Genomic DNA, 66,051 nt, shown 5'->3' with positions numbered 1-66,051 from the left:
GATCATCTCAAGTAAACCGTGTTCCATGTTTAGGCCCCTGTGATCTTGATCTTTGAGCGAGTGAGTCCAAAATCAACAGGGGTCATCTAATTTGCATGTCCAATCACCCTATGAGGTTTCAACATTCAGGGTCAAGTGTTTCTCAAGTAATTTATCCAGAAAGAGTTTTTAGCTCACCTGTCACGAAGTGACAAGGTGAGCTATTGTGACCGCTTGATGTCCGTCGTGCGTCGTGCGTAGTGCGTCGTGCGTCAACAATTTCTAAAAATATCTTCGTCTTGAAAACACAGAAATGATCCTTGGGTGGCCCCCTTTCAAAATTTTTCAAAGAATTGAATTCCATGCAGAACTCTGGTTGCCATGGCAACCGAAAGGAAAAACTTTAAAAATCTTCTTGTCCAAAACCACAGGGCCTAGGGCTTTGATATCTGGTGTGTAGCATCATCTAATGGTCCTCTACCAAAATTGTTCAAATTAACCCCCTATGGTTAAATATGGCTTCGCCCCGGGGTGTCACATGATTTATATAGACATATAGGGAAAACTTTGAAAATCTTCTTGTACAAAATCACATGGCCTAGGGCTTTTATATTTGGTAAGTAGCATTATCTAGTGGTCCTCTACCAAGATTGTTCAAATTGTCCCCCTAGGATCAAATATGGCCCTGCCCCGGGGATCACAAGTTTTACATAGACTTATATAGGAAAAAAGTTTAAAAATCTTCTTGTCTGAAACCACAACACTTAGACCTTTGATATTTGGTTTGTAGCATTGTCTTATGGTCCTCAACCAAAATTGTTCAAATTGTATCCCTTGGGTGAAAAGAGGCCCTGCCCAGGGTGTCCCACGTTTTATATAGACTTACATAGGAAAATGCTTTAAAAATATTCTTGTCTGAAACCATACGACCTAGGCTTTTGATATTTGGTATGATGCATTGTCCAGTAGTGCCCGCCCTGAGGTCACTTTATTATGTGAGTTATATAGGTAAAATACTTAAAAATCATCTGATCCTATTTCCAAGATTAATTATAATTACCTGATGACCCCAAGTAATATGATGTCACTTGACTTTGACTTTGACCTTGACCTACTGACCTACTTTCTTGTTTTTTAAGATACAGCCTTTTGATGACATACACAGTTTTGCACACAAATCGTAAAACTGAATTTCATTGACCATGAATATGACCTACTGACTTTCTTAATATTTTATCATCAGTTTGAAACATGTAGCTCATATTACTCAGGTGAGCGATCAAGGGTCATCATGGCCCTCTTGTTCCATCTCCATGCCTCTGTGACCTTTCCCTTAAGTCAAGTGACCCCAGAACATTAAGGGTCATTAAGGGTCATCGACTTTGTAATTCCTATCATCCTGATTGAAATTTCTGGGTCAAATGATTCTAAAGTCATTGCTTGGAAACTGTTTTCAAAGTTCTGGTTCCTGTGACCTAAACATTTGATCAAGTGATTCAAAAATCAATAGGGGTCATCTACTCTACATGTCCAATCATCCTATGAAGTTTCAACATTCTGGGTCAAGTGGTCCTAAAGTTATTGATCAGAAACGGGTTTCCATGTTCAGGCCCCTGTAACATTAAAGTTTATTTATTTATTTTCCAAATGAGATCTCATATTGGTAAAAGCAGGCTATGAAATTACATAGATAAAAGACACTTCAGAATAGTTCTTAAACAAAAAGCAACCATAAAAGAATATTTACAATGAAATTAAATGTTTCATTAAATTTCAAAACAACCAAACAACTACTACTATCTCCAATATCAGCTCACATCATGATCTTTGGGTTGCATTCAGTCATTTTTCAGCTGTAGATTAATATAATATGCCTCATAATCATGACAATATGCATGTTTTAGTGTTGTTATATTTTCTGGTCCTTTGGGATCATGGAGTCCATTCAATATATGTGTAATAGAGTTCCGCGTAAGCCGATGCTATGGGGCGTGAGAGGTGTTGCACATTTCATTACCTCTCATGAACAGACACAATCAAACCAAGCCTGCTACTATTTTTCCTGGCTGCATTCTATGCTTCCAAAGGATCTTTTTACGAATTCTATTGTTCAAATTCAAATATTGAAAATTTTCTTACTTAGTTTAAATGATCTCAAATGATTTCATTGCAGTCTTCCGAATTCCGCTATTGTATAATTATCCGAGAAAAAATCGTACGCCAGAACGTGGATATTTGGGGACGAAAACACCGCAAATCTACGGGCGATTAAAAGGCGACTTTGTTAAAAATAATGTTTCTTTCGAATTGATTATACCCTTCAATGATATGTCAATCACAAACACCAGCTGGAATGTAATATTAAATCAAATTGAAGTGCTAACGTTCGTATTTTCGGGAAACAGGTACGAATGTTTCGCCCCCTCCGTTACGGCTGCAATTATTTTCCTAAGTCGTGTAAATAAAAATTATTTACGTAAATATTATGAAACGTATCTTTCTCTATGAAAAATAGATAGGATAACACCTCTGTTGATTTCATGCAATATATCTGTCCATAAACCCATTTCTATGCTATAAAGTTCAACGGATACACGGGTGCAATTTCATCCGAAAATAGGACGCACGCCGTGCTAGTTAGGTGTTTTCTGATCATGTGACCAAAACAAGCTCTTTGTTGTTGTTATAATAATAAAATTTCGACTAACTTTTCTAGCAGGAACTGAGGTTTAATTTAAAACGTTTACAAAAGATGCAACTTGGTTTTAATACCGAGTATAGATCTACGCGGATGGTGCTGAAGTACTATAATATTTTTGTAGGTTATATATTTATAATTTATTTTGGTCACTTGTTTTGGTCATGTGATCAAAGCAAGCATGCTCATTTTCATACGCGTTGTTTTTGTTATAAAATATAGATTACGGCAAATTTGTACTTAAGCAGTGCATTTTTTGATAAAGTTGAATCTCAGAAGCTTTCTGAAAGTTAAACAGACTTGAATTACGTAAAACTTTTGGAGGACATGGAACTACTTGTTCTTCTGTTTCAGATAAGCATTTTGACCGTAAATTTGTAGTCTGGTAAATCTTAGGTCACGCTTCGCTGCCCACAAAAAGCGCAATAATACAGTCGTGTGGGTTAAAAATATCCATTACGGAGGTGTGCTTCTGCTTTTCTATGTGACCGAATAACAATGCTACTATCCCTTGAAACTATAGGTATCATTACCGTACAGGTGTAATGCAAACTATGCCTTAAGCCGAGACGAATTCCCCTATGCATGGTCGGAAAAAACCGACTTAAAGAGGATAATAGCACGCTATTGTGTTCTATCAATAGAAAATATATCAGTTATACCATAACGCAATGCGCGAATTGCTTTTTAGGTTGAGACCTATAATTACCGTATTTCAAAACTTGCAAGAATATCATACTGACAGTTTTCACTGAAAGGCAGATTAATCCGCTGTAAGGCTTTTACCCGTTTTTCAGGCTAATCGACAGATACTTTTATTGATATGAGCTGTTCTCTAAACATTGTTCTACAGTCCATTGATATTTTCATACATATGTAAATACAATAAGGTTAAAGAATGCGTCATTTCGCATGAGGAAATATGTTTTTAGGTATGTTGACCAATCTGGCTAATTTGAAAAGTGAGGGTGTATTCCTTTAACACATGATGTGACCGAAACGCATGAAAATATAGCGATAAAAATATAGTTCGAAAACGTATTATAAAGACTTCTCTAATTTAGTCTTAATATTACATATTGCACTAGTCAGCAATAAAACAGCATATTAATGATCTGAATCATTATTTGCACTTGTATATACAATTATACGTGCGTTTTTTCCTACCTGTCCCGACTTCTACGCAGTTCTTCAAGTGGCAAGGGAGATCACTGCGTATAAGAAACTGTTTGGTTTTTTTATCTAAAAATAGATTTAGCTTTTTGATTACTTTCCTTTATTCCTAAAGTTTTCCTATTTTTGTACAGCTTTTTTGATGACCGATTCATATTATTTATTTTCATAACCTAATTTTATCTTTTAAATTTTTTTGACGACTGATGTAAAATTGAGTCAAAATTTTTGTTTAAGATTTCCTTTTTGTGTGTAAATATAGTTGTAGTATATATGGCAACATTTCTTCTCTTACAATACTGAACTAATACGTTATGCATGCAATATATTTTGTTACATAATTGATTTAATATGTGATGATAACTAGACCTTCTTATAATTTAAAAGATTAACGTTATCATTCCCTGTAAATGTGTCAGGATTTTAGCGGACTTGACGACGACGTGTAACAAAGTTACGTCTGTTCCGGATTGGTATTACAATTGTTTTTGAATTGAAAGAACAGAAATTGCAGTCTTTAAAATGTGTACAAAATGTAGTTCTTTTCTTATCTGAAAACTGTACGGAAGTCGAAACAGCAGGATTTTGGGGTACATAGATATTCAAGCGTTTCCAGTTTGGTGGACCCACTTTTTTAACAATGTAGCGGAGTTTAAAGGCAACGGCCCAGGAACTGAAGAAGTGGGGTAGCAACACTTTTAACGTATTGGTGTCACATTTGTGAAAGTTGGTGTATTATGTGATATCGTGTTGAATTTTGAAAAATAATTAGATTTTTCTATTTTTCTCGATACTTTTAACCTAGCTACATGCAAATACTTTTAGAATTATTATCTTCTAGCTTATAGTTAAGAATAAGAGAAGGGACCCATGATCATTATTTGTCAAAACATTCTATATGCATGTATCTGAAAATTGTGTTTTTGTTTTGTGGAAGCCGACACAAAGGCTTTCTTAATAAGTAGCCTTAGTTATATAATTCATAACGTTTTGTCAAGAAAACATTCACTCAAATATTATATGTACAACAGACTGGTGAACATAAAAAGTAGTATTGATTACGTCAAGAATATATATTATTTCGAGGGGTTAGTGCCAGAAGGTGCTATGTACCATATTTTACGTTTTTCACTTTTTTGCATTTTTTCAAGCTGCACATTTTGCACCAATTTGCGTCATTATATCATATTTCTTCCCTAAGTTATTTAATTGGGATCAAACCAGTCACTGCAGAATCTCTGTTAATAAGTTATGCCAAAAACAGTTTTCATTACATAGCATGTTATCAAAGTAAGTTTATCTTATTTGAAATGAACCAAAACAATCTATATACTAATAGCTGCTTTTGGTAGACTGCATTTTAAGGCTTTGGAAGGATTTTTCAAAATACATAACATGTTATGTAAAGATAGCACGTTTTAGCAGAGCAGTTTTCTACATATTATGCATTAACCCAACTGAGCCAGAAAAAGTTATGTAAAGATAGGACCTAAATCTTACTGATATTTTACAGTAGTGCAACAACCATATTGTGCTATGTTATGATAGAAGATTCTGGTTGAAGGCCCGGTAGTAAGATTGTTTGTCATTTGCATGTCAAGAAGATAGGTTTATTTGGCAGTGTTGACTTTTACTGTTTTTTCAATAATTAGGTGATGAAAACGGACTATCAAGTTTAGAGTGTGTGGCAGATATTGTATTTTGCACTGGAATGTTGAACATTCCTCCTGTTTAAATGTTTAAGAAAAAAGAGTGGAAGTTATTAAAAGTAAGGTAGACTTACTACTGTCAGCAAATGATCTTGGAAGAGGAAAAATCAAACCTTATTAATTGTAACTGCTTTTTATAAGCTAGTCGGAAACACATTGGCAAAAATCCTTCACATTAATGACACTTTTGGAGAAAGAATGGAAAAGTATATTGCCTTTGTCTTAAACCGGCATTATTCAGATTATGAAGGAATAACTGTAGCTTGATTACGTGTCAGTGGCAGACCTTTTCCCATTAGTACTGGCTAATTACACAAAGCGCAATTTTATATTCTACACAAATAATGTTGAAGAGCCAGTCAGCACAATGAAACCAACCAAAAGTGATTTACTTGCCACTGCAGATAAAAGTAAGTGTAACTTCTATACATCCTTTCTGGAATTTTGGATCAGTTTGAAAGATACCTTTAAAATCCAGACTCTAAAATATACTTTACCTCGCCGTTACAAGATGAACAATTTTACTAACAGAAACAACAAATATACACCTATCACTAATGATAAATCAACACCACAGAAAAGAGCTACATCAAGAAAACAGCAGTTTTTATAATGCCTGAGGAGTTCCATACTAGAAAAGGAAAAGCAATACCAGAAACATGGAATCAATGTGAAAAAAGTTACAGGCTGTCAGGTGCAGAGTATAAATCAGCAGATGGAAAGCCAAACACCACTAATTGAGCCAGTAGGCTGTAGCAACTGCAGACAAAATGTGACACAAAAGTTACATCAGAACAAAGGCAATAATTCTTTAAATCAGTTTGGTCATTGACAAATTATGATAGACAAAAAGATGTTTGTCAATTGTAGAAGAGACAGACACTAAAACATATCAAAGCCAAATCAAAATGAAAACAGGTGTCAAGAATTTCTTTCGAAATTGAAAAAAAAGGTATTCAGTCTGTAAGACGTTTTTTAAAGAAAACTTCAATAGGTAAGGCATAACTATATTGATCATACGTTGAAGAACAAAAAAGGACGGACATTTTACAGGAAGTGCTTAGAGAGGAAAAAAACCCTCATAACGTAATTTCTAAAAGTAGATGCAGTGAAAAAGCATACTGAATCTTTCCCACCCATAAGTTCACATTATGTACGAGATGGGAAAAGGAGACAGTTCCTTGATTTGCATCTCACACTGCCAAAAATGTATGACCTCTATCTGGAGGAGTAAAACAATTAAAACAAAGCCAGTTTTATTGGAAGGATACAGATTAATGTTGTACCTAAGAAGGACCAGTGCAACAGATGTAATCAGTTTTATATGGCACAGCAAGAATGAATTATGATTTATGAACAAAATAATGCTTTTGACAAACCTAAGCAAAGAAAGAACCCAAACCAAAATGGCAAGCTTAATTAAGTTTGCATTAAGGTCGCAGCAACATTGCAGTTGCGATCTTAACAAGCATGCTGCAAGATTGCGATTGGAACCATCGCAACCATAATTTAAGCTTGCGCAAATTACTTTGCGCGCTTCCTGCAACCTATTTAAGATCTTGCAAGCTTTGAAGGTTGCGCATGCTTGTGATTGGAACCCTAGCGATCTTAATTGCGACCTTGCAAGTTTACACAATCATAATAAGATTGCAAGCTTGTGCAGTCTTGCAAACTCGCACAATCATAACAAGATTGTAAGCTTGCACACACATATATCAGTGTACTAAAAACATTTGCGAGTCCCGTGCAACCTTATAAACATAACAAAATTGCGCAAGCTTGCAAACTTAACTGTCTTTCCAAACATTGTTTAGGTTTATGAGACAGTTTTAATAAGTTTAGGGTGTAAAATGTTAATTATAAACAATTTTTTAAAACAATATTTGTAGTGATCAGTAGATATTAAGACTCAACAATTAGGGAAAATAGTTTTTAAAACAACATATTTCGACATAAAAAGTTTGGTTTTATATATAAATATATATATATATATATGTATCAGTGAACTAAAGGAGTTTGAAAAAGGTTATAGGTAATGAATTTGAAAAACTGAAAATGTTTCCCTCCAGAAGACAACAAGCAAATACTGTTGCCAATTAAGTATCATTCAAAGCTACCTATTTCTGCCATAGAGAAAATGTCTATCGCAACTATGCAAGAGTGGTAATATTCCTGAATATTTCCATGTATTACACGGCTTTAATTAACAGTAAAAACAGTACCAGAGATTGTTTACCAGAACCAAATACTGTTCAAGATTCAAGCAATGACTCCAATAGTAACTTAACACTGAGAGTCAGATAAATTTACCACTACATTTTAAATGTGACTGACAATGTGGTTCCCAAGACTTAGCCCTCTTCTTTTCCTTGCATTTACGCTACGTTTTGCATCCCCTCCCCCTTTACTTTTAGTAAGTTTTCACGGCTCCTCTTTATTTTGGCAGCCGAATCCAGACGGTACTTGATTGTTTTTTCCTACTTGTGTATGTGTGTTTATAAGCTTGTGAGTCTATAACGGTGCCCTATTGTTTTCTTATGTGTTGCTTGTTCGTTTTTCTATGTTATTCAGTTGATCTTCGTTGTCTGTTTGTCTTTGGTACATGAGTGTCTGCGCTATTGTGGTTTACGTTGTAGTGCGACTGTTTTTAAAAAACATGGCATTCCCTTGTATATTTGTCCTTTTTCAACTTTCCCCTTCGGATTCCTCCCCTACCCCCGACCCAATTTTGCCCCTTACCGTTTCCTTCCCCCTTATCAATATTTAACTTATATTAATATGTACTTGTTGGATGTTTGAAGCAACCCGTCTGAAATATTTTCCCATTACAGCTTCTTTTTGTTGTGGGCCTACTATGTAAATGCGTGGCTCTGGGGCTGTGTTTTTAATGCTCTGTGCTTCCGAGAAATCTACCCTTGCCTATCATCTTTTTTAGTGTGTGATAATAATGATAGTTACATAGATTACAGTCATAAACATGTGCATCAAACTTTATATCTCTATTAATGCAGTGTTTATATTTCATACCATTACATTAATGTATTATGAAATACATAAACACATTAACTAAAACGTTGTAGATGATTCTTAATACATGATAAGACAGTCTAATAAGTGCTAAATGGAGCTATATACATATAGGCTATTTGTGACTTGAAAAGTCTTAAGCTAAGACAAAGAAAGCATCATGCCATAAGAATCTATGTTTTTATAGAATGTATTTGTATGGTATGCCAAAAAACTTACATTTATGTCAACTTTGCATATGCTAGAAGATTCTATTGCTTTATAGAATGTTTTCGACACTTACAAAAACTATGACATGCAACATTCTCACCTGCTATCAATTTATAGCATGTTCTGGCTCAGTATTGTTTCGAAAGTTTTAACAGAATTGTACATGCCAAAACCAGATATCTTTCAATGGAATGTTTTAGTTATTCTGATATTTGCAAATAAATGGCCTTTTAGTTGTGCCAAAACAATTTTTTTGGATTTGACCTAATTTACTAAAGATATCAACAAAATGCATATATCATGTATTAAATAATGATAAAGTAAATAAAACCATAGTTTTGATATCTCAAAATACCCTACTATTAAAAAGAAAAAAGAAAAAAACGCTCTCCTGTAAAATTTAAAAAAGTGCACATAGCAGGTTCTGGCACTTACCCCTCGATTTGTTGTTGATGTAGCCCGCTGCCAACTGTAGATTTGTTCGTTAGCTTTCGAAACGCTATAACATACTGTAATCCAAAACCGACACGCAGAGGTACATCCTAGATGGTATAGCTTTTGAAAACTGGATCTTTCTACGAATATTTCCCACTTGTATGCCAACCCTGCTAGAACAGTTGATAATCCTCGTTTAATTTACCGATTAAGCCTCACAATTTTGAAATTTACAAAAATAAACTTAAAACCTGGCAAACATTGACAGTCTTGGGAGCTGAAAAAATCTTGGAGTTGAACTTTTCTTGGTGTTGTGGCTGCAGTTAGTGCATTCTGGTACTGTAGAATGTGCATTGTCTGTAGTCGTCTGATTCTACGATATTATTTTCATATCCTTCTAATTTACGCTTGATAGTCCTTTTGATTTACTGATTTATCACCAGAATTTAGCAATTCTTGGAAATTTCCTTCAACTTACAATTATAGAAAAAAACTTGACACATAGCAAACATAAATAATACTGGAGTTGAACTGTTGGAGATCTGATTACCAAGAGAATAGCGTCTGATACCCTGGTGAGCCTTAGGACCACAATGGCCCTTTTGTTTGTTTTATCTTTCTTAAATGATAAGCGCAGTTTGGGAACACCGGGAGCGCATTTATGTACACAATGATTTTGCAGTTACTGTTGAATAAATGGTTTGGAAAACGTCGTCTGCTACTGATTAAGTCATACCTAAGCGAGTCCGTCACCAGTGCCTTTGTTTAAGCTGCGTTGACCTACCCTGCATTGTTCTTATTGTTCAGGGTGCACAGACCTTGACTTACACTCTATATTTTCTAATTAAATCGTCTGCTCAGATTTTAGATCGATTTCGGGGATTATTGTACCTTTTTATTACTTGTTAAACCTAGCTGTTTGTGTAGAAAAAAATCTGAGGAGATGCACATGACTACTTATGGGAGTGAAGCCATGGTCATGTGCCTGATACACGTGATGGAAACGCTAATATTGTATAGGTAGATATCAGGAAAATACAAACTTTTACTTTCATTCTACCAAAGAGCTTCGACTAATTTTTTGAAGTATATAACGAAGCTTAAAAACATCAGCAGACATTCTTCTTTACAATCCAACATCAATAAAGCTGATATTTGACACGAAAGTGGCCTTTACTAGTCGGGAAAATTGCACTATATATTTATATCGACTACATTCGAGAATACCACGGTAGAGTATCCAACGAATAACTACCTTCATGCCTTTAATACCAGCCCCCAAGAAATTGAAGGCTACATACACACTTTTTACCAGAACAACATGTATTTCTTCAGACAGCACATCGAAAGGTTTCAACCTTCCTGTGCTTTCAGCGCTTTGATTATATGTATACATGTATCACTCTGACGCACTCGTTAACAGAATAAATAACGGAAACAATAACTAGTTAAATAAATATATTGGAACAAACGTAGAAAATATACAAAACAAATTATACAGATTATTTTAAAGAGACCAAACTCTTTTCAAACAACGTAAGGCTAGAAGGCTTAAAAAAAAAACGAAATGAATGCAAAATCTATTATTTAATTATGTTTATTTATTTATTTTGTTGTGTTTAATGTCGCACCGACACAATGTTCGGTTATATGGCGACTTCCCGGCTTTGATGGCGGAGGAAGACCGCAGATGAATGTGCTATTTCTATAGCAGACCTTATCGGTGACGTCACATTTTCTCCCTATTAATAGATCTACGATCTCGTATTATAGGTTAGACTCCACCAATTAGTTTCTTCTGTATTTTATATAATTAAATAATGAAATCTTGAGACCTCAATTTCAGTACGTTAGAGGATTTCATGTTACATATAAGAAAATTAATCTATTGTGAAAAACATCACCCTCTGAAAATACAATAAGTAAAAAGTAAGCCAAAAATGTAACTGCCACATCTTCATATGACTCATTATACCAGATATCATCAACAACATGGCACAACATTTTGGACTTCTTCACATGTAACACTGAGTAGTCACTTCCTGTTTGGTGTAATCAGTCCTGTATACGCTGTTGGTAAGCCTATGAAACGGTTCTCCGTATCCACAGGACAATTTCAGTCTTTCAGAAAGTTGTATTTCAGGAACGACAATAAACCCTGAATCAACAATAAATCTGTCTTTAGAAAAAACATCTATTAGGAATATTTTTAGATGAAAAAAGACATTCAAATTGACTAGTGTTCAAATCAGTTTACACAAAAATCCCAAATATAACATTTAAAAATATCGATTCACCTGCATAACCATAGCAAAACAATTTCCCCGCCCCATCAGGTTTCTGAAAGCTTTGATTATGATAGGTAAAGCTGTCCCGCTTTATCGGTTTACCAATGTTACTAAGAGTTGCTAACGGTTGGCCGAAATAACAAATAAGATAACACTCTTCTCCATAATCTGACTTTTATTGACCTTTTTTCTCCTATCGTCAAATACTCTAAAATATCTAACTTTTTTATCCGAACTAATTCGTCATCATTCGTATTGTTCTTAAACCACATGGTCGTACTTTCCTAAAATAGCTGGAATAAATTAAAGCTTTATTCTGTTCTATTCTGTTCTAATATGATATATTCTGTTCCCTTTCCTCATTATTATGAATATGAACGTTATCATTTCATATCCCTGGTTGTTGGTATTTGTAATTCTGTTAAACAACACCGCGTAAGTTACAACAGAGCTATAGTTTCTTGGTTAACTTTGACGTTAAATGGAAGCCAGAAGCTATTATCTTTTTAAAGTTGAAAATATGTCATCATAATGTTCATAAAGTCAAGAACACCTACATATATGTGTTAATAAGTTGTCATATTTGGAAACACATGATTTATTTTATGCTAACTAATGACATACTGTATTCTATCAGTTAAATATTTTTATATCTCATCACTCACACTGTGAAAATATGAAATCTATATGTTCACACTGTGAGAGATATAGCTCCGCCCCCTCATACAGTGTGTATGAATTTTAAATTATTTGCTTAAAACAGGATGACAATTGTAGTCGCGCTTTGTTCTTTATAATATATTTCTCGATTCAAATTATTTTACTTCATGAGAATTTCATAACATTATGCAGCAAAAAATAAAATAAAATGGAACTTTATATTGTGTGCGTCTTTCTAACCTCACAACAGGTCTGACGTCATGTCTGTTTACCGCGCTGAGATTAAAATTGTTTCAAAATGCACATCTAAACGTAATTGAGTATAAAATAAAAAGAAAATTTGTTTGTTTTTCGTGAATATGGTATATATCTCACCTCGAAGTGAGAAAATTTTCACATTTTCACTCGCGCTGCGCGCTCGTGAAAATATTTAAAATTTTCTCACTTCGAGGTGAGATATAGGCTATTCCGTATTCACTCAAAACAAACAAATATCCTCTATTTATTTGCCTCTAAAGTGAAAGAAATTATAAATTTTAGTGATTTTCACTATATGCTCAATGTAAGTGATGTAATACTTTTTAAACAAAATTGGAAGCAAGAAGATATTCAATTAGAATAAATATTTTTACATCAAATTGAAGAGGAGAAATTGATGTATAATGCCATATCTGCTAAAATATTCACAAATGTAAAGAATTAATTGAAATTAACTATTTAAAATAGTTTTCCTATATAATCTATTGTTCAAAGTTTATTCAATCGGGAAACCAGTATTGATTTTCAGGTTACTTCAGGGCGGATTGTGTGTGTGTGTGTGGGGGGGGGGGGGGGGGGGGGGGGGGGGGGGAAACAACCTACTATGTTATGCCACTTGAAATATAATTTGAAATATAATAAAAGCTGGGGATGATCAATCGTTAATAAAAATGGCTAAAACCATAATATCAGGTCACCTGTGTAGTGTGGGTAAAGTGGATCAATATTACTATAAACAAGTTTTATAACACTTCGATCTTTCCTTTTAGCAAATAACAGCATTTCCAATTAAAATGTAGGTCGTCTTTCGTGGTGTAAATGTCCTATAAGAAATCGTAAAAATAGATTTGTCAGATTTCCACGTAGTACGGTCATAGGTCCTATAAATAAAATTGACTGTAGCTGGTTTTCCGTGAAATTACAACCATGTATGTGTCCTTGTATTTGTTTTGGAAACGCACACGCTATTTCAACGTGAGAAGTTCATATCCTATTTGTACGTACATTTTGAGAACAGACAAAGACCGACTTTTTAAAATAAACTTCCCAATAAAAACAGTCTCATATTTCTGTTGAAAGTAAGGAAGGTTGAGGGATTTTATAAATTTATATTCTTTTTTAAAATGAATTTTGTAATAAAATTGTCCTGACAGAAACAGATGTCAAGTACGTGAAGATATCGAGATTTTGCTAAAGAGGACGCATGTAAAAGTTGTTTTGGTAAATTCACGGTGTTTTACCCATTAAACTAATGATAGGTATAACATATATAAAGAAGAAAAGTGGGTTGAAGCAAAAATGCAAACTTGAAGCGCATGATCTGATTAAGTTTTCTTTCTCGTGCTATATTTCACATAAAATGAAAAATTTGTTAAATAGCGACACCAATTTCCACTGTAGAGCAACTCGGCGATTGTTTTACTCGCAGAAATCGGTATTATGTGGATGCTGTGATTATAACCAGTGGAACACACTTAATGGCACATGCCTTTTGCAAGTATCCTGATAAATTGCAGGATAGAGTAAACCGTTCTATCGCTTTTACAATAATGGAAAACATTCTCCTTGCTTTTTTACCAATTCCAACATTCTCTTGATCATTTTCCAGAGTTTTGTCAAAATTGGTGGAAATGAACAAGCTGAAAGATTGTACCCCAACTGCGGGCGAGTAGCTTAAAATGCTACATTGTACAACTTTGATGCAATATCTTCCAGTCTGATGTATTTAATGTATGTTTGTAGTTGTCTAAAGGGATTTCCTCCAGTCAATAAACAATACAATATACAAATATGGATGTTTTTCATAAAGCAATATAGATAAAACTGGACCCCACTACTAAGAGCCGTGTATTTGGTTTTTAACAAGTTAGGTATAGGGTCACCCAAGAAACATTTCTGTGAAGTTATTTCATTATCATGAAAGTAGTTTAGGAGGAAATGGCATTTAAAGATTATTTTCATGTTTAGTCAATATTTCTTGATAAATAAACATTCTTCGTAGAGCATTTCTTTGACATTATTTCAAAATCGGCAAATAGCATTTGGCAAGAAATATATATATGGGCCATTCCATGTGAAAACATTTTTAGTGACAAAAACAATCAAAATTGAGATAACAAAATATTCATGAAGAACATTATTTTACCTTTCAAATCTGAAAATATGAAGTATATAAGCGTAGTAACTGGGCCAAATAACAGTGCTGTTGAAAGATACGCTGGATATGATAGCCCATTTCTAAAGTGTCAAAGCCGTGCCTATCTACATATTGGATTAGAATTTCATTCTATATATTGGATCAAAGTAGTTTAGCAGATTTGTTTGCGCTTTAGCGTTAGAAAGTCGCATTTTATACATGCAGTATTGAATTTTGTTAGATACAATTGATTTAGTTGTAAAGAGCACGTCACCATGATTAAGTATATATTGTATATACAGTGAAAAATATGCAAAAAAAACACACACACAAATAGATAATAAAACATTTAAGTGCTAGTTCCCAAGGTAAAGAGCAGCCATAGTCAGGCGGTGCAAACTACCCTCTAACAGTTGGTAACACCTCGCACCGAACACCAAACCCTGACGTTATTTCTAACTCAACAACTGTTGTTTTTTTTTTGTCTCTGCCAAATTTCGACACATTTTTTAAGGAACAGTTTAGTTGAATGAAACATAACAACAACAACAATTGAAGGTAGATTTATTCGATTACAGACGCAATGTTAATAATCAAATCGTCACGGAGAACCTACACCCAGCCCGGGGATCCAACTTACGACCCCGCGATCCGTAGATCTGCGTTGTCCCTATTGATCTAAGCGGTCCGGCTCCAGCTTTAATTAATTTTTAAATAGAACTTCTGTACAACAATTAATAGAGATGATTGATTGTTCCGAAAACGTGGCCCCCCAAAACCGTAAGTCACAGCAGTGTACGCATGGGCGTAAACACGACCAACACGGAAAGGCACGTTCGCACGCAAAAATACAAAGGAAAATACACATACAACGAGACAAAGCGAACAAGAGAATTAACTCTTTGGGACACCAGCTTGAGCTGGTTTATGATGCGCACCTAAATTCACTCTCAACTCACAACGCAGGGCACTGTAATCCGCGCTAGTTGATATGATAAGGTGTTAAACGGTAGTCCTGCCAAAGAAGCTTATTTACAATGAATTGATTACTACCATTGAAATCCTCAACATGTCTACACGGTCTGGCAAATGGAAACAGAGAAATATATATCATATTAAATGTTGCCCGGGTGTATCCTAATTCAAAGGCGGAAATGACAGTTTTAGAATTAAAATCACCACTCTTGTCGTGAATTGTAGTATGTATAATGGCATGGTATCCAAAGAACTAGTTGAATTAACTGGAGCTACTGAGGATATTTGGCATCCATCAAAATCATCCTGATAGCGCGATGCATTGATAAATGCAGTAATATCGTCTGCATTCATACCTTAAGGAAGGTTCAACGTAAAATAACAATTTAATAGCAAATCTGCGAAAAATTCATAAAAGGGATATACAAATGACATAATTGTGTATGTAGTATGTATTGCGATACCTCAACATAAAAAAACCCTATACATATGTATTCATGTTTACACAGATAAAGTATCAAGTTTGATTTTTTCGGTGTGTAAAATGTTTTTGCCGTAAGTGTACTCAGCTACGAGTGTGTGTTGTATAGCAAGAGTTAGCAATAACCTTAACTGATATAGAGAAGTAACAAGGATAATTTTTTCTCCCGGTACAACGAACTTGCCGGATAGATTCTCTCATATTCTTTTTTCAACATCTGTTAGTTGTCATTTGCTTTTAGCACAGCGTCAGATATAAAGACGTAAAGTAATCTTAGAACAATATGTTACAACAATATGTCTGCTATTATACTGCAAACTCGTTGATGAAGCGATTGATTGACAGACACATCTTGCACATATCTTGTTTTCGTCAGTATCCCTTTCGGCTAAGGGGAGAGACGGTCCAGTATTATGTTTAAACCAACCAACCCGGACCTCTTTGGTTCAAGACACAATAGAGTCGAGACCATTTCTTCTCACATAACATCAGTTTTGATAAGAATTGACATATGTACGAGTTGTTAGCGTAAGGTATAAAATCCCGGACAACTGACTTTGTACCTCGTGATTATTGTTTCATATCAAATCGGACATTCATATACTCATGTGCTTTCATTATAATTGAACTGACTAAAATAGCCATAAACTGTACATCCTTATTAGACCTTTCTAACGTAAACGTAATTACGAAACGGAATACTGAATCCGTAAAATTTTAGACTAATTTGTGGTCTATGGGAGACAATTTCATCCAATAGTAAGACAATAGTATCTCCCTTAGACTATTTTTTGCAAATAACATATACGGGTTCAGTAATCCGTTTCCGATTTACGTTTACGTTAGAAATGTCTATTACGAATTTATTCATTAAGTGTATTAATGAATAGGAGAAAGTTCGACATACTTGCGCATCACTTCATTTACTGTCAGTTTCAAACTCTAATGGTTTCATACACCCTTAAGATACTGATTATTTATTAAAAAGATGGAATAAATTGCCAGACTTCGCCGCTAACGCTAGTCCTTTGTCCCATACTATACTTCAGAAATAATATATCTCATTTAGTGATTTGTCGCTGAATAAATCATTGTTTGGAGTTCAGATGCGAAGGAATTATGTCACGAGGGCGCAGCCCGAGTGATAATAATACGCATCTGAACGACAAACAATGATTTTATTCAAGAGCAAATCACTAAATGAGATATGTTATTTCGATTCTAATACGTTATCAAGGACTTTAAAGTACATCCTTGACGGCATTCACTAAATATTTGCACGTTTTTAATCGGTTTATTTTTCAGCGCGCCGCTGTGCCGTTTGACGCTATGACGTAATAGTTGTGACGTCAGAACAATGAATTGTTGTATAATAATTCACTGTTTTCAGCCTTCTTTGTTTAATAGGAAAATGAATCGGATCGTGTTAGAATAGTGTATAGTTCATTGTCTTTTATCACATTAATTTTATTGATAATTTTTAGAACGGTTGCAAAATTAACATTTTCAAAGGGATCGTTTTTGTTTATAATAATAATAATAATAATAATAATAATAATAATAATGATAATAAAAATAATAATAATCCAATTCTTGTTATTTTTTCAGCCCTGAAAAAAGAAACCAATACCGAAATTATCCTTTTACATTTCAGTATACTGGAATCATTAAAACGTACGCTTCTGACGATCCATTCGAATACACACATTATTGCTAAGCATACAATTTAAAATATGTTCAGTTGGTTAAAAGTTTAAGAGCTATATGTATGTCTGAGCCTTTTACAGTCTTCCCGGTAACCACGAATTTAGCACCAGCTGGATATGTTCTCTCATGCTCCATATATCTAGCATACTTTTCTATGTTTCTAAGCTGCCATAAACTGTTTGCTCTGTTATCAATAGTAAATATCGCAGACTTCTCACCCTTAGGTCCACGAGTTGGAAATGGAATGGCACAATCGAGAAGTGTTGATGAAGATACTACGGATTGCCAGACAAATCTTGTTCCAACAGTATACTGGTCAACATCTGATTTTACCAGCAACATTTTCCGATACGTTTCGCCACTTTCACGGGGGAGTTCTGGCCAGTACAATAGTAACATCTGATACATGACCGCGTATGGACCAAGTGACAGATCATCTCCAGTCAGTCTGTAGTTTTTCTCTATTTGCCTACGAAATGCAACGTTCAAAAACGTGTACATTTCATTTTCCTCTTTTGTGTAGGTGCCGATGATATTCACGAAGAATTCATGGCGACTTCTACTATTCATAATCCTATTGCTGTTTTCTTCACATACGACATAAACAGAATCGCAAACTTTATCCTGCACCTCTTTCCATCTCTTCTCTGAATTATTTATGTCTCAGAATATGTCGCCGAGAATAGCCGTTAGAGACTTATTAGGGTCTACTCTCCTTGGATGAAAAGTTTGTTTGTAAGCAGCTAACGATACAGCCAACAAGCCTAAGCCAGTGTTCTGGTTGTAGTTGTCATAAGATTCAAACGTTTGTGTCTTTTGATCGTGTGTTCTATTTTTATGTTTGGACAAAATGTCGGCAAGTTCCATATGTTTATACTGTTTTGCAATTTCCAAAGCACTTTTGCCGCTAGTGTCTTCACACTCAGAAGTGCATTGTTTAGTGCGCATTTCTGTGTCACATGCAGAATATTTCAGAAGGTAAAGTAATATCTACTTATTGTTCCAGTACATTGCTTGATGGAGAATACCCCAACGTCTGTTTTCTGGTATGACATTGAACAATCTATCTCGCTTTGGATTTTCCGGAGTTCCAAGTATCTTCCAGACTGTGTCCCATTGCCCAGTTTTTGCTGGCGAGAGCAAACGTTCTATTGCATTAGCTTCTTCTTCGATAAAGTTTCTTTCTTTCAATCTAAAATTGGGTTAATTGAGTTTTATAATTCTATTTGCTAATGAATGAGACATGCACCTGTTTGTATACCACATAGTACTTTATTATGAAAAGATAACTTCTAAATGTGTTAAAACAACAACATTAAAATTAAAGTTTGACTCCGACAACATACTTAATATATAAGCGTTAGTTTCAAAATTGATAATGGAATTATTACAGATTACTGCTTGACCAGCGCTCGTGATGAAATAATGCACGGAGGGGCACCTGTGTTCTTCCTCCACCATTAAAGCTGGAAAGTGCCATATGACCTATCATGTGTCGGTGCGACGTTAAATCCAAAAACCAAAAAAAAGAGAGCTTTTCTACATATTTTACGGAGAAAAAATGTGTTGAATCACACTGCGTGTACACAAATATTCGACAATTTCGTAAAAAGTAGAACATTGTTAGAGGCTTATCTTACTTAAATTTGAAAGAATGTTTCGTAAATTTAAACACATTTTCACTGTCAATAACTGTTAATTGAAAATTTAAAAAAGTAATTTTATATATGTTTATATATGTACATATAATAAAATACCTACTTTCCAGGTACTTATGCGCCGGCCATTATTGTCCTCATGTATGTCACATTCTTGTAAACAACATTACTTATCCTCATGCAATCGTTACATTATGATTTTTTTTTTATACTTTTTGTACAATAATACAATATATTTATTTATATATACCTTTTTCATTCACTCATAATGTCTACAAAATATTTATCTATCATTTAACTTAAAAATGATACCCGTCACCGCTTATCAAATTAAAGTAGAACAAGATTATATTCGCAAAGAACAGATATTAGTTGACTATGTAAATTCTACGAATTTGGTCTATTTAAAGAAAATGTTCTTTCGGTTTAAATCTGATCAATGAAATTATAGAAAAAATGGCTCAAAAGAAAGCTAGTAGCTTGTCAAATTGTTCTAGTAAAAATAAGGACTGGTCAGTGTATACTGATAAAGAATGTTATGTTGCAGGAATGGTGTTAAGCGGAGTTGGAGATGTACTCGGATTTAAGAACGGTGACTGGGAAAACTGCACTTCAGGGGCACAAATATATACATAAAGAATTAAATAGTTTAGGTGGACTAGAAAACATCTGTGTTAAAAATTGGATTGTAAGTGACGACATTGGTGCATTTAGCTACAGCTGAAGCTTTAATATAAAATAAATCATTTCCGGACAAAGAAAATCTGTATTCTTTATTAGCACAAGCTTATAAAGACTCTATGTTTGATATGAAAGGCAGAGCGGCTGGCTTAACATGCATGGAAATGTGCAAAAGACTAGACCCGTACAAACAAAATGGCTATCGTATTCCTTACAGCACATTAGGGGGAGGCTGTGGAACTGCTATGAGATCAATGTGTATTGGATTGAGATACCCAAGACCTAAAGACATACATGCTTTAGTAGAAGTTAGCATAGAACCTGGAAGGATGACGCATCATCATCCGACTGGGTACCTTGGATCTTTGGCCTTTGCTCTGTTTGCATCGTATGCTGTTCAGAATAGAGAAATCGGTTCATGGGGAGTTGGGTTACTTGAAACCACCAGGCTAGCTAAACGCTATGTTCGAAATAAGGGTTTATTTGTTGAGGAAAATATGTAAAGCTGGGACTATTTTGAAAACAAGTGGGAACAGTTTCTTACTTTAAGAAAGATTAATGATGGGAGACGGCTGGCACATTTTTCAGTGGACTCTGATGACGTGCGGAAACGAGATCAGTTTTATAGAATGATGAGTTTCGAAAATACTGGAGGTGAAGTGGCCACGATGCGCCGATGATGGCGTATGACGCTTTACTTGCCTGCGATGAAAAATGGGAAGAGTTTTGCAAAAGAGCGATGTTTCATGGCGGTGATAGCGACAGCACAGGCACTATTGCTGGATTCTTGTTTGGTGTTTTGTACTGCTTTCAAGATGTGCCAAAATGTAACTACAAACAATTAGAATATCGTGAAAGATTGGAAAACGCCGGGAAGAAACTGTACGACATAGTATTTTCTTATTGATACGCTAAGCGAAGACTACCTTTTGTTTCTGAAATAAAACTTGAAACCAAAGTTACCAACAACATTTATATACATAATTATTTGATTTATTTGCTTTAACCATAACATGACATACTGGAGTGGGTCTGTTGTCTTATAAGTGGTGTTTCAGGCTGAAAAGGACAAGCATAATTAGAGATATCTTTTTAAAGATTGTCAATTAAATCTAAGCAACATTTTATGACGATTTCAATTTTTTAAACCTTCTGATAGAAATTAATTTAAGGAACAAAAAGAAACTAAAAAACTATGACAGAAAGTTAGATCTCTATTCCAAATATATGTTTATTTTGTTTATAGAAATATATATTATATTGTCGGATAATGTTGTATAACTTAATCTTGTTGGTGTTATATTCCTTTGTTTACCTTTTGAGCTATAATTTCAAGTTTAATTGCGGACAGACTCAATCAAACGAGTCAGCTATTATTTTGTTGGTTGCATTCTGTACTTCCAAAGGATCTTCTTTCAGATTTTGTTCTTATTGCAATCATTCTTAAAAGACATTCATTCAAAGATGTTTTAAATATGTACGCCACAATAGATAAATCTTGATTGATTCTATAATATACAATGCTTTGTAAAACTATTAAGATATTATACAAATTGGTAAGATGTTTAAAAAATCGATTTTCACTCTAAATCTGTTTAAAACTCTTACATGCAGTAGACAGATACATTGAAATACACAACTAGATATGAAGTGAAATAATGTTATTCCGTCTTTTTTGCATACATAAATCAGTCTTAATTTTATGGTTAATATTTAAAATGAAAGATGAATCTGTAGCTTTATATCTAAGAGTATAGTAATATTTCTGCAGAACTGTCATTTTTAAAACCTTTGAATACCGGAATCCTCTATTAATTTGAAAATGATCTATTGCTTTTATTCAGAAAGTTTGAATCTTTAGAGTTATACCGTCGCAATCTGACTTAGTCAAATTGAGTGTATTAGAATATATGTTTAAGTATATAGTAAATTAGAAATTTCAGACGTTATATACCGGTAAGGTTCTTCAATATTCTAGAACTATTTTATCTAAGACGGAAATTTCTCAATAAATGTGTGCGTAACCGTTTTATAATGTATTCATATTTGTTTTTTTTAAATACCCTCTTTTTTAATTTATTTGCTTTAGGGTTTAAATCTCTGGATTATCACAACAGCTTTTAATATCGGTCGATTTATACCTTCTGTGGAACGCCACAGTTTATACATCGACCATGACGTATATATGATGTACATGATGATATATAATGTACCATTTTCCAGAGGAAAAGGTATTAAAGAGTTGGAAATATACTGACATTATATTTCAGTTGGCCAGAAAAGCCTATGTGTAACAAAGAGATTTTTTTTGTCTTGTCTTTCAAAACGAACACTGACGACAACTTAACGTGTCTTGCATTTTCTGATCTTTGCATTTCCTTTGATCAAATTCAGTTTAGCACATAATGTAAAACATATTGTGCTTCAGATTATCCTTCTCATAATATTTGCGATGAAAAAAAAACTGAATTGAAAAAAAATAAACCACTAAATGAGGTCAATATAAGGCAAAGGTACAGGTACATCGCACGATTATTGAAAACAAAACAAAATGTATAACGATCTGAATGACATTGGCGATAAATATCTACCCGTTTTATCGGCAAGTTTCTGATCAAATTTCAAGTATCCAAGTTGTTCGTTTGTGTTCTCGCTCGATAGACAGCCTCTTTTTCATTTTAACTCAAGGTAGATATATCGACTTAGGAGGGAATCATAAAACAGTTTAAGATCGTGTATATCATTGAAGAGTATAAGAAAAAAACATTTCTTAGGTGTATCTTATCTATTTTTTTTTCTGTCTAAATATGTATCTAACAGTATTTCGGTTCGTGGGAAAAGAATGATGAAACATTTCATATATTGTTAAAAATTATCACAATCATAAATTTTGATGATATGCAAATAAATATGAGGAATAAAACGTGAACGATATATCTACAAAAAGTAGTTGAAATCTGCTAGTGTTTAACTTGTAAACTTTTACGTTCTGTTTGCTTATCATATTATATTTCTCAGTCATATTTTGCCTTGATATGGCGTAAACTGGCTACATTGTTTTACTGGTAAATATCTTGAAAAATACGGTGCAAATAAAGCAATAAAATTTAAAGAAAGGAATTACAAAACAAATGTTGAAAAATAAACTGTAGCTTTAGAATTGACTAAAACTCAATACTTCACTCAAAGTATGTAATAAAATAATGGATCTAGACAGCCGTACATGTATCTAGACAAACTGGAGCAATGGAAATCATAATCGTTTAGGATGTTTTTGTAGGGAGAGTGGCAGGCATAATACAATAGAAATACTCTATACTGTACTAAAAATTAGTATGTAATATAAGTATGCGTTTACATTAATCTAGTATAACAAATAATTTGAAAATAGCGTGGTTTCAGTCTTGCATAAAACAACGCAACAAAACCGCATGATACTCTTATAAAACATATATCTAGACATTTTAGAAACAAGAGTGGGCGCAGTGGTCCAGTGGTAACACCGTTTGACTACGAAACCAGGGCTCGTGAGTTAGAGCCCTCGCTTCTCCAACTAAACATAACCGGTATTTGGATAAGAGTTCCGTGTATATGTGCTTTACACCTGACACGCTAAAGAACCAGGGAAGCATCTGGAATTAGAGCGTCATCTGTATCTTGCACTATCCTCCCACTAAAGTTACTAACAGTCCTCTGGAGTTGCGCGTATTGGCTACCGATGGCGACTGTAAATAAACTTATACAAACAAACTATAAAAACAAAGCATGTAATAATCGGGACACAGGTTCAACTCATCAATATCTAAGATACTACAATTTTCCTTACAATCAAACAACATTTTTAAAAATTATATCACATATCGCGGACGCTCGACTGGTTAATCGGAACTGTCAATGAATTCAATCATGAACCTTGATATTAACATTTTTATTATATAACCATTTTCTATAGAGGTTTTGTTTGTTTGTTTGTTTTGGGTTTAACGCCGTTTTCAACAGTATTTCAGTGATGTAACGGCGGGCAGTTAACCTAACCAGTGTCCCTGGATTCTGTACCAGTACAAAGCTGTTCTCCACAAGTAACTGCCAACTTCCCACATGAATCAGAGGTAGAGGACTAATGATTTCAGACACAATGTCGTTTATCTAATAGTCACGGAGAACATACGCCCCCCCCCCCCCGAGGATCGAACTCGCGACCCCGCGATCCGTAGACCGACGCTCTACCTACTGACCTAAGCGGGCGGGTTTTCTGTAGAGTTGACACGAGGGAAAGGATGATGTGATTTCGGAAAAGAACGTGTATAGGAAAAGCAAAGTGCATTCTATAATAACGATGTAAGTCATTTTTGGAAATAATTTTATAGATGGCAGTAAAAACGAATTTTCTTACACAAGATGGTAGAATATCTAGATTTCAGAAATTCAGTAAAGTATTCATGTCCACGTAAACAATGGGTCAAACGGCTGCCGCTAATAATTCTTTACAGGTTTTCATACTCAAACATTGTCATTTAATATTCTGATTGTATCCAATGAGTCATTTTTATCTAATTAGGATATAAAAATGGACAATGGGAATTTTGTTCGAACGTAGATCAAATTCAACATAAATTATCTCGTCTTGGTGGACTAAACAACTTGAAAGTTTATCCTCGTAAATGGATGGTTAGTGATGACACCGTGATGCACATTGCAGCAGCCGAAGCACTAATTAAAACGGGACAATGCACGGACAAATTAAAATTGTACAAGGACATTGCATTAAAGTACAAGGCGTGCATGGGTGACATGGCAGGGAGAGAACCAGGGATAACATGTCAACAGATCTGCGATAGACTTCGACCATCTATACTTCCTGAAGGATTGAAAATCCCATTTAATCAAAGAGCAGGTGGATGTGGAGCAGCAATGATATCTATGTGCATTGGACTACGCTATCCTCGAGCATGTCATCTAGCATAGAATCAGGAAAACTAACTCATCATCATCAAACTTGTTATCTGGGCTCGCTAGCATCTGCTCTCTTTACATCGTACGCTGTTCAAGACAAACCACTAAGAGAATGGGGTGTTGGGCTGTTATCAACATTGGAGAAAGCCTAGATATATATCTCAATCGACGAAAATATAGGGATGGAGGCACTATAGTATAGTATTGGAATTACTTTAAATCCAAATGGGAATTTTATCTTGGACTTAGAAATATTGCAGACGAACAATCAGCGCCGCGATATGCCCCAGATGAAGTTCAGGTAAGGAAACGTGATCAGTTTTACAGAATGATAAGTTTCGATGACGTCGGTGGAGCAAGTAGTCACGATGCTCCGATGATTGCGTATGATGCTTTACCGGCATGTAACGGACGATGGGAGGAATTATGTAATCGAGCGATGTTTCATGGCGGCGATAGTGACAGCACTGGTGTCATTGCTGGCTGTCTTTATGGCGTGCTCTACGGATTGAGCGATGTCAGTCGTTGTAACTATGAAGGTCTAGAATATTTTGATAAATTGACAAATACAGGAACAGAAATGTTCATTCTTGCAAATGAAGTTGAAATGAAATCAGCAAACCCTGATAACGGATCTGAAAATAATCCCGAAAGTCAGAAAACTGCTGAAAGCAATAAAGCCCCGGATTTCTATGAACATGAATCCAATACTGCGGACATTCAGCAAAATAACCAAATCGAAGAAGATATTGATAATAGCGGCGAGATGAAAAGTGAAAAATCGTTTGAGCAATCAAATGAAAACAAACAGGCACAAGAGAAAGAAGATGAAATAACAACGGTCGATGGAAATGATAGGGGATCAGATCAATTAGAATCTAAAGAATCCAATAGTCTGATAAAATAATCAAAGGACATTGCTGACACGAAAAACGAATCGACGGAATCCAGTCATCCTAATGATACGAACGACAAAGCTCATATTGTATCAAAAAATGATAGTTTTAATAATACTGTACACGAGGCAGACAAGGAGAATCAGACTGACTCGTTGTTGGTTGATGAATCAAATAATGATAGGCATCAGTCAGAAGATCAAACGAAAGAAAGTTGTAACAACGGTGATTCTCCGATGGATACAGACGAATAGTTAATCCAGCTATCGTGGCATATTATTCATTTAAATTGTTTTTGTAAACATGGATGACACTGGAACAATTATATAAGTGTACCAACCATTATTTACATGTGATAAAAACGTGAAAAAATCTTTCTTAAAATGAGACTACAATATGTTGAACAAATTATTGACTGTATCAGTATTAAACAAATGAAGTATTGTTAAACCGTGACGCTTGTTTGATCGAAAAGTATGTCAAAAAGGTTTCAAATCTTACAGTAACCTTATATATAACCAGATGCCTTTCGATGTGTTATATTATTTGAAAATCTAGTTTTGTAAATAGATGCATGTATAAAGGAACAAATCTGTTTCATATTAGTTCTGTATATAAAGTCTAAGAGTTAAACTAGTTAAATATGGATCTGTGACCAATATGTTAGTTGAACATCATATTTCCTTTGCCGAAGTATTTTTCCTCGACTTCAGATTTTATGGAACCTGTACCCCAAACTGACGAGAAAAAAAGAGAAATGTTATTCTACAGCTGATATCCTATAAAACATTTTTAGTTGATATCAAACCGTACAACCAAATCTTTACGCACACATGGAAAAGATCGCTAGATTCTGGCTACATTTTGGCTAATAATTTCTTTATTTTTCTTATTTGAATTTAATAAGCTAAAAGCGCCGGACAGAGAAACGAGATAGCACTTACATCCGCAGAAAATGTCTGACCGATATTATTAGTATTTTCTCATACATGTCGCCAAAGAGCTTTAACGCAATTTATCTGTGAAAAAGTGTTGGGCGGAGTGTTTGGGGAAATTACTAAAAAGTGTTACGCAGACGCTTTGTACTGAGAACAAAAACATTTTTGTCTTGTCTTTGAAGCTTGTTATTATATTAATTATAATCAGGTAATAAGTAGGTTATTACCAGTATTGAGCGATTTTCACCATGTGTGTACGTTACCGAAAATGTCCATGTGTTGGTCACCCTTATAGATCATATGCGTGAAAATTTGGAGGCGCGCTCCTTAATGTAGAACGCGACACTTTCGGGTAGCGTCTTGAAATTTGGCATGTGTAAAGTTGACCATATTTCAAATAAAGTAAAGTTTATTTTATACAAATGGAGCCAACCAATTTTTGTATACGAGACGTCAAAGTTGACCACCAATGCCCGTTTTTTAAAATGACGTCGTCGCGTGTCCTTTCCAACTGATACGGGTACTGCAAGGGCACCAGAAAACATTTTTTTAAAAATATTTATATAATTCAGCGAGAATGTTTATTTCGTTAAGCTGGTATAAAAATCATTGGTCAAATTGACTTGTTTAAAATAGTTACAGAAAGTAGATTTTTTAAGTTTCAGCAGGAAAAGCTTACATGTGATGGAACAATATTACATTTTAACTTTTTACATTGAATTTATTAAACTCGTTGAATAAAATTGATGCAGTGCTTGGCAGAGCCTCGCATTTTATTATTGTATTCAACAGGTTTAATAAATTCAGTGTCATATCCTCTACGTACAAACATCACATACGATGTAACGCTGCATTAGAACTGTAGAAAAGCGTTTGAGATAATGGAGAAACAAACAAATGCACTTGTAGAGCATAATCAACGTCACCTCAGAGCTAAAACCCTTCAGTGATGAGCATATTTTGATCATGCTTTTCGGCATTTTGGAAATTTTGCTAGTATGCAGGACACATGCTTTCGAGAGAAAAGAACAAACTAAGCCTTATTTAATTTTGAGTAAGCGAAATTAAAAAAATAGCAGAGATGACCGCATATTTTCAAGTAAATAGGTATTAATAATTCAAATCATCACATACACTTTATGTCTGTTAATTGTATTTGCATGTAATATGTAAACGATGCAAACATGTATAATTTTTAGATATAAAACTAGGAACTGAGCATATATAATGAGTTACAGGTACGCTGCCTCTATTGCAGAATTTGAAACTTAAGACAAAATTTTATTTCAATGTATGTTAATTTACTTAAATCCTAAACATAAGCAATGAATTTGCAGTACAAATTCAACAATGACTCAAAGTACATTATGTGAGTTCCTTGTTTCAGCACAAATGATATAAAATTAAAAGAGTATTGTACAAACAATCAATGTATTTGAAATGACATCTAGCGAATGTGAGACAGAAAACCATGCTTTAAAAAAGTAAAAAAAAAAGAGTCGTGGTATCACATTATTCTGTATATTTTTGTTACCCATGCACATGTTACAATTTAGATGGTTGTTTGTTACCTATCTGTTCATTAACTTGGCTGAGAATATGCGTTTTTTATCCATTCCGTCAGATCTAGTTGTTTATCTATGCATGCATTCATATCTGTACACGTAGATCTTTTAATTCAATTGTACAACACACTGTATCATTTCTATGTAATCTATTTTAAATATTATCAAAATTTAATTCTTACCGGCTACTCTTTTTGTTTTAGTCCTAAATGAGGATTCTGCAGGTTTATTTATATATTTCTGTGAGCAACATTGTGAGTACCTATTCCGTATCGAGCTGGTCAATATGAACCTCAAATAATTAAAAGGGCCGTTATGCTACAATATCTATTAGAACAAACTAAATCTCAAGACGTGTGATTATAAGAAGTATATTGGGTATATAATGTGGACACGTGTCCGTCGATTGGTCGGTCCATCTGCCGCTCAAACCCTGTTCAACAGATTTTCAAATAACTTTACTTAAATGAGCATCTTCATAATACGACGAGATACATACATGACCGAAACCACTAGGTCTAAGGTTAAGAAGGTCAAGTTGCCTATGACTTTTCTAATACTGCTTGTTATATAGTTACAAAATTGTAAAAACTGCTCCCTGAGATTTATTACTATAATGAAAAATATTTCTAACTAGGTACATGTTTAGTCATTCTACAATATCTTGAAAATTAATGGATAAGGTATTATATACAACTTAAGACATACGACGTTCTAAAGGCACAGTGCACTCTGTTTACCAAGCGCTTTAATAACCTACTGCTTTAGATATTTTTTGTATAAATACCTAATCTGACTCATTTGCAACACGACAGTTTCAAGGTTTTCCACGAAATGAATGTAAAAATAACTGTAGTTTCATTTTCGATATTTAGAACGCCTGTAATCTAAATTTACATAGCCATATATGGCCATAATGATTAACGTTTTCTCGTGATTTAATTATTAAGTTCAAGGTTAACGTGCATTGTAATATGTTGTCGTCTAAATCGCATATACAAACTCTTTAATTGCGGTCATGGCGACCTCATGTCTTCTCAGGTGGTGGGAAAGATTTATTCATGTCAAGTTTTGAAAATTTACACTGGTTATGAGGTAACAAGATTGAAACATTATTTTTAATGACAATCAAAACCAATCCAAATAATCATGACAACATGTAAGTACTATTATTGACTTTTTTTGTAAATAAAATCTTTAAGAAGATCCTATGTAGCATTGAATGTAAATAATTAATATAATAGCAGACTCGGTTTGATTTAAAATGACCACGAGAGTAATGAAATGATTAATTCCCGTCACGGTCACCCGCACCATAGGCTTAAGCGAAACTGTTACAACGCTGAGTCCAAGTACAGACCCTTACATGGAGCTTAAAACTTTTGTTGATATAGTTTCTTATCGAATGGATGTTCTGTCTTTAACTCCTCGTTTCATAATAAAATAAATCGCCTCTCAAAAAATCATTAAGATAGGTAAAATTTTCGCGCGCTCGCACATTATTTTTATGTTCGAAAAGTAAGCTTAGTATTTTTCTTCCCACAATTGTCCAACATTTTCTACAGTTCAAATAATACTTTACTTCCGGCTAAAAGCAGAATCATTTGTATTCAGTTTTTGACAAAAGATAATTTCCAAGAAGTCTCTCTTAATAAAGAAAAAAAAAAAAAAAAAAAAAAAAAAAAAAAAAAGAAAAAAAAATTTAACAAATAAAAAAAATCCGACCTATAGCTACCTACTCTAATTTTTTTGAGCATGTTACCGGAAACAAAGAATTTTTTATTAAGCCTTATGCTGTACAAGTGCATTTTCTTTGATTTTTTATTATCTCAAACTCTTTTCTATACAGTTCTAATACAGCGTTGTTTATTTTTTGCATACATCGTATGTGATGTTTGTACGTAGAGGATATGACATATTGAATTTAGCTCGTTCAGTACTTTTCTTCCCAGGATTGTCCAACATTTTCTTCAGTTCATCGTGTTACTGATAAAATAATATTTTACTTCCGGTCAAAAGCAGACAGCGCTGAAAGATTTGCGTACCTTTTGTCACTGGAAGCTGTCAGATGGTTAAAGGGAAATAAATACAGCAAAAATGGATAGATTTATTTTGAACGAGAAAAACATGAGCAGTTAGTTGGTTAAATTTGAATAATACGGTGACCAACGTCCGATTTAAGTTACATAGTAAACTTCACGGAAATTCTACATTTGCAACTGATCGCTATCTGAATATCTAATTCGGACTAACTCTTCGAAAATTTGTTAGATAGATATATTTCAACGAATTTCTGTTACTCAAGAAAAACCAATATATACCTAGCTAGATTTCAAAAATTGTTTAATAACATAAAAGTTCGAAAACCACGTGAATGCATCTGTAATTCTTGATGTCAACTACTTCAGCCTATGCTAGGAGGTTTTATGGTAGTTACACTTTTCATTGTCTTCATCGGACCGAGTCTTCGATTATCCTACTTTGATGCACTCATGCGTTCAAAGTATTTACTGAAAGAAATAAAGTCTATCAAAACAGTAATTTGACTTAGATGATCTTTCTGCCATAAAAAATCCACTTGCTTATTACGTGTTTTGACATTTTCGAGCATTTCATGTTTTCAGAGACTTGTATTCCCTAATATTATACCGCTACTATTGAAAAAGAATAATATATAAGAAAGCTACATGACAGTAAAGTCGGTAGGCAGTTTGTAGTTAGCAGCTGAGCATTAAAATAACAAACTACATACTAGTTACTACGTTTTCATTGTTTATTGTTCGATCACTTAACTCAGAATAAAACACAGTCTAGCAAATCAATTTTTCTAGCACGAATATCGCTCACTGGAAGTGGTTGGTAATTCAAATTTTGAAAATCAGCCCTACCTTTTTCAAAGGGATCAAATTATTCCATTTGATGCTTAAGTTGGTATAAGACTTTGATATTCAGCGTTTTAAATGTATAGAGGTCAGGACAGACAGCTGCCAATTTGGCTAAATAACCAGCTGCCTACTGGTAGCTAGATAGTTATTCGATAAATGATTTTAAGCAATATTTTCCTGTTACAATTTACCGACTAATCAATTAAACAGAAGTGTAACTATACTCAACATAACAGATACATTTCATGTTCGAAATCGTTTAACATGTGCTTGTATAGGACTACGCAAAAGGATACAATCATTCAATACTTTATTAATATTCAGTACGTGTAGATCTGTCTCGCTTAGCTCAGTAGGGAGAGCGTTGGTCTACGGATCGCGGGGTCGTGAGTTCGATCCTCGGGCGGGGCGTATGTTCTCCGTGACTATTTGATAAACGACATTGTGTCTGAAATCATTAGTCCTCCACCTCTGCTTCATGTGGGGAAGTTGGCAGTTACTTGCGGAGAACAGGTTTGTACTGGTACAGAATCCAGGAACACTGGGTAGGTTAACTGCCCGCCGTTACATGACTGAAATACTGTTGAAAAACGGCGTTAAACCCAAAACAAACAAACAAACAAACAAACAAAGATCTGTCTCGGCAACGATCAGGACAGTCAGTTGCCAATTTGTTGCCAATTCGCGCCAGTAACCAGCGGCCTTTTGGCTTGTCGGCAAGGATGTAATAGTAGATAATAGTAGGGTTATAAGCACAACAGTGGCTCCCCACTTAACAATAAAGACATTTGAAGGAAACTGTTTGTACAACAGAGGGTCCCGATGTGTGCAATGGAGGTGAAAGATCAGTGAAAGTAGAATTATGAAAACAATGATAAAAAGTATAGTGAAAAATGTATCTGCCAAAAATGTCATATCAGTCAATTTTGATTATATACAATACTTGCAATTAATGTTATTGGAATGAAACATAACGGGATACAATCCAGTTATTGTGATTCGTCTAAACTGAATTTTCCATTTCAGTTAAATTGTATCAGATATACCATTTTCGTCTAAGACAAATGGTTTATACAACATTCCAAAAGCAGTGAAACAAACATTTAGATACATGAATGTAGAATCTTTCTTAAAAATCTTATAATTGAATATGGGCACATTTTAAACAAATCTTCTGTAAAGTACGATTTAAATTCATGACAAAACTGAAATAACTTTCTTTTTTATATTTGTAAGTTTAAAGTTGTAAACATAAACCAGACAGAACTAGAAAATTTCTTAATCATTGGCTTAGCAAAAATTTGTTTTCTGTTATTAAAAGGGTGCCAAAAATATATACATTTTTCAAAGTTATCTCATAGATAGATAGATTTATTTCGGTAAAAGTGTACATAAAAGAAAGCATTATCAATAAGATGCATGTGCTAAAAACAAATAACAAAAAACACAATGACATACAAATTGAGCCATGTAGTGCACACCAATACCGGGGATAACACAACAAAGGGGAAGTAACTTTCCCCTTATTTCCATAGTGGTCCCTATTTATTGAAATAAATACACTGTTTCCTCTCCTTACTTATTCTTATAGTTATAAGGTCAACTGACTTTCCAATAAATAATTACCCCTGTTTATTGGAACCACACTGTGAAAGTCATTAGCTACTAACTGTGCAAATGAAGACAGAAATCATTTGGCCGACTGTCAAAACCTCGGTATTCAAAGTCGTAGCATGTTCGAAGGTAAATGTAAACTTATGATCATCTCCTCTGATTACAAGGTAAATTCCATACTCAAGTATTATCCCAAAATGACCTACTGTCTGATATTTCTTTCTATTATTCGGTATGGTTCTATTTTGTCCAACACCTTTTATGCATATCGCTGTAATGTTCTAAGATACTACAAAATAAATTCCGGGATTGCAAAACTATGCTAAATATTTCCATTCTGAGATATGCATTCCTATTGAAAGAAACTTAATTAAGGCATTATTGTACCTTTTACAAATATTACGTGAATTAAGGACGGCGCTTCTGTATATTATGTCTTGTATTATTAGAATGTTGCCATGTTCAATTTAGCAGAAGCTTAAGGGTGATATATATCTCAGAGCGTTTAATGGTTCTTCCTGTGACTAAGAACTTGGCACCAGCCGGGTATGTTCTTTCATGTTCCATATATTTTGCATAATTTTCTATATTTCTAGGTTGCCAAAAGCTGTTTACTCTGTTATCAATAGAAAATATCATAGAATTTTCACCTTCAGGTCCACATGTTGGGAATGCAGTGGCGCACTTGAGTTTGTTGACGACGATACCACGGACTGCCAGACAAACTGTTTCCCTAAAACATACTGGTCAGCATCTGATTTCGCCAAAACCATTTTTCTATATGTTGTACATCTTTCTCGCGGAAGCTTCTGCCAGTACATTAGCTGCATTTTGTACATGACTGCATATGGACCAAGTGACAGATCATCTCCCGTCGGTCTTTAGTTTTTGTCTCGTTGTCTTCGAAATGCGACATTCAGAAACGTATACATTTTATTTTCTTCTTCTGTGTATGTGTCAATTTTATTCTTGAAAATTTCATGGCGACTGCTGCTTTTCTTAATTCTACTGCTATTTTCTTTACAAACGACATAAACAGAGTCGCAAACTTTATCTTGCACTTCTCTCCACCTTTTGTCTGAATGGTTTATGTCATCAAATATGTCACCGAGAATATCTATTATAGACTTATTTGGGTCTATTGGCTTGGGATGAAATGTATGTTTGTAAGCGGCCAAAGACACTGCTAACAAACCAAGACTAGTATTTCGATCATAGTTGTCATAAGATTCAAACGTTGGTATGCTTTGGTCTTCTCTCTTACTTGTATGGTTAGCAAAAACTTCAGCGAGTTCCATATACTGATACTGTTCTGCAATTTCTAAAGCACTTTTTCCGCTCGTGTCACCACATTCAGAAGTGCATTGTTTAGTGCGAATTTCTGAGTCACAAGCGGAATATCTCAAAAGGTAAAGTAAAACTTGCTTATTGTTCCAGTATATTGCTTGGTGGAGAATTCCCCAACGTCTGTTTTCTGGTATGACATTGAAAAGACGATCTCGCTTAGGGTTATTCGGGGTTCCAAGGATCTTCCAAACCCTGTCCCATCGCCTGTGTTTAGCTGACTTTAGCAACGTCTCAATAGCCCTTGTTTCGTCCTCTATTTCGTTTGTTCCTTTCCTGAAAATCAAAACAATATATTTCTTTTGTTCGTGACTGTATTTGATAGGAAAAGAAAACAGAGAAATGAATATTCCTTCCAGTTAGTATCTGTCGCTTTAATTGTAAGTAAGTTACCTATTAGTACATGAACATAAAAGTATACCTTTCGTTTACATCCAATGTGCTGAAAAAGTTGCCCATCGATCTTTAGATGAGTATTTTCCGTAATGTATAACAATTTAATTTTGTAACTTCAATTATTGTGTGCAACAATACTTAGGACTGTATCTTAATAAGTATACATACTTCCGCCAGCCATCCAATATATTGTAGGTTTGCGTCGTCTTAATTCATATATATGCGTACTAGTCCAGAGAAAACAAAGGAAAAGCCTAGGTTTTATTAATAATGTTAGGTTATGTAACATTGTTCTGTACAATGCGGAGATATATTTGGACGAGTACCCAGCTGAGAAAACCATACTGGACGAGCCGCTAGGCGAGTTCAACATGGTTTTCCCAGCTGGGTACGAGTCCAAATATATCTCGTATTGTACAGTTCAATGTCAAATAACCTTTTTATTCTATATCCATTTTATTTCATTTTAAATTAAAAATGATTCACTGAATATTGTATTTCTGCCTTTCTGATTTCAAGACGCATAATCAAACTCTGTACATAGAGCGCCTACTTCACCCGATTTACATTTGGAACATTTTCACGCATTTCGGACTTTATCGTATGTTTAACATGGGACTTTTTGAACCGTCCAAATACAGGTATTTTTTGTACGCACGTGCGTCTAATAAGGTAATATATTGTACGGCCACGTGTTGCAAATGAACGTTCACGATTGGATAGATAAAATAGATATAGAATAATAAAATATATTCAATAGTATGTTAAAAATGTTTTGTTTGCTGAGTTGATATATATAGAGAAATACCGTCAAACTGTAGTAGCTAACATTATCTGCGAAGTATATTACTTGCATATTTAATGATGCTATTTATAGATATTGGATATATTCCAACAAATGGGATATAGTATCACGCATACATAGCTAAACAGATTAACATATTATTTTACACCTTAAACAACATAAAACACAAACAGTTTAAATATATACAACCATATCTTTAAACTTAATTACGACTGATAATATATCAATTCATGACTCAATATAACTTAGTTGAAAACAATCTTTAGACAGCACACACTGATTAATAAAGTCCTCACCCGTGTTTGCTTTTTATGTTTTAAAGGTACTTTGATAAATTTCAACTCTTGATAAAAATCGATTACGCTCAAATTTAAGAGAGGCTTAAGAATTATCTGTGAATGTTAATTGTTAGGACTCCATACACCTTCTGACGATTCCATAATATCATTTTCAACAAATACTCTGAACCTATGTAAATAAACGAGCAGATTTAATAATATTGTATTTTAAACTTTGTAATACATCCTAACCAGCAATTGAAATATCTTGTACTTTCTACACATAAATTGATACATTATCTTCCAGTGCTTCCATTTCAAACAAAGATAATTGAACTGCATATCAACGCTGAGCATCTTGTGTACAAAATGTCGCCATAGAGGGTAATTTATAGTTACTTGTTTCTTTTTTGGACCGTTTCCTTCAATTTGATTGTCTAACAGAATTTTTTACAAGTGTGTAAAACAAATTTATTCGGATAACTTTTGTGCTGCTCCCGATGTCGGATTACTTTTTTTCCGCTTTTTATTTATACTGCCAGTACAGAGATTTGAAATAATTTGTAGATCTACATATAAAAAGAAACAGAAGTAATAAATGTCATATGTTTTTGTTTTACACACTTGTAAAACCCAAAACCTCGTACAGGTTTCGGGTTTTACAAGTATATAAAACAAAAATATATGACATTCATTCCTTTAATAAGCTACAGCTCCGTAGTATAGTATATGGTCTTTCTTGTACGTCATTTTCCGCATTACGATACGCTCAAGAAAGCTATAATGATTCATATTCGATACAATGGAGTCGGATTAAAGATTTGTAGGCTAAATGAAATTACCATGACCTATATCATGACATTAGTAGTCAGATGTTTTTGTAATATGATAACCACGGTTAGGGATGTAGGTCATATTTAAGAAGAAACACGTTTCGGACAAGCCTTGATCACGGATTTCTTGGCGAGATGTCAATGATTTCAGGAATATTTGTTATCAAATATGAAAGTAAGTTGGAATTACAAATATTTGATTCGATTGACATTTCAATCAATGTTTCAATCTTGTCACTTCATTTGGTTCAATGCAGTAAAAATTCATACCTTCTTTTAAATTAATCTTAAGATTCTAGCCTTAGAAAAGACCGATTGTTACGGTTTTGCACAATAATTGTTTGTTTTCTGCTTAGACAACATATTATAATGCACGTTTACCTTGAACTTATATACTTTTAAAAAATACGAAACGACTGTAAATCAATATGTCCTATACGGTTATGTAAATTTAGATTATAATCTTTCAAAATATCTAAACCGAAACTAGCGGTGTCACAATCACACAACCCTACAAAAATTGTATTTACCAATAGGTTAAAGCACTTTGTAAACTAAGTGTGCTGTACACTATAAAGTGAAATTAACAAAGAGCCATAACACTGGTCAAAATGGTTACAGCCCATCCTTTATGATCATATTCAGATAAGGCTTTGCATCTGAGCAGCTTTGAATTTATTCCTTCGAAAAGTATATTAGGATTGACCACAGTAAATTTCTGTACTCTGGCTTATGTGAAATAAAGAAAGTGCCATTATCCTAGAAAAGATAGTTACAGAAAAATTGCCACAATCTAGGTCATCTTCACATCAAGGTCATTCATCTGTGAAACTTTCAAGCATATCCTTTCAATAGTGTTCGAGAGGTTGGACTCGCAAGATTTTTCGCTATATATTCTACACACCAAAACTATCAAAGGGCCATAAATTTGGTAAAACTTGTGACAGCAAAACTTTCTTCCTTTATGGTCATTTGCAGATCAAGCTTGTTGAATTGTGAAACTTTGAAGCAAATCAGGCTAAAGGTGTGGGAGGAGTTGGACAAACAAAATTTCGGGACGTACATACGTACTTACGTACGGACAGCAGCAACGCTGTATGCCCCCATATAAATGTGGGGCATAAAAATGTTGTACAATGCATTTATTGTTGACAGATCCAAATTCAAATATTTAATTGTATATATTTACAGAGCTAATAAAACAGATTTGTTCCACTACATTTATTTACAGAACTAAATCTTTAAATAATATAATATATAGAAAAGCATCTGGTTATATATAAAGCATTTTTGTCAGATTTGATTCACTTTTGTCATATATTGCAAGTGAACATAAGTCCTCACTTTTAAAACAACGTGAACGTGAAAAGTACTGTATTTATTCAATAGTTAACCTGAATGGCAATACTGTCACTAATTTGTTCAGCATACTGTCACATCTTAAGAACGAATTTTCTTTCGTACTTTATTATAGGAATAAAAAATACTTGGTAAACTTTTATAAATGTTCAGTGTTATTAACACGTTACAAACATAAATCACGGTGAACGGAGTAACTATTGGCTTGTATCCATCGGAGAAACATCGTTGTTACAACTTTCTGTCGTTTGATCTTTTGACTGGTGTACATCGCAGTTTGATTTATCCACGCACACCGAGTCAGATTGTCCCCCCTTGTCTGTCCCGTGTACAATATCATTTACACTATCGCTTTTTGATACAATATGAGCTTTGTCGTCCATGTCATTCTGAAGACTGGATCCCGTACATTCGGCGTTTGTGTCAGCAATGTCCTTTGATTTTCTGGTCAGGTAATTGGATTCGTTGGGTTTACATTGACCTGATCCAGTATCAAAGTCATCGGCCGCTTTCATTTCGTCTTCATTCTCTTGTGGCTGTTTGTTTACATTTAGTTGCTCAAATGATTGATCCCCATTGTCTGTCTCGTTTATGGTATTATCTAAACCATCGCTTTTTGATAAAATGTGAGCTTTGTCGTTCATATCATTAGGCAGAATGGATTCCTTAGATTCGTTCTTAGTCTCAGCAATGTCCTTTGATTGTTTTGTCAGACTATCGGATTCTTTGAATTCACATTGACCTGTTCCCTTATCAATGTCATCGACTGCTCTTATTTCATCTTTCTCTTGTGGCTGTTCGTTTACATTTGGCCCCTCAAATGATTTTTCACTCTTCTTCTGGCCACTGTTATCAGTATCTTCTTTGATTTGATTGTCTCGCTGATTGTCTGCAGTATTAGCTTCATTTTTATAGACTTCCGGTGTTTTATTGCTTTCAGCAGTTTTCCGACTTTGTTGGTCGGTGTCACGTCCATTATCAAGGGTTTCTGGTTTCATCTCAACTTCATTTGCAAGAATGAACACATCTTTGCCTATATTTGTCAACTTATCAAAATATTCTAGATCTTCATAGTTACAAGTACTGACACCGCTCAATCCGTAGAACACGCCATAAAGACAGCCAGCAATGACACCAGTGCTGTCACTATCGCCACCATGAAACATCGCTCGATCACAAAGTTCAGACCATAGCCCGTTACATGCCAGTAAAGCATCATACGCAATCATTGGAGCATCGTGACCACTTGCTCCACCGACGTCATCATAACTTATCATTCTGTAAAACTGATCACGTTTTCCCACCTGATCCTCATCAGGGGCAAATCGCGGCGCTGATTGTCCATCTGCTATATTTCTAAGTCCAAGATAAAATTCCCACTTGGATTTAAAGTAATCCCAATGCTTGATATTTTGATCTATGGTGCGTTTATCCTTATGTAAGAGATCTGTGCTTTCAGCGCATGAGATGTATATCTTGGCTTTCTCCAATGTTGATAACAGACCGACGCCCCATTCTATGAGTGGTTTGTTTTGAACAGCGTACGATGTAAAGAGAGCAGATGCTAGCGAGCCCAGATAGCCAGTTGGGTGGTGATGAGTTAGTCTTCCTGATTCTATGCTTACAGCAATCAAGTCGTCGAGATGACACGCTTGAGGATATCGTAGTCCAATGCACATAGATCTCATTGCTGCACCACATCCACCTCCTCTTGGATTAAATGGAATTTTCAATCCTTCAGGAAGTATGGATGGTCGAAGTCTATCGCACATCTGTTTACATGTTATCCCTGGTGCTCTCCCTGCCATGTCACCCATGCACGCCTTGTACTTTAATGCAATGTCCTTGTACAATTTTAATTTGTCCGTGCATTGTCCGGTTTTAATTAGTGCTTCGGCTGTTGCAATGTGCATCACGGTGTCATCACTAACCATCCATTTACGAGGATAAACTTTCAAATTGTTTAGTCCACCAAGACTGTATAATTCATTATGAATCTGATCCCCGTCCGAACAAAATTCCCATTGTCCATTTCTGTATCCTAATGCGTCACCGACCCCACTAAGGACCATACCAGCAATATACTTTGTTTCTGTCAGATTGTTTAACTGTTCCGCCATGATGATCCTTCCAGGTTGCCTTCGTGTAGTGTAAATTATCAGTAAAATTGTTTTCTAGTTCAGTCAAAACAAATTTACTATTAATAGAATTCTAGGAAGTTTACAAAATCGAAACAGACTACTGTCTAAAAATAGTTTATCAGATAAAACGACTTACTACACTACATGAATATATAATAAAACAAATAGGTCTCGCTAATTTAACAAATACTACAAGGACAGAACTTGTATATCTAACGGCAATTGGCCGCTTCAGTGGTACGTGGCCTTAAAATAAGTCTGCTTATAATTGAGGAATCTTTCGTAAGATTCCCCACTCCTACAGCATATGTAAAATTGTTTAGTATAACATTTTGAATTATGAAACGTTTGTTTGTAATGAAAATAATAGTTCCTTATGTATTGTAGTCTTAATACCTCTGTTCCGATCATTACAGTGGCGCTGCTTTAAAAAGACACATATTTAGTGTTATATATGCAAGAGAATGAAAACAAAAAGGATGTCTTTATATTGGTCTTCATTTTATAAGGACAACTGATGTCTATGGTTTCTTTTCAAAATGACTGGATATTATGTTTTTTTTATGTTTTTCATCGTTTTATGCAAGGATGATTTAACAAAAATAATATATGTTATATCAAATGCTAATTATAATATATTGTAATAAATATTAATCAGGGGCCTCCGTGGTCTAGTGATCAAGGTCTCTGACTTAGAATCACTTACCCCTCAACGAAGTGGATTTTAGCATCATTCGGGGCGTTGAAATTTTCATGTGAAAAAGCCATCCAAGTGGTTTACGGAAAGTCTGTGGTTCAACCCAGGTGCCCGTTCATGTTGAAATAATGCACGGAAGGGCACTAGGTCTTCCTCTACTTTTAGAGCTGGAAAGTCGCCATATGACCTATGATTGTGTCGGTATGACGTTAAACCCAACAAAACATAATAAATAAATAAATAAATAAATATTGATCTCCCTTTAGTAAACGCAATTTGACTAATTTTTATCTCCACCCTATTTCTCAAAATATTGAAAAATATTAAAGCCATTTGTTTGACGTATCAAATCAAAGATATGAACAAGAAATATTTGGTAAGTAATAAAAACGTAAAACAAAGAAAACATGAGTTTATGCTCTTTATTTCATTTGATGTTTTATGGATATACAAATGCATCGCTCATGTTGATTGATCCGTTTGTTTAAATAATATTCAGAATTAGCTCTTAATATATTCGCAAATCAAAATTGATAACTGATGGTTGTGATCAATATCAACACTTCAGATCGTTCTTTTGAACTAGTCCAAATACTGGAAAGCATACATGTAGGCCGGATAAAGAGATATATACCGAATATTCCTTAATTTTGTATAAACTTTTCTTTACTTGTCAACTTATTATCCCATCGAAACAGAGGTATAAACAGTTCACCATGGTCTAGACTAAACCTGTCACATGATCACGATTGTGGCTCATACAAATGCAAAATTACGTACTTGAAATTTGATCAGACCCTTGTAGATTGATCAGGTAGATGTATCCCTGACCTACTTTCGCATCTATTTGTGGTATATTTTTACTAAAAATTACATGATTTAAAGATAGATTTTTCAAAATTGATAAAAGTTGAATGTCAAGTGGAATTACTGGTTCACTATAAATGTTATAGGCACACACAGTAATATTATGTATACCATTAAAGGTGCGGGTTCGAACAGGATAATTAAACAAAAACAATTCCCTTCAAACTAGATTCAAAATATGTTAAAGCAAAGCTTACAGTACCGATGGAAACGACCAGAAAGCATGCAAAATGCATGACATGCCTAGTTATCTTCAGGATTTGTTTTTTTTTTCTTTAAAACAACCGCAAGACAAGGGAGGTTTATCTATTTATGGCACTTATAATGTTGAAAATAACGTCAGAGTTTTTCTTAAATCTTACTAGTACAAACATAAGTGTTGACAAGGCGAGTGAAAATTTAGACATTAATGTAATCGCTTTCATGAATTCAAATAGAGTTTTTAAAGGCTTCCATTGGAAACAGTGGTAAACTTCATGCCTCTCTCAATGAAACTATACAGTACCCATAGAGACGAAGGTAGGATTAAAACCATCACGAGCAATATTTCACTAGCAAGTCTAGACCTAATTCAGTTTTATTCATATATAAAATAGTGAAAATTAGATACACAACAAAAGAGCTAATATAATATATATTTCATAAGATAGATACATCAGCCGAAAATGGGTTCTCTTTTCTTTTAGAAACATAAGAGGAATAGTTCTACATCGTTCAACATAATACATTTTGAACAAAATACAGAGATAAAAAATATACCAGGGGCACCAAAATACAACATAAAATACAATAAGTGAAAACAACAAAGAACAAGTGAAAACTACACAGGTCGCTCAACACAACAAAAATGAAAATGTTGCAGGGTCGGTTTGGTTGAGCCTTTTCATGAACTAACCATAGAACATGGCGCTACACAGATAATTACATGTAGTTTAAAATCAGTGCAATTTAGTAACTTTAAGAAGCTCAGAAATTAGGGAAACGAGGGACGTAACAGAGAACTGGTCTTTATCACTTTTATAACGTGTAAAAAGTGTAGATTTTCAGCAGGCATTTTTCCGAAAAAAAGTGAAAAAATGAATATGACTTCATTGATATATATTTAAAAACAATGACATAACCAAGCTAGACGATAAATTAATCTTTATCAAGTGATAAAAGTATCTACAACACAAAGTGAGTGGTAATATAGTTAAATGCACTGTAATTTGGGAATTTACGTCACTGAAAAAATTAAACACCTCATACATGTATTACCGCCTTCTTAACTATATATTCTAACTACTCAATTTATAACAAGCAATTTAACTACGTTTCAATTAGCGACTGTATTCAATATGAATTGCAATACCGTATAATATAAAAAACTAAGTACAAAATATATCTTTGTTGAAATTATCATTCAGGAGTATAAGTAGATTTCGATGATGGTTCTTATATGAACTGTTTGAAAATAACTCAGTGATATTGAAAATTCATGCCTTTGTTGTTTAATTATAAAAATTTGGTTGGATCTGCTGACTTACATTTCATTTTTTGTAATATTTGTGTACAGCTGCAAAATTGTAACTCTCTTGCATGAACACAAATATAAAAGATATTATATGAATTCGAGGTCCAGGTGTACAATACCACTTTTTAGCCATTGGAAAACGTTCTTATATTTTGTTGGGTTTAACGTCAAATGGCGACTTTTCAGCTTTTGTGGTGGAGGAAGATCCTATATGCCCCTCCGTGCATTATTTCGTCACGAGCGAGTAGAACCACCGACCTTCCATAAGCTGGCTGGATGCCTTCCTCACATGAACAATTCAACACCCCGAGTGAGGCTCGAACCCAAATCGATAAGGGACAAATGATTGAAGTCAGCGACCTTAACCGCTCGGCCTTGGAAGCATCTCTGTTACACAGTTCTCTTTAAGACCAGTAAAATTCCATGTCCCGTGCCGGAAATATGTTATTTCTTATTAAAGCACCAACGAATTTAACCTTCAAAATGAACAAACTGATATTTGTGCTAAATTATGTACGCATTTATAATATATACTCCACTTAAACAACATCACTACTGCAAAGCGGCAAGAACATATTTTGTCAACAGAATGTCACGGTTATACAATATCAAATTATAGTTATTATAAATATTAGTCTGGACGATAGCGAGCCGGCAACATTTTCGTTTTTTTTTGTCGTGTTGAGCGACCTATAGAGTTTCTACATTTTCTGATTTGTGTAAATTTGTTTTAAATTGTCATCGCGAAAACAAAATGTTGTTTTACCAAACGTATTAATGGGAGAACACTATGCCGTACAGCTTCTTCCCGGCATTTTCCAATCTTTCACGATACTCTAATTGTTTGTAGTTACATTTTGGCACCCCTTGAAAACAATACAATACACCAAACAAGAATCCAGCGATAGTGCCTGTGCTGTCGCTATCACCGCCATGAAACATCGCTCTTTTGCATAACTCTTCCCATTTTCCATTACAGGCAAGTAAAGCATCATATGCAATCATCGGTGCATCATGGCCACTTGCACCTCCGGTGTTTTCGAAACTTATCATTCTATAAAACTGATCTCGTTTCCGCACGTCATCAAAGTCCACTGAAAAATGTGGTGGCCATCTTCCATCATTTAGTTTTCTTAAATTTAGAAACTGTTCCCACTTGCTCACAAAGTAGTCCCAGTCTTTCATATTTTCATCAACAAATAAACCCTTATTTCGCACATAGCTTTTAGCTAGCCTGGTGGTTTCAAGTAAACCAACTCCCCATGAACAGATTTCTCTATTCTGCACAGCATAAGATGCAAACAGAGCAGATGCTAAAGATCCAAGGTACCCAGTTGGATGATGATGCGTCATCCTTCCAGATTCTATGCTAATTTCTACTAAATCATGTATGTCTTTTGGTCTTGGGCATCTCAATCCAATGCACATTGATCTCATAGCAGCTCCACAGCCTCCACCTGATGTGCTGTAAGGAATACGATAGCCATTTTGTTTGTACGGGTCTAGTCTTTTGCACATTTCCATGCACGTCAAGCCAGCCGCTCTGCCTTTCATATCAGACATAGAGTCTTTATAAGCTTGTGCTAATAATGAATACAGATTTTCTTTGTCCTGACAGGATTTATTTTGTATGAGAGCTTCAGCTGTAGCTAGATGCATCACAGTGTCATCACTTACAATCCAATTTTTAACACAGATGTTTTCTAGTCCACCTAAACTATTTAATTCTTTATGTATTTGTGCCCCCGAAGTGCAGTTTTCCCAGTCACCGTTCTTAAATCCGAGTGCATCTCCAGCTCCGCTTAACACCATTCCTGCAACATAACGTTCTTTACTAGTATGCACTGACCAGTCATCATTTCTTCTTGATTCAGTTGAGCGGTTCCTTTGGGCCATTCTTAATATTATGCTTTTAAAACAATCCGTTTTAAATCGAAAGAAGAACACTTTCTATAAATAGACTCTATTCGTGGAAATTTATATCAAATATATGTTATTTGCGAATACTACCTTGTGCCCTACTTTGTAAACTTAATTTACCGGAGACGGCTAGTACAAAATATGAATATTGTATAGACCTTATGAGGGCGTAGTCGTGTCGCAATGAATGAAATAAAGTGCAACGGAACAACAGTGTACTGTGTGGAAGTGTTCTATCTTATATTGAAAAAATAATCTAATATAACATATACCGGAAAAGGAGAATGGCCTGGGCACACGTACCCGGAAAGTAAGTGTTTATTTCACATAATATGTATATAAATAACTTTTCATAAATGATATTTACTACGGTAGATGAGTTTTTAAATAGTTACTTAACATTCCTTTCGCTTCAAACGTTTAATTTTGTTTGTTTGGGTTTAACGCCGTTTTTCAACAGTATTTCAGTTATGTAACGGCGGGCAGTTAACCTAACCAGTGTTCCTGGATTCTGTACCAGTACAAACCTGTTCTCCGCAAGTAACTGCCAACTTCCCCACATGAATCAGAGGTGGAGGACTAATGATTTCAGACACAATGTCGTTTATCAAATAGTCACGGAGAACATACGCCCCGCCCGAGGATCGAACTCGCGACCCCGCGATCCGTAGACCGACACTCTTACCTACTGAGCTAAGCGGGCGGGTGCTCTCAAACGTTTAAGGTAGATATGTTACCAACATAAATTTAAGTTTTACCAAATTGTCGAGTATTAGACCTTTCTAACGTAAACGTAATTACGAAACGGAATACTGAATCCGTAAAATTTTAGACTAATTTGTGGTCTGTGGGAGACAATTTCATCCAATAGTAAGACAATAGTATCTCCCTTAGACCATTATTTGCAAATAACATTTACGGATTCAGTAATCCGTTTCCGATTTACGTTTACGTTAGAAATGTCTATTTGTAACAGTCAGTTTCAACATTATATAGAAAAACGTTACTCAAGAGGTCAGCTGTAATGATTTCATTATTAGTTTTGAAGTATTGCTCTAAACATATCAACTAAAACAATTTTTATTTAAATCCTGTTGGTTTAAATGTTTTGACGTAACTTTTTTAAGTGATATACACACTCGAACATGTCCCTTTAATTAGAAAATACTATTTAATCAATTTCACAGAGTTCAAGAAAGAAACTTTATCAAAGAAGAAGCTAACGCAATTGCACGTTTGCTCTTGTCGGCAAAGAATGGGCAATGGGACACAGTCTGGGAGATACTGGGAAGTCCGGAAAATCCAAAGCGAGATAGATTGTTCAATGTCATACCAGAAAACAGACGTTGGGGTATTCTCCATCAAGCAATGTACTGGAACAATAAGCAAATATTACTTTACCTTCTGAGATATTCTGCATGTGACTCAGAAATACGAACTAAACAATGCACTTCTGAGTGTGGAGATACTAGCGGCAAATGTGCTTTGGAAATTGCAAAACAGTATAAATATATGCAACTCGCCGACATTCTGACCAAACATGAAAATAAAATACACGATCAAAACACACCGACGTTTGAATCCTATGACAACTACAACCAGAACAATGGTTTAGGCTTATTGGCTGTATCGTTGGCTGCTTACAAACAAACTTTCCATCCGAGGCAAGTAGACCCTAGTAAGTCTATAATGGAAATTCTCGGCGACATATTCCAAGACATAAATAATTCAGAGAAGAGATGGAAAGAGGTACAAGATAAAGTTTGCGATTCTGTTTATGTCGTCTGTGAAGACAACAGCAATAGGATTATGAAAAGCAGCAGTCGCCATGAATTCTTCGTGAATATCATCGACACCTACACAGAAGAGGAAAATCGAATGTACACGTTCCTGAACCTTGCATTTCGAAGACAAAGAGACAAAAATTACAGACCGACTGGAGATGATCTGTCACTTGGTCCATATGCGGTCATGTATCAGATGTTACTATTGTACTGGCCAGACCTCCCCCGTGAAAGTGGCGAAACGTATCGAAAAATGTTGCTGGTGAAATCAGATGTTGACCAATATGCTGTTGGGAAAAGATTTGTCTGGCAGTCCATAGTATCTTCGTCAACACTTCTCGATTGTGCCATACCATTTCCAACTTGTGGACCTGAGGGTGAACAGTCTGTGATATTTACTATTGATAACAGAGCAAACAGTTTATGGCAGCCTAGAAATATAGAAAAGTATGCTAGATATGTGGAGCATGAGAGAACATACCCAGCTGGTGCTAAATTTACCGTTACCCGGAAAACTGTAAAAGGCTCTGACATACATATTGCGCTAAAACTTTTATGCAACTGAACATATTTCGAATTTTGTTCCCAGTAATATTGTGTGTATGAAAATTGAGTAGACATTGCGAAAGTTTATATGGTTAAAATTTATTGAAATATGTAAAGGTCTCTTTTGTTCAAATCGAAATTTAATTTAATTTAACAAGAATGTGATTATTTCAAATCAGATAAAAACTGATGATCTTTGTAAAAACTTAATTTCGCGACCGTTCTACACATTACATTTTGGATGTAAGTATCAAAGGATATTGATTACGTATGAATAAACTATAGTTTAGTATGGTATGGAAAAAGAGGATCGACGACGTTTGAGATAACATTTGCGGATACTCATTACTTCTAAGGGTTGTGAAAACATTCAAATTTGAATATTAGAAACGTTTCCAGTGACTATGAAGCTGAACAAATCAGTCATAACTTATATTAATCAAACTCGTACCCTATTAGTCTACTTTTTATTGTAAACAATGTAAACAAATACATGAATGTATACAAGTCAGTTATGTCTTATATCAGTCACACTCTCGCCCTATAAGTAAGCTTTCTATCTAAAACAAACAAACGTACTAATCAAAATGGATACTTAATTTTAAAATGGTAAAAGTTAATTAAAATCGAATATGCAAAGACATTTCATTTCTTTAACGACTTTACCCATTGTTAAAAAGTCGCAAAATACACATATAGCTAGGTATTGTTTGCATTTAAAAAGATGCAGAGGTGTAGACATGGACTTTTCGCTATTACATGGTCAAATACGAAACCAAATCTAAACGTGTTCCTAAGATACCCAGAAATCCCGAAAATAAGTCGGTTTTGAAATTAAGCCGGTCTCGAAAATAAGCCACCATTTCACTACAGGAAAAAAGGGCTCGTAAATTAGCCGCACTCAAAAATAAGCCGTACATTTTTTTGTATCAGTAATTGTTTCAATGACTTTGTCAGGTCACAATATAAGATGGCAAAAGTTACCAACGTGTATATGGCAGTTTTATTTCGAAATGTAATAGCAATAAAACATACTTTGGAATAAAAACACTTAATACAATGCAAGTTGTGCTGATTTTTAAAACCCTAGACAGATTGAAACTTTAAAAGCAATAAAATTCCTGTCTCAAACACTTTTTGTCATGTAATTCTATTAATTAAAATGACCGGTCTTTATAACACAATGCAGTGTTTTCACGTATTGTGTAAAATATTCATTCTTGTTGGGTGATTAAATCATAGGTGTAAAATATTTGTCAGGCCAGACAAAACTTTTTAATGGGTAATTATCTGTTAGCATCGGATTATTTTCAATAAGAAATTGTAACAAATTGTAACAAAACAGATATGTCAGAACACTGGCACCAGAACAAAAAGAAAATGCCTCTGTACATATTACCAACCCCCTAGGTATTCTACAAGAACCATGGTAATGAAGGGGAAAATATACTGACCCGTTTCAATCGCGCATTTCATACCGAAAACACGCAGTTCGGTAAATGTGTACTATGGATATCAAACAAGTGGTAATTTATCTTCCATTGTGTACCGGTCACATTTCTTCAATACATCTTATCTTAGAAAAACAACATGTAGTTTATAGTTATTTCAACGTTACACAAAAAACTTGCTTGAACTTCCCTGGTGAAGTTCCGTTCTAGATTACAAAACCATTCTGATTGGCTAATGTGAAAATGTATGTCAATCGACACGTGTTCGCCAAAATGTAAAAAATGAAGCATAAATGGGCAAAATGAATAAAATAAACAGAACAGATGCAGACCAATGTACGATTTCAAATTGAAGATCATATACAAGATGAATTTCATTCATCATTACGGGTTTTATTGTAAAAATGTGATTTTTTAAAATTCTGGTTTTGTTTGTTTACATTTCGCCAAACATGTGCACACTGCCGTGACCTCTAGACCGGATGTTCATTAGGGAAGGTCAAGCAAGTTTTTTCTGTAACGTTGACGAAAGCATAAAATATGTTGATAATCTCAGCAATATGGAATATTGAGACAATATGACTAGTGCACGATGGAAGATAAATTATCGCTTGTTCAATATACTAGGTACCCATTCACCGAACTGCGCGTTTAAGTTGAGAAATTTACGATTGAAAAGGGTTAGTATATCTTCCCGTTCATGACCGTGGTTCTTATAGAATACCTAGGGGTAGGGTATAATATGTACAGAGGCATTTTCTTTCTGGTCTGGCGCCAGTGTGTCAGAAGTATAAGTATTTACCAATGTCAATGTTTTTACTAAAAAGCAAATATATAACCTCCGTATCTTCAGTATTTCAGTACTCGAAAATACGACGGCTTTTTAACCGTTACTTAATATATGTACTCAAAAGTTCGCCGGACTCAAAAATAAACCGGTCTCGATAATAAGCCACCAAATCCTTACGAAAAATTAAAATGAGCTGCGGCTTACTTTCGGGAGTTCAGGGTATTACAGGATAAAGAAGTTACTTTTTTGTTATGATTTACCTGCCTTATAACGAAATTCGCGCGTTGCGTTTCAAAATGATTAACAGTTGCAATTGAAACTGTTAGTGAATATACCTGTATTAACAGACACTTGCCTTATGGAACCTGTTACTAGTTGTTAACTTTCAAAATTGACGTTTGTTTTCTACGTTCATCTTGTTTTAAACAATCATTTGCAATTATTTAACTCAATCATCAAGATTGTGTCGCTACTATGTCCCGCCGTTTTAAAAATGTTTGACTGTATGTGTATTTGTTTACATTTTTATAGAATAAATAAGAAATATCATAGGCTCATAGTATCACCCGATATTGTTGCATTTTAATACTAGTATGTTGTTTCGAATATATTTTTTTCGAATGTATTGCAAAGTTTCAAAGATATACCATTTGTTTTATTAAAGATGTTGTCAAATATATTAGCGGACGTTTGAAGTTTCTTTCAAAGTGTATTGCACACAAGTTATTTATAGCATAATTTACCTTCGCACGAGAAGAAATGAAAATATATATATTAAGTATGTTGTTTGACGCGATACAATTTCTTTCATTTAAATATCGACAGTTATTCTCACCTACATTATTTATAGCGTTAAGATAGAATCTGTGTACAGGAGAATCTGTCTCCTGAGAGCAAGAGACTATCATATGAAGCACGCCGGCTTGTAGGCCAAACATGTAGTCAAAGCTCTTCTTCCTGGTAGTACAGCGATAAGAAAATAAGTTTCAATACTATAGATAAATGTTTAGATATGAATGTGTTAATATTAATTACCTGGTTTCATAGTGGCAAGACATTGGCATTCCCATGAGGAATTGTTCACCATGTTTTAATGTTGTTACGAAAAACCTTTTTCCAGGCACAAAGTTAAACGTTATTATTACATTAAGCAGTACTTAAACGCTATATAGATTACATTTTTATATGGACAATCCGTTATTTACTCATATGGTTGATACTAAGGGGCCGACCATTTGAACTTGCAGGGAGCTTTGGAGCCAACTGTTTTTTTTCCTTTTATGAAAGTCAAAATATCTTGTTTTCAGAAGTTGAAAGCAAGATATTTTTTCGGAGGCAACTAATGAAATTTTCTTTCTTTTTTTCAAAGTATTTTTGTTAAACTTGTGTTATTTAGAAAACTAATAAGCACGATAACGATATACAAATCAGGGTGGTTTGGGAGTATGCTCCAATGGAAAAATAAAATTTTAGAACATTAGAACAGCTCTGGTGCATTTTGATACATGAACATGTGGAGATATAATCTTCCCAATTTTTGAAATTAGTAGAATGATAGATTATGTCAATGCAAGCCCATGCCTTTGATCTAAGACCTAGTTTAAGGTACAAGCAATCTGATTGGTATAGAGAGGGAGAAACAGCAAATATCTTGTATAACTAAGAGACAGCGGATCCGTCGCCTGTTCTCTCCTGGGCTTAAGTTTATCATAACGCTAACAATATCATAATTTGAGAGCATAACGAGCAGCATATTTATCAATAATCTTATTTCTGAATTTAAGGCTTTTAAAAACGTATGCTCGCCGTTTTTCATGTTGGTGTGTTGGTGCCCATAAAATCAGTCGGTGTATACACAGTATTAATATGTAAAGATATATAGGGTGTGAAAGATTTTTAAAGTTGGGGTCGAAGATCGGGAAAACATCGGAAAGGGTAATGCAATCCTATAGGTAAGTATAGTATCCCAGAAAATGATGCATTTCTAAATGCTAAATCCTGCATTCAGCAGAGTTTTCAAGAAATGAAAATCTGTTAAAAACAAAAGTTTCACTAGTGTTGAACGCTTTTTTGATATCTGAAGAGAAGGTACTTTAACTGAAGCTTTTATCATGCCATCAAGAGTTATACCTTACAAATATTGTTACTTTAATTTTTTGCCTATATGTTTGAGAGCTGTGTTCAATGAAATGGCCATCCTGCTTTTAGAAATAGTTTGACTACTGACTATATTTCTACGTGTTTGCTTTTACTATCTTAGAAAATGCCCTCACATTTCTGTTAGAGAAGAAAAGGGCATCATTATACAAAATTTGAATACTTTCAGAAGTAATCTTAATTCTTATAGAAGTAATTGTTCAAGAACTCAGATCTTGGTTGCCTTTTATCCCTCAGCTATTTTTCAAATTCACAAGACAGTCCTTTAACTGAAATTTTGAATAAATTTTAGATTTTTCACTCTGTTGTTGGCTATACACCTTGTTTCATTTGAAAAAAAAAATAATTGAATACGGTTAAATTGCTACTCTTTGTCAAACCTTGTTGTAAATAAAGAAGGTCATGTTTCTAATAAGTTTTCATTGGAAGTACCACCAAAGTTAGAGCTGTGAGAAAGGGTTATATATATATTTTTGTCCACACTGTTTTGAATATGAATGACTGCTATTAAAAATATGAAAAGTGAAATAAAAATCACATTTTACAAAGAAATAGTAAAAAGGTCACTGAAAAAGATTATAATCTTAAATTGTTGATTGGCCTTTTAAGTTTCAGGTCTCGACTGCATTCACATAGAATTATAACAGCCATATATGATTTTGGCCAAACAGGCACCACAAAAGTGAATTTTTGTTTAAGAAAGCGCGCCAATCAAAAGGCGTCATTTCTCATGAGCCTCAATAAAAATATGGATGCCTTGGTGGTCAGTCAGCAATAATACAAATATTGACATGTTTATACGCATAAAATCCACAAACAGAAATAAGGTAAAAGGAGAATGCTATAGTTTATAACAAGACTATTTATTTGTCCAATTGATAATTCATATGGTGAAGTTGGCAGTTGCGTGCGGAGAACAGGTTTGTACTGGTACAGAATCCAGCAACACTGGTTAGGTTAACTGCCCGCCGTTACAAGACTGAAATACTGTTGAAAACGGCGTTAAAACCCCAAAAAAACAAAATTACTAATGCAATACATGTTAAATTGCTTAAGGGCGTCAAAACTAATGACTCCAGGATACCCCAATAAACAATGAGTACTCGACAACTTAGTTGTGGCTGTTCATGGTTAACAGAAAATTATTCGAAACTTAATTCTCTTACTTACATATGTTTACCGAACAATTTTCTAACGAAAAAGTTCTAGTAAGACATTCAAATAAACATCGTAAAAAATTGTTTAAAATTTCAACAAATAAAGTTTTCAAGAATCATAAATAAGCAAATTAAGGTATAGTGCGTTTTATTTGACCTGGCGGGGCGGAGTTATTCTCTGGTTTATGCAAAGCATGGTAATCTCAAAAACGAGCAAATATGTAGAGCTACTGTGGTTACAAACTTACAATGTAAAGAAGATGGTGATTGACCAGTGAATAAAAAATCAGGTTGCTGAATATACTTCATAGCTGTACAATAATGCAGTGGACCGTCGCGAAAGCCCGTCCCGCCAGGTCTATTAAAATGCACAATAGATGTTTATCACCGTATTGTTCCTGTTTTACCAACCATATGTTTATCTTTTTTACAATTGTGAGATTATTGATGAATCTACCCACAATAGTTCGTTTTCAACGTTTGCTGACTTTGAAAGGTATTGTTTCCCTTTAACCGGCTGACATACTCTAGTATAAAGGTACGCAAATCTTTCAGCATTGCAAGATTTAGCAGGAAGTGATAATATTATTACTATTTTAGCCTACTTTCTGTTTTGATGTAAGAAGTAAAACGACAAACTGAAGAAAATGTGCGACAATTCTGGAAAGAAAAGTACTGGACGTGGTAAACCGCGGTTTACTATTCCGAGTGATATTTTAAACGTGAGCAGAGACAATTACATTGCTGGAATGGTATTAAGTGGTGTTGGAGATGCACTCGGATATAAAAATGGCGAATGGGAAATGTGTCGATCAGGACGGGATATTCATAAAGAGGTGAATTCGCTTGGTGGAATCAAAAACATAATCCTGAAACCGCCACAGTGGATCGTTAGTGATGACACCATCATGCACCTTGCTACTGCTGATGCTCTTGTTAAATATGGCGAAAATAATGACAAGGAGAAACTTTATTCGCTACTTGCAGAAGAGTATAAGAAAAGCATGAAAGACATGAACAATAGGTTAGTTGGTCTGACCTGTCAGGCGATGTGCATGAAATTAGATCCTCTACGTCTGAAAGGTTATCGTATTCCATTTAATCTAAATGGAGGTGGCTGTGGTGCGGCTATGAGATCGATGTGCATCGGCTTGAGATACCCGAGGCCGGATGAAATCGCCCACCTTATATCAATAAGTGTAGAAGCTGGAAGAATGACACACCACCATCCAACCGGATATTTAGGATCACTTGCGTCTGCCCTTTTTGTGTCCTACGCCGTCCAACAAAAGGGAATGAATGGATGGGGAGCAGGTCTGTTAGAAACACTTCCTGCAGCAAAAACATATATCCAGTCATGTGACACGGGGTTTGAAAACGAGAATCAGAGAGAATGGTACCATTTTGAAGAAAAGTTGACAGAATATCTACGGATTCGGGGCTTATTAGATGGAAAAAGGGATCCAAAATTTCCACCAAATTTTGGAGTTGAAAAACGTGACCAGTTCTATGCGTACTTAAGTTTTGATGGTGTTGGCGGAAACAGTGGCTATGACGCACCTTTAATAGCGTATGACGCATTACTTGGTTGTAATGGAAATTGGGAAGAGTTATGCGGACGAGCGATGTTTCATAGTGGTGACAGTGATAGCACAGGGGTTATTGCCGGTTGTCTCTATGGTATTGTTTTTGGACTGAAGAACGTCCCTGTGGACAACTACAAATATGTAGAATACTACAGCAGACTAGAAGATACCGCGTCGAAATTGTACAATCTTGCACTTAAAGTGTAAAACAGTTCCGTTATAACCCACATTTTCCTTTTATATAAACAGTAGCATCAGAATGAAAATACCTTTTTTTGTAACCGGTTCAAGCATGCAATTTGCTTAACCCTGCATTAGAATGACTTTAATTCTAATTCTTTGTATCTGTTGTATCTGTCATTATTCAAAATTATGACACCACAATAGTAAGGAGAGCCGCATCGACAACAAATTGTCAATTATTTAAATATGTGATTATTAAATGTATATCACGATTTGTTGATAGCTTATTGATACAGGATACACTTGTTTTTCCAACTGGTTCTCAGAGTATGAAAGAGCTCCAACAATACGTTTTCTGGTTTTAATTACAAATAGATTATATGTACGTATATACATATCAAACTTTTTATTTCAAATACTAGCAGCTGTTCTACTTTTTAAAACATAAATGTTACGATATCAAGAGATGTTTATGGGAGGACGGGGTTGGGGATGGAAGGAGAAATGGGAAGGGGAAGGAGAGCTAGAAGTCTTCTTGGAGCAAAAGAAAAATTTGTTTCTTTCTATGAAAGTCAGATTTTCTTCTCCAGAATTTAAAAATCTTTAAACCAAAGATAAATACTTTCTTTTCAAAATATGTTTTGTTACACATTTTTATTTAAAAACTAATAAGCATGTTAAATATATAAACCCTGTATCGAATAGTTTTCATACCTAAATGCAAGCATTGTATACTTCTTTGGCTACTTTTTTCTCAATAGGTAGCAGTTTGAAACAAAGTTTTGTTCCTAATTTTGACCATCTCTAAAAGCAAAATGGTTTAAATCTGCTATTTATGTATATTTAGATCAATCTCGCTATATAATTACAAAACATTTTTTGTTCTTATCAAGGAAGAGCACCACTCCCGTCGACGTTAAATATCAAAAGCGAGATCTTTTTCGAGTATTAAAGATGCATTATGTAAATTTGATTGCATTATGTTATATGACAAAATCAAATTATGAAAAGCAACCTATACAGAATAAATTGACTACTAAAATGCACTATCATTTGAAACAATTATATGTATAGATATTTCCTTCGGAATAAAAAGATTCAAGTTCAAACTCACTAGAATTCAGCGTTTGACTTTAAAATACTCAAAATCATCTTTGGTATTGTTACTTAAATGTTTACAAATACCTAGTCAAAATATCTATTTCGCCGAAGCCAGTTCGTCAGTATATAACATATTCCTGGAGTGGAGGACAAAAGTATTTTCAGTGTTAAATCATCTGACGTTCAAAATTACAAAATATTCCTTGGAGGACCCCATTGATCATGACAGAAATTTCTTTCTCTCAAAACTCACCAGAATGCTAGACCAAACGTTTAAAATATCAAAAATGTAGGGGAGTGGAATCCCCGTACCCCTGCTACATGCAAGATGGGATAAACAATAAATGAGCCACCAGGGGCCTGTTTGTAAAGCAATCATTAAAGACGATTGCATCGGGAACTAAAAAAATCCGTCTCGTCACAATTTGAATATTTGGCTTTATTCAACACAACTTTTTCTTTATATATGGAAAGAATAACCAGTGTCAAGAACACTGCTTCTTTGGCCTCTAGCCTACTGATCTCTAAATCAATACAGACTATGAAATGTGATAACAATAACATATATCTCCTATAATCTTTCTTGTGAACCTCAAAGTCACTGCCGTGTTAACATTTGATAGTTGTCTTTTAGTGTGCAACAAGCCATTGACAGAAAATTCTTTTACGTGCGACATCACAAGGAGCCATATGATTTCGACTCTAATGTTTCGAATGTCATAGTTTTGCCTTTGAAGAGATATCAAACAAAACAAATGTAATTTCGTATAACACCCTACTTAAGGCTTAAAGCTACAATGTGATATATTGAAGTCTGATATATGTTATCCCTGAAAGTTTGTCCTGCCATTGCTCATTTCTTCTGTACCTTTTGCTGAATTTGTCTTCTATACTAAAATGTGCGTAGTGAAGACAAATTACCATAACAAGCGAACATTTTTTTAATATTCTAATTTAGCAATGATATGTAATAAATTCATGTAGTGGAAATCTGTTCCTACAACAAAATTCTTGTTCAATTTGTGAAAGCAGTACGCAACTGGTACCTTAAAAAGAAGATTTTAAGTTCAAACTACGTCTGTTCCTATTTTGGGCAGCCCAAACTGACATATAAATAGGTTATTCTCCAGAATATGAACTTATCACGTTGAAAAAGCGTGCACCTTTACAAAACAAATACAAAGACACATACATAATTGTAATTCACTGAAAAACAGCTATATTAATTCTATTTATAGGACCTTGTTCATATTAGTATGACTGTTATATCACGTGGAAATCTCATGTGCCTTTAAAAACAAATCTATTTTTACGATTTCAGAGAAATGCAATATAGGACATTTACACCACGAAGGCGACCTAGATTTTAATTGGAAATGCTGTCATTTGCTAAAAGGAAAGAAGCGTTATAAAACTTGTTTAAAGTAATATTGATCCACTTTATCCACACTACACGGGCGCCCTTATATTATGATTTTATCCATTTTTATACACGATTAATGGAGTTCGATATCCATCAGTTAGACTTGCATAGGTAGCATATCCTGTATATTCTGTGTCGTCAGCTCAAACTGTCTCACATGAAATAGATAGATAACGAATGGATAGTTACGACTAAGATTTCAACAACTGTTGTAGAGAAATATGGTCTCTCGGCCCATTAATTGGTGTAAGAAACTTTCTATTAAGTGGCCAAGACTGGCTTAACTTTGTCAAATACAGATATGCGGATAATGATTCGTCCTTTGTCAGTCTATGTTTCTATTCTTCCGCTTTCACCTCACATATGCATACGACAAAATATGAAGTAGAGTCATGGAGTGGAGTCACGGAGTGAGATTTTGGAGTCAAACTCATATGTTGTTTTTTTCATATCAGGTATATTGATTTACTTGATGAAGTTTATAAAGAAGGCTAGAAATGGAACGAGAATGTTGTTGGAAATGGAGTAGCTACTACAACTACTACTTCTAATGATGATGATGAAGATGATGATGATGCTGCTGCTGATGATGAAAATGATGATATTTCTTTTTGCTACGTTATTTGAGAATGATGTAAAGTATGCTAATATTACCTTTGTCACTGTTTTTTATAATGCAGATGATGAAAATGCTGCTGCTGATATTAATAGCACTGATGACGATGGTGTAGTTATTTTTTTTTATTGAATTGCGAAAGAGAGGGACAAGAATGACAATACTTATGCCGCATTATTAGAATGACTTTGTTTTGATATTTTTATTGTTGCTGCTGCTGTGATGATGAAGATGATGGTGATGATGATGATGATTTTGAGGAAAGGATGATTTTGATGATGATGTTGATAGCGATGTAGATCTTTTAATTATAATGTTGTCTGTGAAATAAGAACGGCATGTATATGATAATGATGATGATTTATATTGCTGTTATCGATGGAAATTATTGATGTTTGTGATGATTAAAGTGTAATTAAAACATTTGTTTTGAAGCAATACTTTAATAAGATAGTATAACTGTTTATTACGATTTAAGTTTTAATTCACTGACAACATCATCATCACTAACATCAGAAATATCCTCAAGGTCTTTTTAGCAATACTGAACTAGAAAGCTCATGATTGCAACTTTTTAATTTTTCAAATTATTCTAATATAAAATTTGAATTTTTCAACAACAACAAAAATCCATCTTGACAATTTGGTCGGCATGAAAACATTAACCTTGTTTACATTATACATCAAACACACTGGGCTTATCAGTGCAAGTCATGGTATAATTCCACTGTTGCATGCTTAGGGACTCCTTTACCACCCATCTAATTACCATGTCTTCTGACTTGAAAGATAACAGGCAACAATAAATAAAATTTGCTCTTGCTACTAGAAGGCTACTAGAAGGCTTTAAGATCAATTGTTTTGTTATTTCCCAAATATTTCAATTGTTACATCTGCAATTTTTTTCTTTTGTGTGTGCCTTATATATATAGGTAAATGTTTTGATTACCAGGCTTAAATACCTACTTATTGGCAAATATGTGGGGGTGAAGAAACCTGACCTTCTGAATTAACCATTAAATTTGTGTCTTCAGAGGTAAGCTGAGTAAATATTTTCACATTTCATAATATCAGTATGTCACTGCATTCCTGTAAAGTACACCACTATAATACCATGTTCACACTAGCAGAACGGTTTTATTTTTATTAGGCACTAATTGGCTATAATTGATATTTGACATTCAAAACCCATCAAAATATAATCTAGTTTGCGTCCACACTTGGCAAAGAAATGTGGTTTAAATATATACATGCAATGTTGGAAGTTAACAAATATCTTGCAATAAGCAAAAAGGTTACAAAGAATTGAGGCTAACAGAAACAAGAAGTGGTCATCAATATTTAAACTTCTGTGTTCATCTAAGGATTTCTGTTCATTCCATCTATTGTCCATTTTGAGCAGCAGCATGACTCCATATCGCAATTTAATGTTTTTGTTTCAACAACAGTCCAATTACTTTTGCCAGCCACAGCATCAATTGTTTGATACAAAAGAGAAACACATGGTATTCTTCCTCCAAAAGGTAAGATCTGTGGATTTGGGATTGTAAAACCAGTCTTATGTTGACCTTGAGGAATCGGGAAGAACACACAGTGTGCATTACTTATGTAGACACATTGGCATATGATAAAATATGGAGTGGAGTCTTGGAGTGGAGTCATGGAGTGGAGTCATGGAGTGGAGTCATGGACTGAGATTTTGGAGTGACATTGGAGTGAAAAAAATAGAGTGAGATTTTGGAGTCAAAATCATATGTTTCGTTTTTTTTTTCATATCAGATATATTGATTACATTATGAAGGTCATAAAGAAGGAAATTGGTGGAACGAGAATGTTGTTGGAAATAGCGAAGCTACTGATGATTATGATGATGATGAATAATTATGATAGTTTTTGTAGCGTTATTCGATGATGATGTTTATGCGAAGTATGCTGATATTACATATTACCTTTGTCAATGTTTTGATAATGCTGATGATGAAAATGCAGCTAACGATGTCAATAGCTCCGATGATGATGGTATTATTTTTTTAATTGAGAAAGGCAGGGAAAAAAATAACATGTAATTATGCCGCTTCTTTAAGATTTTGTTTTGATTATTTTTATTGCTGCTGCTGCTGTCGATGATGATAATGACGATGGTGATGCTGCTGCTGCTGATGATTTTTATGACAGGATGTATTTTATGATGATGTTGATAGTGATGAAGATATTTTCGTTATAATGTTGTCAGTGAAATAAGAATGGTATGTATATGATGATTTATATTGCTGTTATTTAAACATTTGTTTTGAAGTGATACTTCAAATAATTGTTATAACTGTATATAAGGTTTTTATTTTTGGATCATCATCATCATCATCATTAACATCAGCATCAGAAAATTCATCATTGTATTTTACTAATATTGAACCGGAAACCTCATGATTAGAACTTTCTGATTTTGCAAATTGTTTTTATATCAGATTTGAATTTCTCAACAACAACTACAACAACAAAAAAAAAACAACAAAAAACAAAACAAAACAAAAACAAACATCTTGCCAATTTGAAGCATGAAAACATTAACCTTGTTTATATTATAAACTGGTGCTTATCAGTGCATGTGATGGCATTATTCCACTGCTGCATGCTTGGGAACTCTAATTACCATGTCTTCTGATCAAGTCTTGAAAGATAACTGGCAATAATAATAAAATTTGTCCTGCTATGGAAAAGGGACCATTAGAAAAATTTTAAGGTCAATTATTTTGTCACTCCCACACATTTTCAGTTGTTTCACCTGCAAATTGTTTCTTTAAAGGGTAAGGAAAGCCTGATAATAAGTTAATTTTATATGAAAGCCATCATCAAGCCTTTCATAACGCTGAAAGAATTTTTAAAATCGGACAACTATTGAAAAAGATATGGCAGTTTGAAATTTAAGAAAATGGCTGATAATGGAGGCAGCCATTTTAGTGTGTTTATGACGTCATTTACACACTGCTGAATACTTTATTTAGCAAATAACCTTTTAAAAGACTAATTTTCATATGTTTCTTGAGTGTAAGGTGTAAAATATGATAATTTCTTTCATTATAGCTGGAAAAAGTAGAGAAATTATTTTACAGTAATAAGTAAATGCAGTTCAAATGTGTATCTAAAAATTTAATAAATTCGCCATTTTGTTTTTTGTTGCCATGGAAACAAAATGCCCGCCAATTTGACCAAATATTTAAATGCTCATAACTTTCTCATTTTTACTCCGATTTTGAAAATTCTTTCACTTCTTTAAATGATTTAAGAAATTCCTGCTGACAAAATTAACATTAGAACAACGTTGCCTTTCCCTTTAATGTGTGTCTTATATAACCCATTCATTATGTAAGTTTTCATGCTTTGACACATTGACGTGTCACAGAAACCTGAAAAATATTGTTTTAATTAATGTCATCACCATCATCATCATCATCAGCAGCAGCAGCAGCATTATCACCACTACTATCATCACAACCACCATAACAATCATCATCATCTACATTTTGATCACCACCATCACTTTTATTAACATCATCACTATCATCACAACCATAATGACAATCATCATCATTACAAACACTATCATCACCAGCAGGAACAACATCATCAAGATCATCATCACCACCATCATCATCATCATCATTATCATCTTCATCACTACCACCGTGGTCACTATCATGATCACCACCACCACCAACACACGGTAATCATCGTTATCATTACCATCTTTATCATCATAATCATCATCATCACAACCACCACTGTCATCAATATCAACATCATAAGTATCATCATCTGTCATCACATGATCATTATCATCGATAGTTCTACTGATGTGTTTGCTGATAAACAAGATGAAAAACAGATTTGGTCGTAAGATAACAGTTTGTTGTGGTTATTGATGACTATAGTAATGGAGGTGTTTGTATTGTTGTCGATAATAATGGCGGTGATTGAAATTTGGACAATTCTTTTCCTTAAGAGTGTTCAATTATTTTGTCTGTCAATGGTGATAAATTGGTTTTCAGGGTATCAATGATGATGACAATAATGACAATTACATAATTGGTGATATACATTTTCATCCTAAAGACACGAATAACAATCAATAGTTTTTGTTGTAAACAGAATCATATAAAACAATTCCTCATCATTCCCATAATCAACACTATAACTACCAGTCTCAATTTATATCAAATTTGTTTCTTCATACGAAATATCACCATTCCTGTTATCGTTTGCAACAGCAACAGCAACATATATTAATCATTACAGTATTTCGTCTTATGAAATTTCACCAGTAATACCATTGCTTTTAATCTTATTGCTTTTAATCTTAATAACACTTCAAACTTTGAATAAAAAACCATATTTAATTTGACTCCAAAAAAAAAAACAAAGACAAATATAAAACAGGGAATGCCACGTACTAAAAACGCAGCCTCCACAGCACGCAGACGTGCACACCACAAACACACACACACATACACGCGCACACACACAAAGCCAACACATGAGAACAAAACGAACAAACAAAGAAACACAGTGGGGCATCGCCTTGGAACGGTCAGTGGCAAAAACACCACTGGGGAGCTTAAACCGGTTTATGGTGCGCACCCAACCTCACTCTTACCCCCACCATGTTCCAAAGACACAGGACAGTGTAAATAAAAGTAATCCCCTCCAGGTGAATCTCTTACACACGTAATGGAAACAAAAAGGCATGGCATGTAAAACACAAAAATGCTCGTGTATAAATATATAAAAAGCAAACCTTTAGAACCAAAAACGTATGTACTCAATGCTTTTTCAGAATACAGAGCAACAAGAGAAACACCCTTAAGGGCCCGACGAAACAGGCCAGAAGACAGATATCAAAACAGTTCAGTCCTGGTATGATTTAAAAACTGCTCATCATAGCGTCTGTAATATATATCGTCATTGTAATATATATGTATTGATTTATTGAGATGGCTTATTGACACACAAACAGAACAAGACCCGAAGGATGGTTTATATATTTAATATGTGTGTTACATCCAAATTATAAACTCACACTCTCTCTATAGAAATATGTATATATCTTACATACAGAAACAACAATGGAATATGATATCATAGGCGGAGCTTAATCTATCTTGTAGACTTGCTTACTACATCCTCCTTTACCTTTAGATTAGAACTCATCAATAATCAGAATACATAAATTGTTTAAAATAATCAAAGTTCAAATATATACTCAAAACAAGAAAATTCTTTCTAATGAAATAAGCTAGTTAGCAAGTCTATTATCATAATATCTCCTCTTTTTTCAGCAAAGTTCATTAACCCTTGTTATCAACATAATCAGTTTATAGAGCATCTGCTTTAGCTAAGTACTTTTACAATGTCACTGTAAATTGAAATATCCTGAGAAAGTCCTCGGAATGTTCCGTCGTTATCTAACAGTTTCGTGTTTTATCTCAATTGTTCGGCTACTGTGTTGGTCGCGTGTCTCGCGTGCGGATGTCTGGAAAGATAATCTGAGATCATTAGACTACCTGGTCTATAAATCGTCTGGAAATCATACGTTAACAACTTCAAACGCCAACGTTCTAATCTTGGTGACTGTATATTCTTACATTGTTGAAAATTGATTGAAGTGCAGCGTGATCCGTTATCAATTTGAATTGCTTGCTGAATAAGTACAAATGAAAATGTTGAATCATGATAACAGCACTTAAAGCTTCTCTCTCTGTTTGCGAATAGCGCGCTTGTACTGAATTGTAAGCTTTGCTTCCATACGACACTATTTTTCCTTTCTGAATAAGTATTCCTGAACAGCCTACTGGGCTGCCGTCTACCCAGAGTTCAGTTTCTTTCCTCGGGTCGAAATACGTCATGACGTTGTCACTAGTCAATGCCTCTTTTAGTGAAGTGAACGATTTTTCCTGATCGTCATTCCATTCGAATTTTACATCCTGATGTGTAAGCCGTCGTAATGGTTCCGTTAGGACTGAATAGCCATCTATGAACTTAGACAAATAGTTTGTGAGACCAAGAAATGAACGGATTTCGGATACAGATTTTGGTCTGTCCATGTTTTTTACTGCATCTACCTTGTCAGGATCAGGTGAAATTCCCGATTCCGAAAACACGTATCCGTAGAATTTGATTTTTGATTGTCCGAACGAACATTTTTTCTTGTTCAATGTCAGGTTCCGTTCTTGAAGACGCTGAAGTAATGCTCGCAGATTGATATCATGTTCTTCACGCGTTTTGCCATAGCATACGATATCGTCAGCAATGTTTAACACGCCTGTTAGACCCTGAAGTGCTTGACGAAGCTCATTTTGGAACAGAATCGGTGCTGCCGACACTCCAAAATTTAAACGTTTATATCGAAAAAGTCCAACATGTGTCTGAAACGTTGTCATTGCACGTGATGACTCATCCAGTTCAATTTGGTGGAAAGCTTTGTACAGATCGAGACGTGAAAACACTTTTGCGCCGTTCAACGTTAAGATTATATCATCCACCGTCGGACTAACATTTTTCTCTGTTTTAATTGCGGTGTTGGCTTTCCTCATATCTATGCACACTCTTACTTCTCTCGGTGAATTTGGTTTTGGAGCAGCTACCAGGTTCGATACCCATGGTGTTGGTACACCTTCCACTTTTTCAATAACATCCATATCCTCCAAACTTTTAAGTTCCTGCTCAACTTGCTCACGCACATGAAATGGCACTCTCCTAGGAGGCTGAGCTACTGGCACAACACTTTCATCAATGTCACACTTAACTTTTCTGTTTTTCAGACATCCTAACCCAGTGAAAACTTGCGAGTATTCCTCAATAAGTCCTTCATACTCGTCTTTGGTTTGAACAGATTGTATCTGCGGTAAAATCCCAAGCTCTACTGACAGCTCATAACTAATCAATGATTCTTTATTACCCGTAACGATATGGAAATCTCTGGTCACGAATTTTGAGTCCGACTCAACAAGCAAAGAACATTTACCTTGGAATGGCAGTGGAGACTTCTGTCCAAATGCGAACGCTTTCGTGGTCGCTTTCTTGATTTCCGGTGATTTTTTCATTTTCTTAAGGACAATTTCACTGACAATATTGATCGATGACCCGCTATCAACCAAAACATTCACATCTACACCATTTAATTTTATTCTTTTCTTTGGCACTTTCTTTCTATCTAACATGAATCCAAATAGCACATCACATTCATCCGAATTGCAATCCGTCGCGTATTCATCTGTTAAAATTTCTAAATCCGGCTGTTCATCCTCGATCAATGTCACCTGCTTCTCACGTTTTCAACAAACAGATATATAATGGTTCTTCTTGTGGCAATAATAACATTCTGCTCCAAGCGCGGGGCAACGTGATATATGTGGGTATTTTCCTCCACAGTTACGACATTTCTTGCTAGTTTGTTGAGGACTGATTCGCCTTCCCGACGACAAGCCTGCTTGCGGTAAACCTTGATATGAACTAGAACGTTGTTGCGAACGTTGTGGTACGAATCCCTTTGATTTCCGACTAAAATATGGATTGCTTTTTACACGCACTACCTGCTGACTACTAGTGTCCTTTGACATACTTGTTGCTTGAGTTTTCGAAATTTCCATTGTTCTCATCATTGTAAGTAAGTCATTAAGTGATTTTTCTGAATCTTGCAAACATCGCAATTTCATTTTTTGCGAAATAACACCCTGTATGATTTGGCTTTTAATTTCTGACTCAGTGTCCGAAAATTCACAGTTTTTAGCTTTTTGTCGTAATCTAGTCACATATTGGTCAATCGTTTCACCGTGCAACTGTTTAATATTCCTGAATTCGAAAATTTCAAACTGAGTGTTTTTTCTAGGTTTGAAGTAGTTTGTAAGTCCAGCTTTTGTTTCATCGTAATTTTCACTCTCTCCATGTAGATTTAACGTATCATAAATGTCATATACATCATCTCCAGCATAGTGCAGTAACAGTGCCTTTTTCCTTTTCCTTGTATTTATACCTAGTCCAACAAATAAATTCTCCAGTTTATCTACATATTTGTCCCACCGAACACCTAGGGAATTTTCGTCAGCGTAAACATCAAATTTGGGAAACGCAGGTAAATTTTCCATTGTCACAAAATCACTTAATCCTCAGTTTTAAAATAATCC

The 66,051-nt window shown here is 34.5% G+C and overlaps 6 protein-coding genes across 6 annotated transcripts; 3 read left to right on the top strand and 3 right to left on the bottom strand.

The window, feature by feature from the left end:
• The first annotated feature begins 19,851 nt into the window (after nt 1–19,851).
• On the top strand, nt 19,852–20,579 carry LOC128554424 (ADP-ribosylhydrolase ARH1-like). Its single transcript, XM_053535707.1, has 2 exons — nt 19,852–19,987; nt 20,176–20,579. Exons 1-2 carry the CDS (start codon nt 19,852–19,854, stop codon nt 20,577–20,579), a joined length of 540 nt encoding a protein of 179 aa, XP_053391682.1.
• Nucleotides 20,580–31,794: 11,215 nt separating this feature from the next.
• On the bottom strand, nt 31,795–34,804 carry LOC128554427 (uncharacterized). The gene is made up of 2 exons (XM_053535710.1): nt 34,693–34,804; nt 31,795–34,547 (listed from the first exon to the last, which is right to left on the bottom strand). Exons 1-2 carry the CDS (start codon nt 34,728–34,730, stop codon nt 33,809–33,811), a joined length of 777 nt encoding a protein of 258 aa, XP_053391685.1. The 5' UTR covers nt 34,731–34,804; the 3' UTR covers nt 31,795–33,808.
• A 2,935-nt stretch (nt 34,805–37,739) lies between these two features.
• On the bottom strand, nt 37,740–40,159 carry LOC128554425 (ADP-ribosylhydrolase ARH1-like). Its single transcript, XM_053535708.1, has one exon. The coding sequence runs from the start codon at nt 40,060–40,062 to the stop codon at nt 38,140–38,142; it is 1,923 nt and encodes a 640-aa protein (XP_053391683.1). The 5' UTR covers nt 40,063–40,159; the 3' UTR covers nt 37,740–38,139.
• A 2,053-nt stretch (nt 40,160–42,212) lies between these two features.
• LOC128554430 (ADP-ribosylhydrolase ARH1-like) lies at nt 42,213–45,118 on the bottom strand. Its single transcript, XM_053535712.1, has one exon. It carries the CDS (start codon nt 45,054–45,056, stop codon nt 43,935–43,937), a length of 1,122 nt encoding a protein of 373 aa, XP_053391687.1. The 5' UTR covers nt 45,057–45,118; the 3' UTR covers nt 42,213–43,934.
• A 95-nt stretch (nt 45,119–45,213) lies between these two features.
• On the top strand, nt 45,214–48,667 carry LOC128554428 (uncharacterized). The gene is made up of 2 exons (XM_053535711.1): nt 45,214–45,390; nt 46,268–48,667. Exons 1-2 carry the CDS (start codon nt 45,365–45,367, stop codon nt 47,427–47,429), a joined length of 1,188 nt encoding a protein of 395 aa, XP_053391686.1. The 5' UTR covers nt 45,214–45,364; the 3' UTR covers nt 47,430–48,667.
• Nucleotides 48,668–53,456: 4,789 nt separating this feature from the next.
• LOC128554426 (ADP-ribosylhydrolase ARH1-like) lies at nt 53,457–55,847 on the top strand. Its single transcript, XM_053535709.1, has one exon. It carries the CDS (start codon nt 53,613–53,615, stop codon nt 54,756–54,758), a length of 1,146 nt encoding a protein of 381 aa, XP_053391684.1. The 5' UTR covers nt 53,457–53,612; the 3' UTR covers nt 54,759–55,847.
• Nucleotides 55,848–66,051: the final 10,204 nt, after the last annotated feature.

The sequence above is a fragment of the Mercenaria mercenaria genome, unplaced genomic scaffold, assembly GCF_021730395.1.
Source record: "Mercenaria mercenaria strain notata unplaced genomic scaffold, MADL_Memer_1 contig_5037, whole genome shotgun sequence".
In the NCBI taxonomy this organism is placed as follows: domain Eukaryota; kingdom Metazoa; phylum Mollusca; class Bivalvia; order Venerida; family Veneridae; genus Mercenaria; species Mercenaria mercenaria.
Note: the sequence above shows the minus strand (reverse complement) of the source record. Positions and strands in the feature narration are given on the sequence as shown.

Bases quoted from the DNA above. Each gene is read 5' to 3' on its own strand.
- LOC128554427 (XM_053535710.1), bottom strand. From the start codon at position 34,730: ATGGGCAACTTTTTCAGCACATTGGATGTAAACGAAAG. The intron at 34,548-34,692 runs GTATACTTTTAT...TTTGATTTTCAG, and splicing joins ACATTGGATGTAAACGAAAG to GAAAGGAACAAACGAAATAG.
- LOC128554426 (XM_053535709.1), top strand. From the start codon at position 53,613: ATGTGCGACAATTCTGGAAAGAAAAGTACTGGACGTGGTAAACCGCGG.
- LOC128554430 (XM_053535712.1), bottom strand. From the start codon at position 45,056: ATGGCCCAAAGGAACCGCTCAACTGAATCAAGAAGAAATGATGACTGG.
- LOC128554424 (XM_053535707.1), top strand. From the start codon at position 19,852: ATGGCTCAAAAGAAAGCTAGTAGCTTGTCAAATTGTTCTAGTAAAAAT. The intron at 19,988-20,175 runs GTGACTGGGAAA...ATTCTTTATTAG, and splicing joins TGTACTCGGATTTAAGAACG to CACAAGCTTATAAAGACTCT.
- LOC128554428 (XM_053535711.1), top strand. From the start codon at position 45,365: ATGGCCTGGGCACACGTACCCGGAAA. The intron at 45,391-46,267 runs GTAAGTGTTTAT...TCAATTTCACAG, and splicing joins TGGGCACACGTACCCGGAAA to AGTTCAAGAAAGAAACTTTA.
- LOC128554425 (XM_053535708.1), bottom strand. From the start codon at position 40,062: ATGGCGGAACAGTTAAACAATCTGACAGAAACAAAGTATATTGCTGGT.